Source organism: Myodes glareolus, chromosome 4 (genome assembly GCF_982192425.1).
Source record: "Myodes glareolus chromosome 4, mMyoGla1.1, whole genome shotgun sequence".
In the NCBI taxonomy this organism is placed as follows: Eukaryota; Metazoa; Chordata; class Mammalia; order Rodentia; family Cricetidae; genus Myodes; species Myodes glareolus.
This window is the reverse complement of record NC_142029.1, coordinates 75,004,304-75,074,003: the sequence shown is the minus strand read 5'-3', so window position 1 is coordinate 75,074,003 and position 69,700 is coordinate 75,004,304. Positions and strand designations below refer to the sequence as shown.

At 46.6% G+C, this 69,700-nt stretch overlaps 4 protein-coding genes across 6 annotated transcripts; 1 reads left to right on the top strand and 3 right to left on the bottom strand.

Moving 5' to 3' along the window:
• Positions 1-8,549: 8,549 nt before the first annotated feature.
• LOC125389141 (uncharacterized) lies at positions 8,550-23,009 on the top strand. 2 transcript variants are annotated; one of them, XM_087905614.1, is made up of 12 exons: positions 8,550-8,757; positions 13,361-13,438; positions 14,456-14,544; positions 14,947-15,062; positions 15,608-15,845; positions 16,328-16,469; positions 17,390-17,534; positions 17,756-17,929; positions 18,641-18,781; positions 18,915-19,039; positions 19,277-22,563; positions 22,751-23,009. In XM_087905614.1, exons 2-9 carry the CDS (start codon positions 13,407-13,409, stop codon positions 18,728-18,730), a joined length of 1,026 nt encoding a protein of 341 aa, XP_087761740.1. In that variant the 5' UTR covers positions 8,550-8,757; positions 13,361-13,406; the 3' UTR covers positions 18,731-18,781; positions 18,915-19,039; positions 19,277-22,563; positions 22,751-23,009. The 2 variants fall into 2 exon arrangements, with proteins under 2 accessions (XP_087761740.1, XP_087761741.1); XM_087905615.1 differs by having other exon boundaries at positions 18,915-19,050.
• An 8,631-nt stretch (positions 23,010-31,640) lies between these two features.
• On the bottom strand, positions 31,641-48,322 carry Bud13 (BUD13 spliceosome associated protein). The gene is made up of 10 exons (XM_048417479.3): positions 48,145-48,322; positions 44,608-44,698; positions 43,112-43,196; positions 41,236-42,000; positions 39,777-39,994; positions 38,578-38,680; positions 38,135-38,273; positions 37,777-37,961; positions 37,486-37,567; positions 31,641-31,991 (listed from the first exon to the last, which is right to left on the bottom strand). The coding sequence occupies exons 1-10, from the start codon at positions 48,285-48,287 to the stop codon at positions 31,898-31,900; spliced, it is 1,905 nt and encodes a 634-aa protein (XP_048273436.3). The 5' UTR covers positions 48,288-48,322; the 3' UTR covers positions 31,641-31,897.
• A 1,967-nt stretch (positions 48,323-50,289) lies between these two features.
• On the bottom strand, positions 50,290-60,492 carry Zpr1 (ZPR1 zinc finger). The gene is made up of 14 exons (XM_048417480.2): positions 59,046-60,492; positions 58,758-58,919; positions 58,250-58,340; positions 57,845-57,915; positions 56,717-56,803; positions 56,338-56,460; positions 55,933-55,980; positions 55,696-55,762; positions 55,286-55,356; positions 54,507-54,596; positions 53,826-53,936; positions 52,629-52,715; positions 52,405-52,470; positions 50,290-50,827 (listed from the first exon to the last, which is right to left on the bottom strand). The coding sequence occupies exons 1-14, from the start codon at positions 59,220-59,222 to the stop codon at positions 50,693-50,695; spliced, it is 1,386 nt and encodes a 461-aa protein (XP_048273437.1). The 5' UTR covers positions 59,223-60,492; the 3' UTR covers positions 50,290-50,692.
• Positions 60,493-61,196: 704 nt separating this feature from the next.
• On the bottom strand, positions 61,197-63,773 carry Apoa5 (apolipoprotein A5). 2 transcript variants are annotated; one of them, XM_048417481.3, is made up of 4 exons: positions 63,560-63,773; positions 63,024-63,080; positions 62,837-62,936; positions 61,197-62,338 (listed from the first exon to the last, which is right to left on the bottom strand). In XM_048417481.3, exons 2-4 carry the CDS (start codon positions 63,061-63,063, stop codon positions 61,393-61,395), a joined length of 1,086 nt encoding a protein of 361 aa, XP_048273438.1. In that variant the 5' UTR covers positions 63,064-63,080; positions 63,560-63,773; the 3' UTR covers positions 61,197-61,392. The 2 variants fall into 2 exon arrangements, with proteins under 2 accessions (XP_048273438.1, XP_048273440.1); XM_048417483.2 differs by lacking the exons at positions 62,837-62,936; positions 63,024-63,080; positions 63,560-63,773 and adding an exon at positions 62,481-62,813.
• Positions 63,774-69,700: the final 5,927 nt, after the last annotated feature.

Here is a 69,700-nt window from a genome sequence, read left to right as displayed (position 1 = left end):
AAGAGCACTGGCTGCTCTTCCAGAGGTCCTGAGTTCAATTCCCAGCAACCACATGGTGGTTCACAACCATCTACAGTGAGATCTGGTATCCTCTTCTGGTATGCAGGTAGAATACTATACACATAATAAACAAACAAATAAATAAATCTTTTTTAAAAAAAAAATGCCCTGGAATTACAAGTGGTTATGAGCCACTTAATGTGGGTGCTAGGTGTGGGTGCAAGGAACGAAACTCAGGTCCCCTGAAAATGGCAAGCACTCTTAACCACTGAGCTATCTCTCCAACCTGTCTGTATCTGAGGTTTGACGGAAAGCATGTGCCTCTCTCAGCCTCCATTTTCCTTCAGTAAGATGGGACTGCACCTCCATGTCCTTTGAGAGATTGTTCATGAACATCTAGGAGACATCCTTGTGTCTTTTAACAAATATGAGCACCCACTAAGAATCAGGCTCTATCTGAGATGTATTATATGCAGAAAGGGCTTAACTAAGGATGCCCGCAAGACCAACAGGTGTGATACAAAAGAGAATTAGTCAACCGAGCAGTGGGGGTGCACACCTTTAATCCCAGCACCAGAGAGGCAGAGGCAGGTGGATCTCTGTGAGTTCGAGGCCAGCCTGGTCTACGGAGCAAGTTCCAGGACACCCAGAGCTACACAGAGAAACCCTGTCTCAAAAACCAAAAGAAGGAGAGAGAGAGAATTAGCCATAAGAGAGCTGTGAAGATCATAGGTGTGTGCCAGGCGGGAAAGATCCTGGGCCTATGGTTGTCTGTCAGTGCTGTGGGCATTTAGAGAGGGGGCTACTTCCAGACAGGCATGGAGCTGGTTGGTGGAGGAAATGGCTGTCTAAGATGAAGGCAGAGTCTCTCCTGTGCGGCATGGCCCAAACAGAAGTCTGGAGAAGAAAACACTAAGGATAGGAAGCTGCCTCCCCTGGATCTGGAAATGCAGAGCTGCCAGGGCCTCCCATCTCAGCCATCTGCCTTGTCTTCCTCTACCATAGCTCCGCCTCCTCCTCCACTCCGATGCTATCTGGACACAGGCGGAGGATGGCACAGGAGAGGAGACACCTGGGCATCCTTGGACCTACCATACCCTTAACAAGGGCACCCCATACTGTTCCCTCCTCCCCACCTTCTTAGCTGGGCTAAGGTTCAATGCCTCTAATTAGCAGCAATCAATCCAGCTCCCCCCAGCCCCACCCCTCCACCAGACTCGGACTCAGAGGCTTCCTTTCCCTCCTGCCGAGAAGGCACAGCTGTGCTGCAGGCAGGGGGCAGAGGGTGGGAGCAGGCTGAGGTAGACAATAGGGAGGGGGTGGAGGTGTTGGACTCAATATTGAGTTATAAGTTCAACAAGCTGGGGGTCTCTCCAGCTCCCATTTTGGCTGTGCATCTGGGATAACATGAATTTCTAGCATGAAGGTACTGCTTGCCTTTCACGTGGGGTGCCCATTAATTTAATCCTCAGAGAGCCATCACACGCTTGTCATCCTGTGTGTGACATGTCTCCCTTGGTCATCTCCAAAACTCCCTCAGGAAGGCATGTGTCAGCCTTGTCAACTCCATGCATCCTCAGCATCTCACACAGGGCCCAGCAGAGAGTTAGCATTCGGCAAATAGTCACAGGGTGGGTGGGTGGAGAGACAGAAGCATAGTGGGTCAACGGGCAGGCAGAAGGGCAGATAATGGGTTATCCCATTTCACAGAACAAGAAACTGAGGTATGCCAGGCATGATGACTGACACCTGCAATTCCAATGCTTGGGTGGCTAAGGCAGGAGAATTAATGTGGGTTTGAGGCCCGTCTGGGCTCTAGAGACTCTGTCTCAAAGTGAAAATTTAAAATGTAAAGAAAGAAGGGAATGAGGAAGGGAGTAAGAGAGGTGAGAAGGGAGGGAGCGAGAGAAGAAATAAAAAAAGAAAGAAAAGAAAAGAAGAAACTGAGGCAAACAGAAAACATGACTCACCCCAAACTAACCAGATACCCAAAGGCAGGTCAGGAACAAGTCTCCATTTACCCACCCACCCCTCCAGCGTGTGCCTGAATACCCAAATCAGCTCTCCTCATTGGCTTCTTGGCCAGTAGCTCAGAATCCAAGTTTCTGCCAACTTAGCTCTCATCAAAACTATGGAGTCTCTTGAACCTGTGATCATGAACTTGAGGTATATGTGGCCTTCCGGAAGGAGCCCCACAGTGCCTCTGGGTAGCCATGAGGCGATGGCAAAGGCTTGGAAATACCCCAGTGGACATTAGCAATCTCAGCCTCTCCCTTCAGCGTGTACCTGCCTCCCCACTCAGTTGGCTCGTCCATCAGGAGGTAGTGCTCCCCCTCCCTTCTCTGCAGTCCCAGAAGCCTGGCCCCCATCTCTTCAATCTCAGGCTCCTATCGGCATGGACAATGACACGACCCCCATCTCTCTGAGACAAGCGAGCTGATGAGAGAAGTCCCAGACTCCCTGTGTCCCCGTCTCCTCTGGAACCTGAGGCCTCAGCTTAAGCAGGGACACCAGCCCTGCTTTTGCACTGTCCCATGTGCACAGCCCTCACTGTGACATGCCTGCCTTACCTCCCTCCTCTCCCACCTAAGAGCCCAGAGTTCCTCTTGAGCTCCTGGTTCTGTCCCTCAACTATTGGTTGCCTCACACCAAGTCAAAGGCCCTGTGCCTTTCACTGGCCCTCATTAAGCAGCAAGCTGCTCACCCTGAGGCCGAGGCTTGGTCCTCAGTTCTTGGGTAAATTAGTCATTGCCTTGTGGAGCCTGGCCAAGCATTTGGCTTCCTAGACCTGGAGTTCCTTCTTTCCCTCTGGCCTTTCTAAGGCTCCTGATTGCTCTGCCCAGACCAGGATGGAATCCTTCTGTCTCCAGTCCAAAAGTCCTAAGTGGGACTTAGCACAGTTTTGGGGTTTCAAGAACTTGGGCACACTTGATAGAAGACAGTCCATTGTTAGCAGTATTTTTTGTCCCCCACCACACACACACACACACACACACACACACACACACACACACACAAAGCTTACAACCAGCTGCGCGGAGCCCTCACCCCACCTTCCACCCTGGATCACATGACCTTTACCCCTGAAGTCACCTCAACACTGCAGACTTTAGGTTCCTTTCTCCTGACCCTCACCTCAGGCTCATCTTTCCATCAAGGGCTGAGCCTGAAACTAGGACCCGCCCTCTTCCCAGCCTGCCTCCTCTACACAGAGCCAGAGGCTTGGGGTCTGGAGGGCTTGTCAAGTATCCTTGATGACCCCTGGACACTACACACAGTAGATGTCATCAAGGCTATGACCAGTGAGAGATCAGTGGACCTGTAGTCCTAGCAGGCAGAACTGGAGACCTAAGAAGTGGGTTCCCATGGAATCCTGTTAGCATCTTTTTTTTTAAGTCTTTTATTTACTTATTATGTATGTGGTGTTCAGCCTGCATGTATGCCTACAGGCCAGAAGTGGGAGTCAGATTTCATCACAGATGATTAAGAGCCACCATGGTCTGCTGGGAATTGAACTCAGGACCTCTGGAAGAGTAGCCAATGCTCTTAACCACTGAGCCATCTCTCCAGTCACAACCCCTCCTAGCAGCATCTTAGAGGATCCCAAAGAGTCCTTTTGATTCAGCTACTCATTCAACCTGGCCCCCTTTACACCTTCTGTGTACCCAACATGGGAGACAAGACTGAGTCCTCTGAGGTACTAGGGTTCTTCCCATTCTACAGGAGAGACCACTGAAGTCCAGGATCAACCCCTATCTGTCACTGGACAATTGGTCAGTCAAGGAAAGGAACGAGATAAAACTCAAAGGCCTTATCTTCTTGGGTTGGTTCAAGGGCTTGTAATACGTGCTTCCCTTGTGACTTCATCAGCTCCCGTCTGAAGTCAGCCTCCACGTCCTGCTCCAGCTGTGGCCAAAAGACAGGGAGAGCTGCCCACCAGCGGGCACATACATACCTATGGTACCAAGTCTCCAGTTTTTCCCAAGGGTGCCAACAGGGCTCCTGGCAGAAGAAGGGGGAGGGAAGCCCGGAAGATACAGATTGTGCATGCAAATGAGGCAGCTGCATAATTAATTAACATCGAACAGTTTCATTAGGAGACGGAGCTTTGCGGCTGTTTGTCTTCAAGGAATAAAAAAAGGTGCAAGAGCAGGAAGGGTTCAGGGAACAGGAGGGAGTAAGAACTGTTCAAGCCTAACTCTGAAGCTAGCGGTGCTGCTCACCACTGCTGCTGGGGACAAGGCTGCTAGGAGAGCGTGCCTGGGGTGGCTTCGGTCCCCAAACTTAGAATAATGGGTTTTCCTGGAGATCTTCACAGAGATGATGAGTCCTTAATGATTGCCACTTGAATTGCTCGAGCTACCTCTGCTTGGGCCACACACCCAGGTGCTTTGGTAGGGGAGGAGAGGGGCACCCCCGAGAGCAGCGTGAGACAGCCTCCTAGAGCAGTGAGCTCTAGTGCCTATCTGAGCCTTTGACTTTCTGGAGGGACCAGTCAGTCCCCTCCATAGCCCTGAGAGCAGAGCACAGGCCTTGATTCCAGAATAGTCTCTAAACACTGAGGGACAGAAAAGAACGCTAGGGAAACAAAACCAAACCAGATGCGACCTCTCCTGCTCCCGCGTCCCTCCCTCAACGTCTATTGTTTTTTATAAAACTGGGGGAGGAAAGCAGGAGGTTGGGTAGCTCCTCGCTAAGCCTTCTGGGAGCCCCCATGGGTACCAGCCATGGGGCGTGCCTCCCCTCAAGCCCATCCTACTTCTTCCCCGCTGCTGTGATAAACACCAACCAAAACCGGCTGGCGGGAACGGGTTTTGGCTTAAACTCCTACTTCAGTCCATCAGTCAGAGAAGCTGGGGCAGGAACTCAAAGCAGGTACCAGGAAGCAGGAACTGAAGCAGAAGCCAAGGAAAACCACTCTACTGGCTTTCTCCCCGTGACTTGCTCTGTTTGCTTTCTTGTAACCACAAGAACATGAGTAGACAGGAGAGAAAGGGACCCTCGCTAGGGAACCAACACAGGTACGTCCTATCAGGAAGTCACCTGAACAGATGAATAGCGTGGAGCTCTCCATTGTCCCAGAAGCTGAAGCCGCTAAGAGGACCCAGGTGCCTCTAGACTTCTGTGGCCCATCAACGCGTCCTTCACACGGCCTCACATCCCAGCTCAGGCAGCGTCTCCCCTCTAGCAGGAACCACGCACACGACAGTCGCAGCTCTGCCGAAACAAGAGCCCCTTCTCCAAACCTTTTGGCCTTTGTGTTCCAGCTTTCCCAGGATGGCAGAGAATACCCACCCCAGTTAACATAGTTATTACCAGCTGATTGCCTTGTAATTAAAATACAGCAACAGGCACGTGGACATTTTTGGCCTCCCATCCCTGGGGGACAGAGGAAACAGGACTCCTGTCTACTTACATGGCCCTGCTCCAATCAGGTTTTCGCTCTCCACATGCCCATACACACACACACACGCACACACACACACACACACACACACACTCACACACACGTACGTACGTACGTCTTGGGGGATATTTGGGACTAAACCAAACCCAAGGAGCAAGCTGCCCACAATCCCACGGACACTACAGAGAAATTCAGTGACAGTGGAAGACAGATTTATTTCGTGTTTGAAAGTGTGTAACTGGGAGAGGCACAAATCCCAGGCCTGATACCACCTATTTTATGGATTTTTACTCCACTGTAGTGTTATTCCACAATAAAGCATAGCTAACATATGTCAGCTTGTGAATTTTTATCCCAAGTTCACTGCCACTAGAGAGGCACCGTGGTCAGGCTTTATGTTTCTTCCCCGTTCACCTCCCTTGGCCCATCCCTGAGGAGTAGTTAGAGTGAAACTTACCCTTAGGAGCCATGATAACCCAGCACCCACCACTCCTGAGGGGACTATACCAGCTGTCATCTCTCCTTTTCCCTTGGATGTCACCTCCTGGGTGGAAGTCCAATGTCACCCTACACCCTCACATACACGTCACTGAGATGCCAGATCCTGCCTTCTTTCCTGTCCTCTCTCCTTTGATGGTCACAGCTTGGGTCTTTCTTGCAGAAGGCTGTAACAGCCTCTGGGTGGAGACCCCACCTCCAACTTCAGCCATCTTCACAGTGAGGCTGATGGGAGCTTTCTAAAACAATTCTAATCATTCCTTTCCCCAACGTGAAGTCCTTTCTTTTCTGCTCAGGTCGCTCAGCATAGGACCAGACTCTCCCAGGATAAAGCATCGGCCCTGTTACTCCCCAGCAGAGCCTTCTCCAGCCCCTTGACCATCTCCAGACTTCATTATTCTTTCACTCCTGGGCCTCAGCATGTGCCATTCCTGCATCTCTTTCCCAATGCCCTCAAGGTCCTGGACACCATCTACAGTTTGCACCCCTAGCGAGCACTCAGTACAGAGAAGTGAGACCTGATTAGCAAACAGATGGATGAAAATGAGGAAAGGGAAGCGGGGGGGGGGGAGCCCATGAAATTGCAGAATCTTCCCCACGGTGTGTATTTACCTGTGGTGCTTCAGTTCAAACGGGGGGCCTTGCACAGGCTAGGCAAATCCCTGGGTTGCCTCCCCAGCCCAAATCTTGTAAAAAGGAACAAACCCAAAGAGGTGAGGCAGCTTGACCTAGGTCTCACAGAGATTGTCCCAAATCCCGTCACCCTCAGGTGCCTCAGAAGAGCCCAGAAAGATGCAAGACAGAAGTCAAGAACAGAATGAGAAGCCAGGGTGAGTCAGAGATAGGGGTTTGCACCCTAGCTGAGTGCAGAGAGAGGGTTTGATGTCAACAGCCGTTCACACAGACCCACCCCCATCTGCCAGAGGTCAGGGAACCAGACCCTGGCAGGAGGAAGCTGTGACTGGTAGGTAAATGTTTTCAATAAGAATATGTCAGCGGGACTGGTAGGGTGGCTCGGCCAGCAAAGAGCTTGTCTTGTAAACACAAAGACCTGAGTTCAATCCCCGGAATCTAAATCACTAAGCATGGTGGTGGTGGTGGTGGTGGTGGTGGTGGTGGTGGTGGTGGTGGTGGGTGTGTAATCCCAGTGCAAAAGAGAGCGAAAGGAGGGTCTTAGGGCTTGGTTGGCCAGTCTGTCTAGCTTAACTGTAAATTCCAGGTCAATGAAAGACACTATCTCAAAGGAGGAGGACGACTTTTCTGAGGTGACACCAAGATCGTCCTCCAGCCTCCACACACATGCATCCATGTGCAGACATGTACACACACACACGTACACACATGCACTTGGGGATGCCCTATGACCGTTCACAGGAAGTACCTGTTAGCTGGACTAGGATAGTCCCACCATTCCTCAATTCCTAAGCCGAGGAGCCTCTTAACTTTCACTCCCGACCCAGACCTGAGGGTCTAAGGACAGGTGGTCGGTGGTCAGCACAGGGAAAAGCGGCAAGATTGCTTTGCAGTGTCTGCCCTTCATAGTGGCCGGTCTTTCTTCCTTTCCCTGCTCAGCTGGCTCCAGCGGGGACCCCAGGGCAGGGAGGAAGAACTGGAGAGGGAATGAGGAACCAGAAGACAGCTGGGGTACTGGCCACATACTCCCCAACCCTGGCAACACAAACCCCATCATTGGGTGCTAATTAAATCCCCCTAATGAGGAAAAACGGATGCAGGAGCCGGTTCCTCCATGGCCTCCCCGGCCCACCGCCCTCACTTCTCCATCGGACTTATCGCTCGTCACAGGATGTTTACAATAATTTTTAATTTGTGCAATTATTAATCACTTTTCTATCTGCCTCATTTGCATAATAATTAGTCATCTCACTGTTTGGCATGCCTGTGAATGACAGTGTTTTAAATTGAATTAAGATTTTAATATTCTATTTTCCTGCTTTCTTCCCCTCCACACGCTAATCAAAGTCAGATTTGGCAGCCGAAGGGAGGGTATGGAGGAGGTTGGCAGGCGCTGGACTTGGCCCCGTTCTGTGCTCCTGAGAACCGTGCTGGGAGCAGGGCCTGTGGAGAAGGCAATAAGCAATCACTCCCATCCAAACCTGACGCTGAAGGGGTTAACCCAGCCGTGGCTAATTGAGAGGAGGTAATGAGTGAGGAGTGGGCAGGGACAGCAGGGAGGGAGGAGGGTCACGCAGTCTCAGCGGCACCAGAGATCAAATAAACTGCTTTCATTTATTTTCCCTTTCCAAACAGGCAGCTTTTTGTACTAGAGGGGACGTGATCGGCCAGCCATTGATCCCCGGTTAGTCTAGGTTAACTTTGATGGTTCCAAGTCCTACAGGTAGAGAAGCAGACGGAAGCAACCTGAGACCCAGTCACTGCATTTTCTTCAATGTACAAGGAAGGCAATTCTCCGGCTCTTCTCCCGCTTCTCCACACACCAACAGGTCCTCTGCCTAAGCTGGGTGTCTCATGGATGAGTAACAGGGAGTGAGGGATTTCCACTGACAGGGGGCAGCAGGTGAGCCACATGTCCTCTAAGTTAGGGGCAACCGCAGGTCTACAGATCCCTTTGTGATCCTAAGTCCTTCTAACCACGCCCGGAATTCAGCCTCAGCCTGGAGGAGGGCCTGCTCCTTCCCTGCCTCCCTTTGGAACTGCTGGATTGCCTCTCACGTTTCCATGGTGATCCCTATGGCTACCCGGGCTACCCATTGCTGCTCCAGAATTCTCTACTTGAGCAGAGCAGCTCTCCCCTCAGCCTATTTAGAACACCTCCCTTTTTTACTATGGTGTGCTTGAGATCTGCAAAACCCAACGCTGGCCAGTCCACACAGGTGAGTCAGGGCAGAAAAGGGCTCCCTGAGACAGGTTCTGGGCAAACGATACAAAGTCAGGTCATCTGGCACAGCCAAGAGACTGGAAACAACACTCAAACTCAGCCACCAAGCTTCCCCCTCACACACACCGAACAAAGTCTTTCAACCCTGCATGTGGGTACCAAGAGAGGGGAAAGTCCCCAAGAAGGGGAAGAAGGAAAGAGGGTCTTGCCAGAAGGAGGGGTAGGCAAGAAGAAAGCAGTCTGGCAATTTGTTGGTACCCTTCTCCTCCAAGTGGCTCTGAAGTCCCTACCTTCAGTCACTGACTCAGGTCAGGCAGAAGGGCAGCCATATTTGGCTCCCCTTTGGCTCAGGAGGCTCCTGAGCACACTTGCCCTCCTACTAGTTTCTACAAATCCACCAGGAAGGCACTGGCCTCAGAGCTGGTCAATCTAGGAGCCCACATGCCTTGTGTCTAACCAGAGGGATAGCAACAAGAACCGTCAGGATTTAGGAAAGGCACAGCCGAGTCCAGGATTGACAGAAAGCTATGAAAAGCCAGGCCTGGGGCCAAATCAGGTGAAGCACTCAGTCCCTTAGCCCCAGACAGAGTAAGAAAAGCAGGCACGGGTAAGCCAGCACATCACTCGATACATCAGCACCAAGTGAAGCCCAGACTTGTATGTAGTCAGTTCTAACCAGTAGAACCCTGTTTCTGTATCGTCACACCCTGGAAAGAGAAGCTTTTAGAAGTAGCAAGGCCCATAACTAGTGTTGCAGCAGCCTCTGCTGGCCACCTTTGCCTTCCACACCACACCTAGATGCAGAGGCCAGGAGCCCACCATCCGTTGTGTTTGAGGTGGTCTTGCTGACATTATTAATGCTGTGCACTCACTCTCAGAAATATCTGGGTTCACACATGACTCAGGAACCTTCAGTCACAGCCAAGTTCCGGGTACCAGAGAGCCTTCAAGAACCTAGAGAGATAGGTGGGACTTTAAGATCTGACCCCAGAGGTAGAGCATCTCTCTCATTAGCAACACAGGAGTAAATAGTTCAGAGTCCTCTATCCTGGGTCAGGGCTAAGGCTTCTTGACAGCCCCGCCCTGGAGAAGCAGTAACGCACATGTGTGTTGAGTAGGAAGGAGAAAGATGTGAAGAAGAGCAGAAAGAGGGTAAAGGGGACAAGACTGACACAGCCAAAGGAAGCGCCCAAAGGTGTGACATGCTATTGACGCATGTGTCCAGCAGATGGCAACACGGAGCAGCCTGCATCAGCCCATCCAAGGGACTGCCTGGGCCAGCATCAGGCTTCTGACCTCCTGCAGAGCTTTTCCTTTGGTTTGGTTTTTAGTCCACTTTCCCCCACCTGAGTCCTTAGGCTACACTATAAAATTGCTTAAGAAGACATTTCACAAGCCCCAAGCCTTCCCTCCCCAAGAAAGTGGAAGAAAGGCCAGGCCTGTTAGGTCCAAGACAGCAAGATTCCTGGAGCCCTATCTGGCACCAGTGCCTGGGTGACCGAAGGCTCCCAGGGAACCCTTTCTCCCTCACCCACCTGTCAGGGATTTTGAGTACAGAAGTAAAGACTGGTGTGATTTCGGGGAATGTCTCCATGTTCTGTCATTCAGAAAAAATCCCGCAAATTATCAGCATGATAATGAACAATATCCACTTGGCACGAGGATCGCGGTGTTTGAGGAGCAGCGACCACAGCCCCTACCCCACAGAGAGAAGAGAGAACCTGGGCTGCCTCAGACACGCTTCCCTGCATTGCACCTTCTTCTGAGGACAGTCCCCCAGTGGCCAGACTAGGGGAAGTCCCAGAAGGCACCCCCTGCCTACACAAGCATATGACTACAGGCTGGGTGGCTGTCCTAGTGCCCCAGTCCCAGACCACCTAGCTCACTACCCTTCCAAGATGCCCTAGGCACGTGGCTGGAGGGGAAAAAATGGAGTCTTACATTCCCCAGGCAGGAGAGGATTCTCAAGAAAATAAATAATAAAGATCTCCAAATCCCCAGAAGATTTGATGCCTTAAAAACGTAGTCAATCCACATTTGCGCTTCATTCATGAACCAGTCGCTAAGTCTGAAAGCTTACACATGCTGGTTCGTTGGTTTTGAAAAAGGGTCCTTGCTTTATACTGAAGGTTGGTCTCAAATTCACAATGTTAACCCCAGCTGGCCTCACACTCCTACTGATCCTCCTGCCTCAGCCTCCTAAGTTGCAGAGATTATAAGCAGGGGCCACCACACCTAGGCTGCAAGCTTGCTCTTGCCCAGTTCTTACCTACGAAGAAATCTTACCCTAGCCTCCAGTTGAATTCGACAAATATTTATTAAATGTCTTGTACAGGCCAGGCTTTGTGCTGGCGGCTGGGGATTGTGGCCTCTATCTTTAATAAACTCTTAAGTCCAGCAGGCAGAGGAAAACATGGAGTTCAGTGTACTACAGAGACCTCTGCTAGAGTCGGGCGCGTAGCTCATCATGCGACATCATGAGATTGAGCCCCTGCTGCCACTGTGTTAGCAACAAGGGACTAGGAGACTCTCCACGAAGGAAATGACATTTGAGCAGGATGGGTTCAGGAAGGAGGGGGAGGAAGGAAGGGGAAAGTAGATCCTGGAAGTGATGCTCAGCCATGGTGTGCAGTCCAGGGGTGTCAGGAAGAAGTGGGAAAGCCAGGAGGCTGTGAAGGCTCTAGAGAGAAGGCTGAAGACACTGGATGTGTCCTGTATACATGCGGCTTCATCCGGCTTCATCCAGAATCTACTGTACACAGGACAGTCCTGACCTCAGCCATCCCTGCCAGTGTCAGCAAGCATACTTCTTCCCCATGAAAAACCAGACTCCCTGCCTCTGGGCCTGGCAAAGCCACTCCATAAACGTCTGCTTGGAAAATTCCATGTGCTAATGAGGCAGTTATCTGAGCCACGGCTCACAGGCCCATCAGTTAGCCTGGATAACTGGATCTCCTCTAAGGGGCTGCAGAGCAAAGCTCTGAATGCACTCTGGCCTCCCCCACCTCCCCGCCCCACCCCGGAGTTCCCACCCAGCTGATTATGAACCCAAGGACCTCACAATCCCCAAATAGGATAAATGTTGCCTTCAGAGTCTCGTGAAGCTCGGGAAAGACCTGATCAGAGAGTAGATCCTGTGCCAAGAACACCAAAAATTTCTTAGGTAGAACTGAGTGGCAGGGCCCCTCTGTAGCCCTGGCATGCTGGGCATTGCCTATTGCCCCAAGTGGCTGCTTGAATGGTGTTTTTGTCACACTTTTTCTTTAATTCACAAGGAGACTTCCAAACTGTGACTCCGAAGCCGAGAGCTGGCCGGGCACAGTGGCTCCTGCCTGTAATCTTAGCATGTGGTAGGGAAGCAAGAGGATCAGGGGGTTCGAGAGCATTTTTGGCTAGATGGCAAGTTCAAGGCCAGGTGAAGGCCCCTGTTGTCAAGCCTGAAAACCTGAATTCCATACCTGAGACCCACATGGTGGAGGCATAGAACTGATTCTCATAAGTTGTCCTCTGACCACACATATTATCAGTGTCTGTTACACACACACACACACACACACACACACACATACACACACACACACACACACACACACACACATACATACACACACACACACACACACACACACACATACACTATAAATTTTTTTTAAAAAAAACACTAATTAAATTAGGAGCAGGGGGGTAGACAACAGAGCCACATGCTTTTAATCCCTAATCCCAGCACTGGGGAGGCAGAAGGCAAGCAGATTTCTGTGTGTTCAAGACCAGCCTGGTCTACAGAGCAAGTTCCAAGACAGCCGGGGCTACACAGAGAGACCCTGTTCTCTGGCGGGGGGGGGGGGGGGGGGGACAATAATATTTAAAAAAATAAAATAAAAAAACAAATTAGGGGCAGGCAATATAACCCAGCAGGTAAAGTGTTTGCTGTAAAGGACCAACTAGCAGAGTTTGATCCCTGGAGCCCACATAATGGTGGAAGAAGAAAACAAACCAAACGCAACTGTCCTCAGACCTCCACACATGTGTCTTGGCATGCATGTTCCATATCACACACACACATGCACAATAATGATAAATCAAATTTAAATTTTAAAAATAATGACTAAACTCTGCCACAGCGGGGGGTTTCACAGAACACACTCTGATCAAGGCCCTTTGAGCTTGCAGCCATGCTGGTTCACAAGGGAGTCACAAAAGCCTTAGCTCCGCTAGAAAATCCTACTGAGAAAGAGTTAGTCCATTCTATAAGCCTTGGGATGGATAATTCAGACAAATGGTGAAGCCACGGGGAAAGACAATTGAAAACGGCTAGTGTTGCTCCAGAATGAAATAGACGTCTGTCCCAAGAGGGGTGACAGAGTGGAGAGCGCTCAGATGTGGAGGGTGGCCCTGGGGGCAGCGTGAGGGCTCACGGCTGGATGCCCTCCCCAGCTCTGCATCTACGATTAATGTCATTATCTCTGGGAACCCATGCACCAGAGGGGGACACTTGGAGCCAGGAAGGAAGAAGAAACGCGTGAATGGATGGGAAAGGCGGCGTGAACAGGAGTCTAGAGTCTTCTTCCAGCTTCAAAGTTCCTATTTTGTGACTGCAGGTTCTGAAAAGGAGCCAGCCGCTGGCAAACCTACACAGCTGGCAGAATGCAGCTCAACCCTCTGTCTTGGGACACCTGGTAGGTGTGCAAGGTGGGCTGGAGGGGAAATGAGGACAGGAAAGTCATCTGAGGGGTCAGGGTTTAAGTATGCTGTACACCCTCCCCCCCCATACACACACTGGACAATCATACACATGCATGCGTATTTCACAACATATGATATGCACACAGGCTCACACCCACACATGTGCACTGAATGGACACATACACACATATGCATACATACCTCATGTCAACAGAGACTCACAGCTGGACTTGAGGTTAGTAACAGAGACAAAGACGAAGCAACTTTCAGGCCTGATTATTTCCACAATCACCCATTCCCCTAGATGCTGGTGGCAACAGTCTATTATTGGGGACACAGCTGCCTCCTGCTACTCTCCACGGCCTCCACATCTAGAGAAGGTTCATGGTAGCCTAAGACACTAACCTCGGAGCAAATGCCATTGTGTCATTCAGGAGCTGGGGAACAGAGGGCAGCCATCACGTGTGTCCTGTGACTGTGGGTAGCTGTCCTTTGACCGTCTCTACCTGACATCCACCTCTTCAACCCTTCTTTAGTTCCAAAGTTTCTTTCCTCCCACTGCATGCTTCCCTCCCTTCAATGCTAGCAGAGAAGGACACAGGTTTTTGTCCTGTCCCCATAGACCTCTCATTATTAGGCCCCTGCTCCAACTGCAGCTGCCCACACCCTGGCTGGCAGGTAAGCGCCTAAAGTCCGGTGGATATTTTCACACTCGCCCTTTCTGCGATACCCACTGGTCAAAATGCCCCTTTCTTTCCCAGATAAAAGTTGTCTGTCTTTTGCCAGGCTCCCTTGACCCTCAGACACCTGGCTTTCCTCTTGGTCTGATATCTGACCACAAAAATCAGCTCACAGACCCATCTTTCCTTTTTGTTCCTCTGGAGCTAGAATGCCCTTGTCAAGGTCCCAGAATATAGACTTGCAACTTTGATGAGAGCAAGGAACATCATCCCTGATGTGGCTCCCCTAGTTATTATGTTTCTAGACACTCTCCTTTCTCTGCCCCTTAGGAGACACGGACACCACGGTGCCTGCCCCACGCCCATTGAAAGGGATCATCCCTTGACTCTCCAGGACCCTACTGTCAACTGTTTTTACTGTAAGCCACCCATTCTCAACAGCCACTGTATTCAAAGCCAAAAGAAAGAACCAGAACAACCCTGGAATGTTTAAGAACAACTGCTTTTGCAGTTTGAGGTGTAGCTCGGTTTTTGGAGCCATTTCCTAGCGTGCACAAAGCACCGGGTTACATTTACTGATTAAACGGGGTGTGGGGTGCATGCTTGTAATCCCACCACTTGGGAGGTGGAAAGCTGGGAGATCAGAAGCGCAAAGCTGTCTTTTGCTATGTAAGGAATTCTTGACTAACCTGAGCTGCATATGGCTCTCTCAAAAGAAAATGACAAAGGGAAGAAGGAAAGAAGGGAAGAATGGAGGAAGGGAGAAAGCTGCCCACAGGTAGGAGGGCTAAGATGGTCCTTAGTTCTTCTCCCTACTCTAGACATTCTCTCTCCTGAGAACAGAAGCTCCTACCTGCTTGACAACTCTTCCAATTCCATCCAGCCAGAGTCCCTGGCTGCCCCCATGAGACTGGAGGATAGTGCCCTCGGTGTTCAGGTAAAGTTAAGCACTCCAATCAAGCCCCAACTCATGTCACCAAGGCAGCACAACCTTGGTGCTAAAGGTTGTCTAAAAAGATCACAACCATTTAAAAGGACTATTATGCACTTACTACATGCTAAGCACGAGACTAAGTCCTTAGTTCGGATCTTCTCAGGAACCCAGAAAGGGGTCTATTTGCAGGTAAGAACATTGCAGCAGCCCAGACAAGTAACTTTAAAAAAAAAAAAAAGTATTTATTATATATACAGTATTCAGCCTGCATGTATGCCCTCAGGCCAGAAGAGGGCACCAGATCTCATTACAGATGGTTGTGAGTCACCATGTGGTTGCTGGGAATTGAACTCAGGACCTTTGGAAGAGCAGCCAGTGCTCTTAAACTCTGAGCCATCTCTCCAGCCCCAAGACAAGTAACTTTCTAGTCAACACTGACAAATGTTTACTCTAGGAGACTAAGATCTCCCCACCCCACCCCCACACATACTCTCTTTCCCTACTTAACCCCAGCAATGACCCCTCTGACCAAGTAAATTTCCCAGCAGAAGCATCAACAGCCTGAGGTTGCTCTCCAGAGGCTGGAAGGGAAGGAAATCGCCCCAACAGATGTTAAATACCGCTTGCAGCTGCTCGAGGAGGCTCCATCCCAGAGAAACAGCTCAAATGGACAAGGCCAGCACCACAAGCCGGGATGGATCCCATTCAGCAAATCCCACAGAGAATGGTTCAAGCCCTGGAAGATGGAAGATGTGGCATATCACAGGGACGAGCCCTCCCATTCAGGTGAAAGCATTAAGAAGGAGTGGAGGATGACGTTAAACATAAAGCAAAATGTGAACCCTTGTTCGCAAACACCTTGTTGAGTCCTATCCCGGCCCCCAGACTAGTCACAGTGGAATACAGTACTGGGCAAAAGCTTGGTTTGGCAGCAGCCCTTCAGGCATTGTCTGGCTACAAGGTCAGCCAGGACCACTCTGGAAGGTGTCACACCGCCTACCACATCACAGCCTTCCCTCCTCCCTCCTTTGGCTGGGCCTGATGACAGTCCTGCAGGCCAGACTTTCAAAGCAAAGAGATGGACTGAGGCTGGGAGGTAGCTTAGTCCCCCGTGTGCCTGTCTTACAGGCACAAAGCCCTGGGTTTGAGATCCATTATTGTATGGTGCAGGCACGGTGGTACACACCCATAATCCCATCACTTGCGAGGTAGGAGCCAGAAGATCAGAAGTTCAAGGCCATCCTCAGCTCCCTATGTAATCCTTCCAGGTCACATGCAGGGCAGAAGAACAGCACCAAGAGGACACCAGAGCCACATGGAGTATGTCAGCCAGGACCAGAGTAACACCCAAGTTCCAATGTGGAGTCAAGCCCTCTCACTTGGTCTAGACAAGAGCAGTCAGGGGAATGTGTGAGTATCTAGAACTAAGAGCAAGCCTCCAGCAGGGCAGTATGGGTAGGAGAAAGGCAGGGAGGGATCTGTTTCCCAAGGGTCCAGTAATATTAGAAGTCCACTATCTGTCACCTCAGAAAAACAGTCATCAAGGCGCAGAGCAAAGGGCTCTGTCTTCAGGAATCTTGGACTTCCCTCTAGCTCAGCTTTGACTTTGACCTTTGACTTCACCTGAGATTTGAACAAGGGCAAACTGGTATGGGAGCGAGGGTCCTAAATTCAGGGTCAGCCCCATCCCCTGTGTAATCATGGGAGACATAAAATCCCCACTGCAAACTACGAAGACTCAGGCTTTCCAGCTTCACTGGAGTACAGAGCATCTTTGTCCTGCCCTCTGTCCCCAGACGGCCCTTTAATGCATCCCTACCCAGTTAGGAAGTCCAGCTTGAACCCAGAGACACCACTGTGTGCTTTACAGATGATGTGTTCCTCAGAGTGACCCGTTCATCAGCCTAGTTACACAAAGAGCTATATACCCCGCCAGCAAACAAACGTCCAAGCTCACCGAACGTCACCAAACGTCACCGAACCCCCATTCTCTAAGCTGCAGTCCCTAGTTGCCTGCAAGGCAGTGTTTAGCACGCTCGCTGTGGCCTGTCCTGTGACGGCGGGTGTCTCATCTTCTCTGCTAAGACACAACATGATAACTGAGGGATGTGAAAAATAAACAGATAAAATGAATTTAAATCTTCCTTTCCAGAGAAGCAGTAAAGAAGTTTTCATTTGAAAGGACCCAAAAATATAGTGTTTCATTTAGGCAAACCCACAAATGAAAGACCAGGAGGCAAGCCCAGGCCACAGGGCCCATCTGTTCAGGTCACCTGGATTGGCTCAAAGGGAGAGGCAACCAACAGTAGAATCTTGTGTTCTCTATGCAGTCAATCCGCACAATGTGTGCCAAGGGAAATGGCACCTGGCTGGCCCACGACCCACGCACACCAGGAACTGAACCAGACAAAGCTTGGGATAGCGAGTATGGGGACAAAGAGCACCGCCAAGTTTGATGAAGCCACAACATCCAGGGTAAAGTGCCCAAGCTTCCCTGTCAAGAGGTAACCAGGGCCGGGGTGGCAGAGTGCTTCCTCAGCGTGCATGAAGCCCCACCCCTGATTTCCAGCACAGTATAAACGGGGCATAGTGGTGCACGAGAGAGTCTCAGCACTTGGAAGGTGCAAGCGGGAGGGTGGGAAGTTCAAGGTCATCCTTGGTTAGTACTGACAGTGAATGCTGTCGATCGTTCCCAGATGGCCTGTCTGCCACCTCTCAAACTCCTGCCGAGAAGAGTCCAGAGCAAGTGGCCCCCGCACACACCTGGAATCTTCCAAGGCAAATCCCAAGCCGAAATGACGGGCAAGCACTTCTTCCAGCACTGGAGGGCTCAGCCCCAAGGACACTATAGAAGCAATGAAAAACCCCTGGTAGGAACTACCCAGCAGTTTATGTCAAAAAACAAACAAAGACAAAAAATAAAACTTTTTTTTGTATTCTTCTATTTTTTATGGTTTTGCCTGTTTGCACATCTGTACACCACAAATGTGCCTGGTGCCTGTGGAGGCCAGAAGAGGGCATCAGATCCAAGAGACATTTGTGAGCTGGCAGCCAGTGCTCTTACCCACTGAGTCATCTCTCCAGCCCCATCACCAGGCTTGGTAGTGGGTGACTGTACCCTCTGAGCTAGTATCTCACTCGCCTTCAGAGAGATTTTGAACAAAAATATTTCCCAGTCCTGCTTACTAAGCACTAATGATCCCATTTTTATACCCCATATTTATATTTTTATACATTATTTGATTATTACATGTCTGGGTGTGAGTATGTACATTTGAATGCAGGTGACCTCAAGTGAGAAATGTCTGATCCCCAGGAGTTGAAGTTACAGATGGTTATGTAAGCTATTCAGCTTGGGTGCTGGGAACCAAACTCACGTCCTCCACAAAAGCAGTACCTGCTCTTAACCACTGCGCCATCTCTCCAGCCCCTAGAGATCCCATTTTCACGTAAGGCAGAGCAAAAGCATGCTCCTTGTGATTCCTTAACTGACAAATGGTTCAGATTGTGACGTGCAGAGGGCGGGACTTAGTCCTCTATCAGCTGACTGCTCTGTCCTCTCCCATGTGCTGGGTTCGCAGGTGCCATTTGAGGATCAAGTCCACACCAGGCTCACCTACATGCCCTTGTTTACTGGAAGAGTGAAGCTGTATAAGCCCAAAAGCAAATGACATCAAACACAAGACCAACACTTTCTCAACTGAGCAGGAAAAATCGATCAGGTACAAGGGTGAGACCAGTCCTTCCCAGACACAGTACCTTAGTCTGTATTGGCAACCAAGGACCGAGTCAGCCGCAGGACAGGTGTGACTCGGCTCTGGCTTGGCCCCATCATCTCCCTGCCTGCTTTTCCAGGACAGCGCCAGAATTTTGGCCTCAAAAAGAGAACATCGGGAGAAAGAGTCTGGCTGAATAACCTCTAGGGAAACACCAGAGAAGCTGTGCCTGTAGTCCCAGCACTCAGCTGAGACAAGATTGCTGTAAGTTCCAGGTCAGCTTGGGCTGTAGTGTGAGACTCTGTCATACATGTGTCCCAGGCGTGATAGCACACAACAGCACTTGGGAGGTGGAGGCAGAAAGATCCCTGGAGATCAAAGATCAAAGGAGTTTGAGGATAGCCTGGGCTACATGAAATCCTGTCTTTAAAAAAAAGAAAAAGAAAAACAAGCAAGCAAACAAAAACCCCAAAGATCTCTGAACCACCTTCCTCATCCTAGACTCAGCTCTTAGACCAGCTGCCACCATTCTTACTACCATCCACGTGATGTCTCATGATGCCAGCAGGGCACGGGTGAGTCATGTCTTTGGGAAGGAATGCTGTCCCATGTCTCAGAAGGGCAAGCGTGTTCCAGAAGACCTGAGAGGGAAGGTCAGTAATTTCTCTAATCAATGAGGCCATGGCAAAGCACCCAGGCTTCTCAAGAAAGCACCACCAATGAATTATATTCTGCTCAAGCCACCCGAGGGACTTCTCCTGCTCTTTCATTTTAAAGTAAGAGTTACCCTTTTAACATGTACGATTCCTGTGTTGTTCATTGATTAAATCAGTGTGGGAGTGGCACACCCTTATAACTCCAGGGTTTGGGAGGCTGAGGCAGGAGGATTACGATGATTTCAAGGCCAGCCTGGGCTACCTAGTGAAACCCTGTCTCAAACAAAACAAAATCAAAGTTAAGAAAATAAGTCTAGACCTAAGAGTAGAGGAGAGACAGCGAATGTAGGAGAGGACAAAAGCTTCTGAATTTTCTTAAAACGGAGGGAAATGGGTGAACTGGCTCAGAGGGTAAAATCTTTACTGAGCAAGCCTGATAATCTGTGTTCAATCCCTGGAACCATGGTGGAGGGAGAGACCTGACATCCCACGTTGTCCTCCACATGCATACATGGCATGCCCATACCTGGATACGCGTGCTCACATACACAAACCACACGCATGCAAATGCATTATACCACACAATGACAATAAAAATTTTAAGATGTCTTCCAGGTACAGGAAGGTCCCCTAAACTCAAGAAAGACTCTGATCAAAATCTAACTACTAGGTGACTGTCCTGAAAATATGCTCTTAGTTGTGGCTGGGGAGTCAAGGTATTGGAGGTAAGCTTCCTTATCCTTGGGACTGCTCAAGATATATTCTCTCTCTCTCTCTCTCTCTCTCTCTCTCTCTCTCTCTCTCTCTCTCTCTCTCTCTCTCTCTCTCTCTCCCCCCCCCCCCCTTCCTTCTTTCCTTCCTTCCTTCCTTCCTTTATTTCTTTTTTTTTCCATTGAGTCAGGTTCTCTACATAGACCTGGCTATCCTGGAACTCACTATATAGACTAGACTGGCCTTGAACTCACAGAGATCCACCTATTTCTGTCCTCCAAGCACTGGGATTAAAAACTAGTGCCACCACGCCCAATATTTTGATTTGAAGTGTATGAAGACCAGGACACTACCAGCCTCAATTGGGAAAAGGCATGCTGCACTGCCCTCTTGTGACCAGCCTGGGGAATGACAGCCAGCTAGCTGCAAGCTAGGTAGGCTACAAGCTAGGGATCTCTGGAGAGAGGCACAGAAACCCTATACATCTTAATTAAGGCCAACTAAGCGCAAAGCCTACCCGGAACAGAATCCTTATTCTCTTCCTACACTTCAGTCTCTGCTTGAAAACATGATAAACTCCTCTGTGGTGAAGGAAAGATGATTAAGGATTTCTAAAGCACCTGGGTCTAAGACAAACAGTACCTTGTCCCTGAGAAACTGTGAGAGCCTTAAAACTGCAGCTAGAACGTGAGCCATTGTGTCGAGAGGACCACCACACAGAAGGGCTGTGACATGGACCAGAACTTGAATGCGTTCACCGCCACCTGGATCCAAGGCAAGGGGCAGGCTAGGCCTCCTGAAGAAGAGCCCCAGAAGCCTGGGTCCAGAGCCTGAATTCTTTGGAGGTAGCTGAAAGGCTTTAAAAAACAATTTTAAGCTTATACTCTTATTTCCTTCTTATGTGTGGGCAGGTGGATGCAGGCTGACGTGTGTATATGCAGGTGTGTTTACGGAGGTGTGTATACGGACGGAGGTGTGTATACAGAGGTGTGTATACGAAAGTGTGTATATGGATGTGTGTGTATGGAGGTGTGTACAATGGAGGTGAGTATATGGAGGTGTATATACGGAGATGTGTATAATGGGGGTGTATATAATGGAGGTGTGTATACGGAGGTGTGTATAATGGAGGTGTGTATATGGAGGTGTGTACAATAGAGGTGTGTATATAGAGGTGTGTATAATGGGGGTGTGTATACGGAGGTGTGTATACAGAGGTGTGTATACGAAAGTGTGTATATGGAGGTGTGTGTATGGAGGTGTGTACAATGGAGGGGCGTATATGGAGGTGTATATACGGAGATGTGTATAATTGGGGTGTATATAATGGAGGTGTGTATACGGAGGTGTGTATAATGGAGGTGTGTGTATGGAGGTGTGTGTATGGACGTGTGTATATGGAGGTGTGTACAATGGAGGTGTGTATATACGGAGATGTGTATAATGGGGGTGTATATAATGGAGGTGTGTATACGGAGGTGTGTATAATGGAGGTGTGTATATGGAGGTGTGTACAATAGAGGTGTGTATATAGAGGTGTGTATAATGGGGGTGTGTATACGGAGGTGTGTATACAGAGGTGTGTATACAAAGGTGTGTATATGAAGGGTCTGAGGACAACTTGCAGGTGTCAGTTCTTTGCCTCCACCATGTGGGACCTGGGGATCAAACTCAGGTCATCAGACTTGGCAGCAAGTGCCTTCATCACTGAGCCATCTTCCTAGCCCTAAGGGTCTTTTCTATTTTAGGATTAGAGGGCAAGTTTAAAGATATTTGTAGAGACAGTGCAGTGTATTCTTTACCCAGTTCCTGTAATCTTAAACTTTTATTAACTATTGGACATCACAAAACTGAGGGGCACAACACTGGCATTTCTATGAACTAAACTGTAGGCCTTATTTAGACTTAGAAGCTTTCCCATTAATGACTTGGTTTGTTGGTTTGTTTTTGTTTGTTTGTTTTAAGACAGGGTTTCATGCAACCCCAGGCTGCCCTCCAACTCAATGGAAACCATGAACTTCTGGTCCTCCTGCATTCTCCTCCCAAGGGATAGGCAAGCGCTGTGTCTGGTTTCTGTGTGCTGGAGATTGAACATAGGACACTATCAACTGAGCTACAGCCCTAACCCCTTGTCTGTTCAGAAGACCAGAAGAGCAAGAGGTTTAGAGACCAAAAAAGCAGCTCTGGCCCCAACAGTCACACTGATTTGTAGAATATTTTTTCCACCTCAGATATGGATTATATATCTGATCAACCTCTTTCTTTCCTCCTTTTTTTTTTTTTTGAGACCAAGTCTTATGTAGCCGAGGCTGGCCTTTAGCTCATTATGAAGCCAAGGATGACCTTGAATTTCTTCCTGACCCTCCTGCTTCAGCCTCCTGAACACTGAGATGCTGGGATGCTGGCTATGGGGATTTACAGGTATACTCTCAGAAGTAAAAGAACCCAAAGGCCAGCACAGCTGTGGGAAGCCTGCACTGCACTAACTTCCCATCAGGGACAGGATCTGGGAATCTGGGAAGGGCCTTCTCATTCCTTGGAGGTATAGTGCTAACTTTTTTTTTTTTTTTTTTTTTTTTTTTTTTTTTTTTTTTTTTTTTTTGGACAGGGCACCGAAACTGCCTTTGAACTCCTTACCTTCCTGCCTCCATCTCCCAAATTCTGGGATTACAAACACATCACCAAATCCAGCTTCTGTCTTCAGTGTCTTCCCCCCCCCCCCCATAATCTTATTTTATTGATTCTTTGGGAATTTCACATTATACATCCCAATCCCACTCACTTCCCAGTCCTTCCATATCTACACTCCACCCTTGTAACCTCCCCCTGAAAGAAAATTAAAATTAAAAAACAAACAACAAAATGAATCACCAGATGAAGCAATTATTTATATTGTTCTATTATTAAATAAAACTCAGGAGTCAGATATTGGGGTAAAAACCTGATCGCTCTGAAGAGTGACAGAGGAACAATCAGCTAACCCTGTCCCTCCACACTTCCAGACTGATAAAACCACACATCTTTCTAAGGCCCTCCCTACTACTTCCTGTGTCCTCCTATCTCAGTCCTCCAAAACCTCTATGGCTAATTCTGGCCAGCCGAATATTGACTTTGCCTTCTAATTCAAGGTTTAACTTTATTGGAAGCCTTGGAGTGTCAGTGAGAATAAATCTCCTGCAATATTTCCCCCCTTTTGTCTAAATAAAAGGGAATGGTTTTAATTTTTAATACAGTAATACTATATACAATAAGAACAACTATCAGGTATTGCCTATATAAAAAGGGAAGGTTTTAACTTTAATACAGTGATAATATATACAATAAGAACAACTATCTGGGATTGTCTAAATAAAAAGGGAAGGTTTTAAATTTAAACTGTACAACAAGAACAATTCTCAAGAATTATATTCATAATGTCCAGACAATTTGCATCTGGCAAATTCAGAGAATATACTATCTATCCTACATTGGTAAGTCCAAATTTTTTAACTTAATTCACTTTATATCATATATTACCATCCTAAAAATATCTTTTTAGACATTAAAACATTTTCTTAGATAAATAACTTAAGCTTTTATATTTCTCAACCTTATAAACTTTACATCTCTTTTGTAGATTTTTTCCTCTGAATTTGATAACAAAGAAAACTGTAAAACTATAGCTATCTATTTATTCTTCAACCCCGTCAGAGACTCAAGAAGGATATAATATTGCCTGAGTAAACAGGAAGTGCAGAGGAAATGACTTCCCAAACTATAGAGATGACAAAGACAGCTGACTGCCCGGACAGTCACCCAAGTTTCCTCTACAGCATTTGGGCGTCCATCTTTGGCCTAAAGGACTGGAATATCTGACTCTTTTCTGTGAAGCAGAAATTTTGAAGAACTGTCCTACCTCATCTTGGCAAAGCTCAGTAGTCACTTCCTTTTGTGTCCTGCTTGTCCAATTTGGACAGCATGCTTTCACCAGTAGAGGCAAGGCAGTTTCTTGCCCAGTGTCTAAATTTGCCACAATAAAATTAAACTCCTCCATGGGCTGGAGAGATGGCTCAGTGGTTAAGAGCATTGCCTGTTCTTCCAAAGGTCCCGAGTTCAATTCCCAGCAACCACATGGTGGCTCACAACCATCTGTAATGGGGTCTGGTGCCCTCTTCTGGCCTTCAGGCATACACACAGGAAAAATATTGTATACACAACAAATAAATAAATAAACATTTAAAAAAAATTAAACTCCTCCATATGGAGGTTCTTTGATGCCCATCATCTATTTTTGCTTGTTTGTTTGTTTTTGTTTTGTTTTAAAGTAAATTGGTGCTGTCAGGAGTAAACATGTCTCATTACTATGTAAACTCTTAGTTATTAAAATGTCTTAAATGCCATATTCTTTAGGGTTCTGAAATGTTTGAAGACCACTTATCTACCTAAAATATGTTTCACCTTGACAACATATCTAACATAGTCACACATTTGATTGTTGTAGATGACTAACTACTAACCTGCATTTCTTATTATCCTGAATAGCTTTCAAGGACTAGAACTCTACAGTTAAATTTTTAAATGAACTGAATAGGTACAATACTTTAAACAATAGAAACATGTATACAGTATGTTCTAACAAAAATAACCTTAAATTTGTATCAATATACAAAAATACCTTAACCAAGAGCAGAAACATATATACAATACGTTCTAATAAAAATAACCTTAAATTTGTATCGATAAACAAAAATCCATATCAATGCAAAATACTTGAGTCTACTAGTTGTTTTATAAAGTAGATTTAATAATCTACTCTTTTATCCTATCATTCCCATATCCCCCCTACTTTCTTTTCAGAAAGAGATTCTGGAATCTAACCTCCTTTGCTTAACTTTTTCTTTGACCACGACCATTAACAACTTGTAACCAACCCCCCTAAACAATGACAAAAATCCATAATCCACAAAACAGCCAAAATCCACTCACCCCATCTCTTAGTAATGTGGGTATTGTGTTTTTAAATTTACTTCCTGATGTCTGAAAGAAATGGCAACTTTAGGAGACCCTGAGAAAATGTAGATAATGTTCAAGTCCTGGAAGAGCTAGCTCTTGTCCAGTCTCAATGTGAAGGGTTTATCTGAAGTCCCAACTGGAGACGTCTATGAGGCTGAACCATCTTAGATAACTGTTTTAAAGTTGTCCTGAACAGTTTGTAGTCCAAAGTTGATCTTTGGGTAGTGTTTGTCAACTTACGGCACTACCACAATCCAGGTGGATTTGTTGTTGCAGCGTCCCATCATCTTCTTAGAAACCTCAAAGGTCACTGCCAGGAATGGTCATGGGTCACTGAAGAAAACTTACACACTTCAAATGTCATATTCAGGAGATCTCCAAAAGGCTAAAGAACCACATTTTGTTAAGTACATCCAGGGTATATAAGCTTAGTTACTAGTTACCTGCTTCAGACTCAAGCCCAAAATCACTTACAAGAGCTAGATGAAGCCTAATTCTAAAATTAGTTAGAACTCATATGACCACTAATATCAAGTGAGAAATATATATATATATATATATATATATACATATATATATTCCTATAATTTTTGAGATATTTATATCTTAATAAAAGTTTTAAAAAGTCAAAATAAAACCAAAGGATTATAAGAGTAGTGATAATGGAAAAGTCCCATACCAGGTGGCTTTTCTGACATGAGACAGAGATTCTGGATTTTCCTTTAACACGCATGCTTAGGTTTAGAGAAGGAGAGAGTCACACTCCAACTCCTAAGTTTTGAGTTTTAATTGAATTGGGACTACAAAAAGATCATTTGCCTTATATGTCTTTAGAAAACAGCAAAATAAACATTTGGGAAGATTTGTAAATTTTTAGCCTATTAGAAATGTGTCATTATAGACCATTATATACCATTAGGCCAATTTACTCTTTTTGGGGGGGGGGGAATTTTCTCTTAATGATTCATCCTTTTTCTTACAATGTCTTATTTGTTCAGTAGTCTTCAGATTCCTTAGTTGGATGCTTTTATTCTCCTGGAAAGACAAAAACAAAACTCTGCCCCAACCCTAACTTTGGGGAGTTTCTTTTTTTGGCAGGTTATATCTGATAAAATAAAAGGCATTTGTTAGTCTTACAAGTGAGTTTAGATTGAATGGCCACATTGTTTAATGAATTATTGCCTCTCCTAATCAAGAGGTCTCTCTTGTTTGAATCTCATTTTTATCAATCTTGATAGTAGTTTTTCTTCTCTTATGCAAACAAAAGCAAAACCTCTTCCCCAACATAACACATACCCTGGTTCCCATTCTGAGGCCAACATATCTTTGAAGTATGTAGGCTGATTTAATTTAGTAGTTGTTTTCTACTATCCAATGTCTCTCTGCAGCTGTCATTCCTTTCTCATTAGCATTTAAAAATTTAAAGTTAATAAAGCATTGTGTAATCTATCTCTTGGGGGTCTTTATTAGCCTTTCTGTTTATTAAGCATATCTTTTAAAGTATAATTAGATCTTTCTATAACTACTTGTCCTGTAAGATTGTGTGGTATACCTGTAATATACTTTATGTTGTAATACACAAGACATTGTTTAATTTTACCAGAGACATTTGCTGGAGCATTGTCAGTTTTAACTTATACAGGATTTCTCATAATGGTCATACTTCTAATAAATGTTTAATTACAGAATCAACCCTTTTCAGAACTCAAAGCAGCTTCCCATTGAAATCCTGAATATGTATCTATGGTACGGTATACATACTTAAATTTTCCAAACTCCACAAAATGAAAAACATACATTTGCCAAATTTCATTTCTTTGGGTACCTTTTGGGTTACATCCTTCAGGTAGTAGACTTTGTTTATACAAAGAACAAGTGGGACATTTCCTCATAATTTCCTTGACTTGTTGCCAAGTGATAGAAAAGTATTTCTTCAAATCCTTGCTATTAACATCATGTTTCTTATGTAATTCTGAGGCTTCTAGCACATTTCTTACCAATAGCTTATCAATTTCATCATTACCTTGTGCTAAAGGGTCTGGTAGATCTGTATGGGATTTAGTATGTGTTATATATATAAGGGATTATTTCTATTTTTGATTACTTCTTGTAGTTGAATAAATAACATAATTAACAAGGTTGATTCTAATAATATATTTAATTATATATTAATATCTAATAATTAACAGTTAATTCTGAATCATATGGAGTAAGTTCATTGGTTTCAATATGTAAAACAACTCTATGCATATTGAGTCAGTAATATATTAACAAGTCCTGGAAAATCTAATACCATAAAATTCTGACTTTTGAACAGAATAAGGGCTTTGAGCCACTTATTTCTCCTGACTTATTTTTTCCTGACCTGTTTTTCTGATTTATTTGCATCAGAGGCTCTAGAAATTGGTGTTCCTCATACAATGTGAGAAAGAATCCAATTAGTTCTTTTCATAAACTGAAATCTCTTACTTTTGGGACACTTGTTGCTACTCTTTCAAAAAAAAAAACTACTGCAAGCTCTTTTGAAACAACTGATTCTCTAAATCTCTTCAAATATTAAACTTTTACAGAACTTCAGCTAACTTCTGTATAGCCTTGGGGATGCCTATCATCTGGTGGTCATTCTTGTATGGTAACTACTTTCCTAGGTAGAAGCTGAGTTGTCAGTCCAGGTCTCTACCTGGCCTCCCTACCACCCCCCCATACACACATCACTGTTTACACTGCTGTGCCAATGAAGGGCTAGGACCAGCTTTTCCAAGTGCTGTGGCTGACGAGGGGTAGGACCACCTCAACAAATTACTGAACATCAACATGACTTCAGGTGGCAGCCCAGACCATGGACATCCACAAGGCCTTTGGTGGTAACAGCTTCCAACTGCAGTAGGGCCACAGGCCCAGATCTCATGGTGTTCCAGCTCCACTTCTCTCAACAGCAAACCAGCTGCTCCTTTTCTCTCCCATCTCTCCACTGTGTGCTCTATCCCTCGCATCTCTCCTCCTCTAGTGGCATGTGTCACAGCCACTTCTGGCCACCCCAGCCTGCCTTCAATGTTCTTTTTAAAATTAGTTTCTTGGGTTTGTGAGCAGGTATGCATGTGAGAGTATGAAGGTTCTTTCCACCATGTGGGTCCCGGGGAACAAACTCAGGTTGTCAGTCTTTATAGTAAGTACTTTAACCCATCGGACCAACTCAATAACAAAAACCAGTATTCCAACCTAAAACTTTTTAACTATCAATTTCCACAGGAATAGGTACCTATATTAATTTATTTCTTGATTTCTGCTACACAGTGATTCCAAACTATATTTTTATATGTAACTAGTTCATATATGTTCCTCTGAAGGACATAGCCAATGAAACTACTCTCGTGTGCATGTTAGCTTGTTTTTGAAAGAGGGTCTCCCATGGTCCAGGCTAGCCTCTGGTCCTGGTCTTCCTCCATCCACCTAACAAATGCTAGCATTATAGTCACAGGCCACCATGCTCTGCTTACATATCTAGTTCGGTATAGCAAATTAATGTTTGCCCCCTCATGCAAATTACCTATTTCAGGAACCTATTTCAGGCACTGCAGCAGCTTCTAACAATAACTCACAGATGAGAATCATGTGACGGTGAGGGATTGGTTACCAAATACAAAATCCACTTTATTATTCTAGTTTGGAGCATTGAATCCAGGGTTTACACGTGGCACAAGCTCAGTCTACCACTGAGTCATACTTTCAACACTCCAGAAAGAATTCTTTATATGAAAAGTATATACAAGCCAAGTGTGGTGGCACAGGTCTCTAATCCCAGTACTCAGAAGGCAGAGGCAGGTGTATTTCTGTGAGTTCAAGATCAGCCTGGTCTACATAGTAAGTTCCAGAACAGTCAGAGCTATATAGTGAGATCACCTCAAATAAAGGCAGTGGCACTATTAGGAAATGTGGCCTTGTTAGAGTAGGTACGACCTTGTTGAAGGAAGTGTGTCACTCTGGGGGTGGGCTTTGAGGTCTCTTATGCTCAAGCTATGACCAGTATCACAGTTTACTTCCTGTTGCCCGTGGATCAAGATGTAGAACTCTCAGCTCCTTCTCTAGCAGCATGTCTGCCTGCCAACCACCATGATGACAAACCACTGAAACTGTAAGCTACCCCAATTAAATGTTTTCCTTCACATGAATAGCCATGGTCATAGCGTTTCTTCCCAGCAACAAAAATCCTAAGACAGTACACATACACATATTTATACACATATGATATACATGTGTATATACATATACAGGGTCCTTATATATACATGAAAAATGGGCAAAATCCCTTAATAAACAAAAAATACATAAAGACACTCAACATCATTATGGAAATCAGAATCACAGATTTACCACCTTCCACCCACAGGACAGCTATAATAAAAATAGGAAGTACAGGTAAGGATGCAGGAAAAAAAAAATCAAAACTCTCATCTACTCTTGGGAAGAAATCTGGAAATTCCTCAACAAGTTAAAACATGTAGTTCCACATGACCGCACTCCTAAGTCTGTATATGTGTGTTTGTGTATATATATCATACTTACACATATATATACATACACACAAATATCTTTAGAAAAATATCATCCACCAAAAACCTTGTATACTGGCTATTCATTGCAGCAATATTTATAAAAATCAAAAGTGGAAACATTTTGTAACCATCAAATCGTCATTAAAATGTGTGTGATAACCACACAGAAATATTAAGTCAAAAAGAGAGAAAAGAATGTTGCAACACAACTAGAGTTTGGAAACATGTGACATGAAAGTAGCCAGACACAAAAGGCCATGTTAGTTGACAGTTGTACTCACATGACATCAATGTCAAAGTAGCAAATCCTGGGAGGTGAGAAGTCGGGCAGGAGTTGTCCAGGGCAGAGGTAGTCAGGGGAGTGACGAGTGACCAGGAATGGAAACAAGGTTCCAGTATCCATATGATAACAGTACTTCAATATCATTGTTCTGAGAGCTGCACAGCTCTGAGATGTGCTAAAACACATTGATTCTACACTGAAAGGACCACATACTCATACTATGTAATTTATCTCAATAAAGCTACAGGGGTTTTTGATTTTAAGAAAACACTGAACATCTTCACAGCTTCTTTGAGTCCCAGAGCTAGAGCTAGTGGCTTTGCTTTTGCAGGCTTGAGTCAAGTTACAGATGACGGCTGTGCCTAAGGCCTGCCCAGGTAGCTTCCTTTGCTGCTGGTCTGGAGAAGGCCTCTGCTTTCACATGCCCCAGAAAGAGCATCTTTCTTCACACCAAGTCATCCTGGAGGGAACTGCAGCCATGTCTTTTATGAATTTTCAGGAGCCACATGATTCTGACACATCCTCTTGGGGACACAAGCTAGACCTTACTCTGGGAGGGGACTGCCCAAGGGCTTGAATGCCAGAGAGCAGGGATGAAAAGAGCTACCCTCCTAGCTACCACACTTGATGCTAATGGAGACAATGATACTAACAGCTAAGAATTTTGTGGCATTCACTATATATATGCCAGGCCGTTTTAAATGCACAGTATGCCCATGAGGTAGGTATTCTCTCTATTTCACAGAAGTTAAGGCACAGAGGACAGCCAGAGTCAGCTTCCAGAAGCATGGCGCCACTGCCCAGCCTTAGAAGACACACAGCACTGCTTCCCAGTCTTACTTCCCATATGTGCTGCCCATCTGCAGCCCTCGACTGACACCGGCTGACACTGAGTTTTCATTCTCTGCAAGCGAGAGCTGTCTGACCACAATAATGGCTGCAGAACAGAAAACGGCGTAATTTGCATTTAGTTTACTGGGAGTGAGGCAATACCCTTACTAGCTATCTCAATTTATCTTTTTCCAGTTTTCAGTTGTCTTTTCCGTCCTGATTTGTAGAGTTCTGTCATACAGTCAACCCTTCATGTATGCAATCCCTCGTCACTGTGTTGGACTGCCAGTGCTTTCTCGGCATCTCCAGGCATCTTTAGCTCTGACATGACCTGCTTTGTTGAAGGAAGAACCCTGCATTACGCAGCAGTCAAAGCAATCACAGACCGTGGTTTGAACTGCTTCACATGGGGTGCAACCCATCGCTTGCTCCTACCAGATTTTATTACTCGCTGCTGGGGTCACAAACCCAGGGCCCCTCATAAGAGCCATCTTCTGGCTTCACGGCACTAAACTTCATCTGGGTCCATAACGGCTTTAGGACCCACTTCACTTCTGTTCATACAATAATAAAAATAATAATTTTCTGAGCCCTACTAGTCACCTTTTCCACAAACATGTAGCATCCACTACCTCATCACACACCAGGTTCCAGGATTCCTGAACCCGTTTTAACACTAAATTCTGATTTGCACAGAAGAACGATTGCCACTCCCGAAGGCTTTACCCACACAGCTCGCTAGATGAAGGAAAACACCAATCACTAACACTCCCAAGACCCCAGGGAGTTTAATACTACCTGGAATTCTTCCCCAAGCAGAATATCTAGTTAGGAAATGATTACAAAAAATAAATATGTGTTTATTTTTAAAAATAAGAAGAAAAGCACTGGCTAAGAACAAGCCCTGGGATACAGAAGTCGCTGTGTCCTGCCAAAGCCAGTCAGACAGCATGGACACAGCCAAGGGTAGGTGCTTAGTCCAAAGGTCAGAACTGACCACGAGTTGCTGGTCTGTGTCTAGCAAGACAAGCATTAGAGCTGGATGTCGAGCTGTCCTGTGCCACCACCACCACAGCACCGCACAGCCTCGGAGAAGCTACATGTCCTCCACACTCCACTTGTAGGCAAGCTCCTCCACAGCCTTCTTGCTGGCGAGTCTGGCAAAGCGCTTCTGTTCGAAGCCGTTGGATCTGCAATCAAAAGAGAAGTTTTAGTCAGCCAGAACCCGGAAGGTTTATTTTAAAGTGGACAGGGAAGTTACTCAAAGGAATACATCTAAGCCATATGCAATAACATCAAAGCAACAAAACATGCAAATTAACCACTTCTCAGTCCCTGTTCAGACCTATCGCCACGCTTAAAGAATTGCTTAAAACCTTCACTATTCCCTACAAAGGCTTGATACAACTAAGCCTGAAATCTCAGCTATTTCAAAGGCTGAGAAGGAAGATCACAAGTTCAAGTCCTGCTTGGGCTACAGAGTTAGCCCAAGGTCAGTCTAACAACTTCATGAAGCCCTGTCTCAAAAAAAAAAAAAATAGTAAAACAGCTGGGCATGATGGTGAACACCTTCAGCCCCAGCACTCGGAAGGCAGGTGGATCTCTGTGAGATTGAGGCCAGCCTGGTCTATAAGAGTGAGTTCCAGGACAACCAGGGCTGTCTCAGAAAAAAAAAAAAAAAGTAAAATGAAGGCTGGGAATGTAGCTCAGTAGTAGAGATAGAGCCCCTGCCTAGTGTGTGTCAGGCTGAACTCAATACACAGCACAAAAACAAAGACTCAACTCCCTCTCGGTTGATGGTCCACAAGCTCCATTAATTTAAGCATGACTGAGTTCTCACTGGAAATTAAGTGCTATGGATGTGGCTGAGTGACACAGCACCTGTTCTGACAAACTCAGACAAGTGGCACAGACAGATGGGGGGAGGGTAGTAAAAGGATCAGGAAGGACTGAGCAAGCCACCTTGTGGGAATGGTCCCAAAGCTATGTCTGAATTCAACAGATGCACAGGCATAGGAAGAAGACCCTTGGCCTGGGCAGTGCTCACCGGTGTGGCCAGAGCCTAGTGCGTGACAAAGGGAATGGCCATGAGTCAACACTGAGCGCCAAATCCCCGTGAGCTTAGGACACGGTAAAAAAAAAAAAAAAAAAAATTGGCAGAGGCAGGCAGATCTCTGTGAGTTTGAGGCCAGTCTGATCTACAGGAGCTAGTTCCAGGACATCCAGGGCTGTTAACCAGAAAAACCCTATCTCAAAAACAAAACAAAATAAAAACAAATAAACAAAAAACATTTCATTGGGGAAAGATGAGTTAAAATTGCATTTCAAAGACAGTGCTCTGGAGATGTGTGACAAGAAAATTACTACAGTCACATGGGCAACAGATGAAGGCAGAGATTCCAAGGATGGCAACAGGGACATGAGAGGCAAAATCAGCAGGATTTTGGCTGACTAGTCACAGTCAAAGGAGGAGGACAGTGTGCCTCACCAGTTAGTTACCAAATGACCAGAAAAATGGGGATGCCATCTCACAGGCTAGCGAGCACAGGAGGGAGGAAGCATAGAGGAGTATGCTCTGTATGTGTGAGCTGCATTTGAGGCACCTCAAACATGCATGGGCAGAAGACTCTACCATGCTGATGAACACACTAGTCTGCATCAGACTACAGATCTGGAACCATGGACAGACAGACAGACAGACAGCAGCTGGAGGCAGCCTGAAGAACAGTGAGGGGCTACAGATGGAGAACAGAGAAACCCCAGAGACTAACAGAGAAAGGGTCATTCAAGACGGGGTCAAGACATGACAAGGAACCAAGAACAGGTCATTATGGAAGCCAATTCAGGGGTGAGGTTTAAGTAAACGGTGGTAAGTGGACCACAAATCTCAAATTCCCTCCCCACCCTTCTTTCTCTGCACTGCCACCACTTTCTTATTTGTTTTTCCTATGAGACAAAACATTTGTACACACACAAAATAATATTACACACATACCTTCACACACACACTCACACACACATACCTTCACACACACACTCACACACACATACCTTCACACACACACTCACACACACATACCTTCACACACACACTCACACACACATACCTTCACACACACACTCACACACACACACACACACACACACACACAAACACACGAGAACTCTGGGAGACAAAATGACTGAAAAACATACTCAAAAGAAGATTAAATGAATAATAATTAGAAAAAAAAGAACTAGATTAGCCAGGCATGGTGGTGCACGCCTTTAATTCCAGCACTCAGGGGGCAAAGGCAGGCAGATCTCTTTGAGTTTCAAGGTCAGCCTGGTCTACAAAGTGAGTTCCAGAACAGCCAGGACTGCTATACCAAGAAACCCTGTCTCAAAAAAATCAAAAACAAACAAGCAAACAACAAAACTAGGTCTGCAGAGTTCTAAGCCTGGTGTGCAAAGAAAGTCAGAGAAATGAAGAGCATAGTAAGCACTTCAGCGGCAACGGCCAGCAGCTGCACCGACAGCCACCTCTGGGTGTGGAGCAAGTAAGACTTCGGGAACACATTCCTGCCAAATGTCCTGCAGTGTGACCAGAAAAGCACAGCAGCCAGCTAGCCAGCAACCACAGCCCCTCTATGGCTCTCTACCAACAAGAACTGGAGTCTTGGAATCCAGAAGCAGCCTGAGGGACAGAAGACAACACCTTAGGCCAGCATAAGGTGGGAAGTAGATTCCAACCCTCAAACAGCAATTATAAAACCTGCACAAAATAAGTTGTGATCGAAGGCACGGGTGAGTACTAAAGCAAGAAAAAAAATCCAATGGGAGTCCTTCTGCCAGAGGGCAACTTCTCAATCCACACAGCAAAAGTAGGCCACAGGCAGAACCACGGCCTGACTGGCTTGAGGTGTTAGTGGCAGTGGGAAGAGATGCCACAAAGTTAAATCCTGAGATAGAGACACTGCAAAGGGGATAGACCCAATTATCTACACCAAACTTCACGGCGAGCTTTGGGGAATCACTATGCATGCACACAGGATACCCTACAGTGAAAGTGCAGCATCAGAGGCAAGGTGTTAAAGTGTCCACTGCAGGGGAGACAGGAGTTCAATGTAGACCACACCCATAGATAAGAATCAACAGAGAAATTTAAGAGAATCCAAAACTCTACAATGTATCACTCACAAAGAAAAGATCTACCAATAAACCAACAGGAAATAACACATACTCAAAAACATATTGTTAGCCAATTATGGTGTCACCAGCATGCAATTTCAACATTCAGGAGGCTATGGCAGGAGGACCCTTGAGCTCAGGACCAGCCTGGGCTACATAGCCAATTCTAAACCAGACTAGCCCACAGAGTGGGGTCCTATCCCAAAAACAGAGGGGAGAGATTGGGGAGGAAGAGAGCAATAGGCTATCAACAGAAACCAATCCTGTGAACTGAATGTTGCAATCAGCAGAAGGAACTCAAAACGCCATTTATATACATTTTCAAAAAAAGAGAAAGCTGTCTCTAAATGGGTAAGCAGATGGGAAATCTCGGCGGAGATATGCGAGCCATCATATGGGAACTCTGGAAGCAAACCAGCTGAAACAAAACACAACCGATAGCAACTGACAGAAAACAGCAAAAACATCAGGCCACAGGTTTTGGAAACTGCAATGCCACCTTAGCCTAACAGATTTTATAAAGTACCACGTTCCCAAGTAACTGCAGAACGTATATCAAGTGCAACAGTCACAAGGGAGACTCAAAAGAATATGAAAATATCCTGGACCAATCCATTGTGAATTTCAGAGTAACTTCTCAGTATACCAAGTGATTTTCTGACAGTGCACAGTGAAAACATGACCATTTGGAGGTCTGCAAAGCTCAGCAGATCTACATGTCACACATGACCAATACATGCAATAATACCATGCATGGGCAGAAGATGCAAAGCATAAAAAGTCCATGGGCTGGAGAGATGGCTGCCCTCCAGAGGACCTGCGTTTGAGTCCCAGCACCGTACTATAATTCCAGTCTCGGGAGACGCCCTCTTCTGGCTGCCCAAGCATTCTTCCCACATAGACATAAATGTAGGCAACCACCCACATACAAAAATAAACTTAAAGGGGGGGAGGGGAAGAAGAGACTACAAATTGTGTATGCAAGCAATGGTGGCACGTGCCTTTAATCCCAGAACTTGGGAAGTAGATGTCTATGAGTTCAAGACCAACCTGGTCTATAATAAGAAAATTCCAGGTGAGTACCAGGGCTACACAGAGAGAGCCTGTCTCGAAGAAAAGAAAAAAGCCACAAAGACCACAAATTTTAATGCAAAAATATCAAAAGTTCTTTGCATGTTTCAGACCCACATAAAAGTGTAAGGAGCTAGCTTTTGTTCTTTATTTTACACCTCCTTTTCTGCTGGTGACACGACAGGCCGTACTTCCCTCCTGCACTTCATCTAAACACGTCACAGTAGATAAATTCCAAATCTAGCTCTCTACTATAAGCTAGACATTAATTACATTTGCAAAAAGTTAAATCAATTCTGTCCTTTTGGTTTGTTGGAAAATAAGTATTTTTCATTAAATGTAATAGTAATTATATTAGAAAATAGGAACTTTATTATTTTACATAGTAAATAAATGCTTTTAAAAATATACTTAAATTTTTAATACAGTGACTATAAATATATAATCAACATAAAAAAAGCCTTTTGGGATCTTCAATAGCTTCTTTCAAAATTATATGTGTGTTCATATGGGCACATACACACTCGAATGTGTGGAGGAAGGAACAATTTTCAAGAGACGGGGTTCTCTTATCACGTGGGTTCCAAGCCTTGAACTCACATCATTAGGCTTGGCATCAAGCGCTTTCACCCACAGAGCCATCTCACTAGCACAGAGTATAAGAGGGTCCTGAGATTTACAATTCTGAGAATCATCATACTAAATGCTAATGTCCTATGTGGGCACCGAGATGGGACCTGTGACTGGCAGTAGGCAGGAGCTGTGCTGGCAGTCAGGAAGCCTCGAGTACACAAGTGAGGTGGCAGGGCTCAGACATTACCTCGGACTTCCTCCTACGACAGTGAAGAGAATTTCTGGTAAAGACACAACACAGAGAAGGATGCAGCACACGAGCCTCGTCCATCCTCTGACCAATGTTTGAAACAAAGTGTGTCCTGTCAGAGCTGCTTCGGTTATCTGTCCTGAGCTTTTGAAAGGACACGGAAAGGAATAGGAGAAATACCCCAAACCTTAGAAACTCAAACCTCAGGAACTGATGTACACAAAGCAGGAGAGAGTGGGGACAAGCATAGACGGATCTAAGATGGCACAAAGCCAGCTTGGTTCCCATGCCTGCATCCCCAGTACTCAGGAGGTGGTGAATGAGCTGAGATCAACTGGGCTATGTAGTGAGACACTGTCTCAAAAACAAAAATGAAAAAAGAAAGAAAAACAGAGAAGAAAGGTTAAGGCAGGCAAAAGAAGGCTGGATGGTGATGGTGCATACCTTTAACCCCAGCACTTGGAAGGCAGAGGCAGCCATATTTCTGTGAGTTCAAGGCCAACTTGGTATACGGAGCAAGTTTCAGAACAGCCAACGTTACACAGAGAAACCTTGTGTCAAAGGAAGAAGAAAAAAAAGAGCTAGGCAGAAGAGAAAAGAAAAACAGAAATCACACCTACCTGTCCACTCCATCCCAGCGGTATCCAGGCCAGATATTGAATCTATTGGGAGGAGGTGCAGGACCATTATAGCGCGGCCTCACTAAAGACAAAAATGAGAAAAAAGAAATTAGCTACTGTCATAATTTGATTCAGAGCTGGATGGCAATGGGAGAAAATTCTTCAAGAGAGTTCCTATTGTTTTGAACCCAAGCTTCCAACAGGCATTACAGCTGTGGGCAGGCTCCTCTGTTGAAAGCTGTGTCCATGCCCTCTTAACCCACCTTCAGCTCCGACAACTCCCAGGCTCACCTTTCTTATGCTTGTTCTCCTTAGCCTTATTCTTCTTAATGAAGTTGGCCATCGGGTCCCCCTCTCTCTCTTGTTCTCTCAGCATCCGATCCAGATCTTCATCATCGATATAGCGGGCCAGAGGCTTCTGCATCTCCTTCATTGCATCCTCTACATTTTGCTGCTGCTGCCGGCTCTGGGCAAGCCTGGGCAAAAAAAGAAGCATCCTGGGTAACCATTTCCTCCTACACTGAGGGACTGCAATGCCACTCTGCAGAATTTCCTCTTTGTAGCAGCAGAGGCTAATAGTGTAAAAGCTCAGAATCCCAGCACCTGAGGCTCATCCCCAGATCAGCTTTGTGCTCAGAGGTGCTCTTACCCTTTGCCCCACTGGGCATAAAGCTCATCTCGCTCTGAGTCCTTCTCTGCTTTTCTCCTCTGCTCCAGGCGTTCCAGCTTCAAATTCCTCTTCCGACCAGACTTGTCTCGAAACACCGTTTCAGCAAATTCAAACTGCGCTATGATGAGAAATCACATTTTTAAAGATAAACACCAAGCATCACAATCAAATAACATTCTAGCACTCAAGACCAGCTGCTTGGGATCTTCATGCTAGTAAGAACGCTGCAGTCAGGCCACAGTGGCTCCTACCAACACATGCACATCAGGATGACTGAGGTTAAAGTGCTGCACAAAAACCTGAGTAGACACACGGAAGCAATGAAAAGTTTCAACTAGCAAATACAATAAGCCACACTTAAAAACAGAAAAGATAGAGAGCTACACGAGCTGGAAGTGGCCCCTGAATGCTCTCGTTTGTACCTCCAAGGGCTGTGGTGTCTTGGTCCTGTTTCTTGAGATCCTGCTGCTCCCGCTGAACATCAGTCACCAACCCAGTTTTTGCTCCAGAATACATACGTGCAGTCTGTGCAAGAGAATAGGAATACATGTGTGCAGTCTGTGCAAGAGAACAGGAATACATGTGTGCAGTCTGTGCAAGAGAACAGGAATACATGTGTGCAGTCTGTGCAAGAGAACAGGAATACATGTGTGCAGTCTGTGCAAGAGAACAGGAATACATGTGTGCAGTCTGTGCAAGAGAACAGGAATACATGTGTGCAGTCTGTGTAAGAGATGAGGCTACAATCAACAACTAGCAGGAGGCAGCTAGTTGGTTGTATGTCTGATCATCAGCAATAGCCAAACCAAAACCTCTAGTTTCATATTCTCATTATTGACCACAGGCTCACACCATAGGGGGGAATTTCTAATCTCATGAAACACTTTATACTATTAAATTTTAAAGTAAACAGAAAGAGAAACACGCAGCACATAGAAGAGGATAAGAACACGCAAGCTTTCTTTCTCTTTTTAAGATAGGGTCCCATACAGGACAGGCTGGCCTTGAACTCACTTATGCATGTTTCAGAAAGGAAGCTAAGGATTACAGGAATCAAGTTTCTTGCCCAACCTCACAGATACTAAGTAGCAGAAGGACTTAAAGCTATGATTGGTCTCCTGGGGTTCTGTGCTTCCAACTGCACTCTGCAGGCTGTAAGCCTCAGCTTATTATTAAGAAAACAGGTGGTGGTCTGACTGTCCTATCAGGTGGGAGGACGCAGGTGGGTCAGAAGTTCAAGGCAACCCTGGAGTACTCTCCAAACAAAAAAACAGGGAGGCTTCTGGAGATACTGAAACTTGTGGCATTACAAGGCTATAAAAGGCCAGAACCTCCTAGGAAATCTGGTACAAGCTGGGCACTCCTGATCCAAAACTGGAAATACACAGCAGTCCATAATCCAAGATTCTGAGCATCATTTTGTGCGGTATCTGCAAAGCCTTCAAACCTTCAAGCATCTGGATAAGGCATCCCCAAGCCTCTGCTCACAAGTCCAGCTCATGAGTCAGAGCCATGCTGTCATCAGACAGACTTACTGACCTGAGTCCTGGCTCTCCGGCTGCAATGGTTTTGGTGTCTGTAAAGACAGACGGGAGGACAGATGTGTCTGACAAATCCCTACCTTCTTCCCGGGACGGGGGCTCCTTCGAGGAGGAGAGAGGTCAGAATCAGAAGATTTGGTCCTCTGTCTTCTCCGGGGTGGAGAGAGGTCAGAGTCAGAGCTCCGGCGTCTCTGTCTATTCCGTGGCGGTGACAGATCTGAGTCAGAATCCTGGTGTCCTGGATTTTGTTTTTGCCGTGGAGGAGAAAGGTCTGAATCAGAGGCTTTTTGGCAGACACCTAGGTAGAAAGGCAGTCAAAGTGTGACTCCTCTGTTTCCTAGGTGAAGAACTTGTATGAAATTTCTAGGTTAAGAGAACCTAGGAATTAAAGAATGGGATGGTTCAGAGGTAAAGTGAACCCAGTATGTAAGACCCTGGTTTTGGTCCCAGAACAGATAGAAAAAAGGAAGATAAATTAACCTCCTTGGAAGAATATTTCTAAGAATTTACCAAGTACCAGGCAGTGGTGGCATACGCCTTTAATCCCAGTACTTGGGAGGCAGAGGCAGGCAGATCTCTGTGAGCTTGAGGCCAGCCTGGTCTACAAGAGCTAGTTCCAGGACAGGCTCCAAAGCTACAAGAAACCCTGTCTAAAAAAAAAAAAAAACAAAAAAAAAACAAAACAAGAGACATGGAGAAAACAAAGGCTGTGTCCTGGCCACCAGTGTGTGTGAACTTTGAAAAGTATGTGAAATTTCAGACACTCATCTATACTTTGGTCTACCACTGCCACTCTGTCCAGAATCAACAGCAGAGTTTGGAGTCAGCCCTCGTGGTATGGCAGAGTCAGGAAGGCCTGGAGTAGAAAGGCCTGGAGTATGTGCTAATGTCCTCAAACTCAAGAATAATAAAGTAATTTAACTTTAAAATCAAAACAGTTGCTAGAACAAATGCATGGGTCTGCTCTCGATGACAATGTCACTGTTCACCTCCTGTAGTGGATACCAGGTTGTAGCAACGGCCACACATTCTGACCTAGCAAACAACTGCTCAGTTTTCTAGGAACCTGTCACTTAAATCCCCAAGAGATCTAAGATAAGAAACAATCCATAGTTGTTCCAACAGTATATGTACAGGATGACTGTCAACTATCATAAGAGCAAGGCCCTGGCTACAACACTAACATGACAGTATCTGAATGACAGTTGGTGAAAACAGTTCTTTCTTTGCATCTGTTATTACTGTATGTGTGTGAGTGCAGGCGCCCACACGTGGAGGATAGAGGACAACATTCAGACTCAGTTTTCTCCTTTCACTGCACTGGTACAGAAAATGCTTTTACCCACAAAGCCACCTCGCCTGCCCCATCAGTGCCTTTTTATGGGGTAGAAGGGCAAGCAAGAGCACATAAGAACTTTCCTCCCTACCCCTGGAGTTTTTAACTATAAGCTTAGCCTCTCGTGTTTCAAAATGTTTCCAAAGAAACTCACTCTCATACTCAGAAGATCAAGTTCCTCTTACAAACAGCCATATGCTCACCTTTAGGATCAAGCTGCTTCTTAGCTCCAACATGAGCCTTTGCTTGCCGTTTCCGTGGAGAAAGGTCAGAGTCCTGCCCGTACTTGCTGTTCTTGGAGAGTGATGGATGAGAGGGTCCCAGCCCCCTCTGGTGTACAGTCTTGCTAGAGGATCTTTCCACAGCTTTACTACTTTTAGTTCTGGACAGTTCCAAATCAGGGGAGTCATGACGGGCCCTCCTGAGAGGCTGTGGGTCTGCAGTGTCAAAAGTCCTCCTATGTGTGGCTGTGTCAGGGGAGTGGTTATGGAACCTTCTGGGGGGAGAGACACCTGAAGAACCAGGATGGCCTCTCCTAGGAGATACACCTGAAGAATTACGATGAGACTTCCTGGGGGGAGAAGCGTCTGAGTCATGGCGGACCCTTCTAGGAGATGTGTCTGAGTCATGACGGGATCTCCTTGGGGGAGAGGGATCTGGGGTGTCATGACGGGCCCTCCTGGGAGGAGATGGATCCAGGGTATCATGACGGGCCCTCCTGGGAGGAGATGGATCCGGGGTATCATGACGGGCCCTCCTGGGAGGAGATGGATCCGGGGTATCATGACGGGCCCTCCTGGGAGGAGATGGATCTGGGGTGTCATGACGGGCCCTCCTAGGAGGAGACGGATCTGGTGTATCATGATGGGTCTTCCTGGGAGGAGATGGATCTGGGGTGTCATGACGGGCCCTCCTAGGAGGAGATGGATCTTGCTCATCATGACGGAGATGTCCATCTTCACTGTGGTCTAAATACAAAAGCAAACAGTCAGATTCCCCACAAGAGTGCTGTGCACATCTCACCAGTTTAAAAACAAGGCCCAGAAACACCATCTCTGAACTACTGGAAAAGCCCATAAGGTCTACCTGGCTCCTGTGCTTAGGGGCAGCAAAGCAGCGCTCACAGACAACCTAAAGAGTAACTCCTCTCATGTCCTCCCAAGACCCCAGTGTGCAAAGCACTTAAAGCACGTTTATTCATAGTAATATAGTAAGCAGGGCAGGTGATCGGATCTAACAGACATGAAAGCAGAAGTTCTGGGGATCCCCTAAGGCCACCGTTACTCAGAGGAGACATGCCCAATCCCAGTCATTTCCCAGGGATTCCTGCTGCCATGCAATCAGATCATTTACAGGCTTAATGACTTCTTTTTCAAAAGGCACAGTGACTAAACTTGTACTAAGCATTCAATCCATGTCACTATGCTCCCCTTTTAAGAGGGGAAATCAGGGAAAAAAGGAAAAAGAAAAAAATCAAACATTAACTGTTATCTACTATGGAGGAATGCTTTATACAGATTTCTTAACCCTCACAAGCCTGGGAAGCCTGGGCCTCCATGCTCTTCCTCTGTTACTCATACAGTCCTTCCAAAGTCCTGCTATTACCAACTGCTCCCTGTTGTGGACCAGGGAGGACCGGGGCTAAAAGGCTTCTAAACAGTCATGGTCTAACAAGTCAGCCTCTAACGCCCCGTGTCCTCCTCCAGAAGTCCTGACACCTTTTTCCCACAATTGTCACAATTACTGACACAATGAAACAAGCAATGCATTCCTCTAGAGCAGCAGTTCTCAACTTCCTAACGCTGTGACCTTTTAACACAGTGCCTCATGCTGTGGTGACCCCGACCATAACATTATTTCACTGCGACTTCCTGTCATTTTGTTACTGCTATGATTTGTAAGATAAATATTTATTATAATGTAATTTGTAATATGAAATAATATAGAAGTAATATGATATAATATAATATCTGATAGGCAACCCCCAAAGGGGTCAAGAACCACTGCTCTAAAGCAAGAAGGGTGATAGGGACCTGTCCTATAGACCAGACATTTAGATTATCTGCTGTTGACACTCACCTCCCAGGAGCTTCCATTTGGCACTGGAGCGGAAGGCCTCCATCTGCTTCACCTCTTCTGGACGCTCATCCACAAACTCAGCCACCTGCAGGAATGGGGCGCTACAGTAAGACTGCAGAATCCGGCCAAGGAGCACTCGTCACAAGAACCTGGGCCTGTGCTCCTAACACACGCAGGCCACTTACCCTGTGGCCATCAGGAAACATGCAGCAGTGCTGTTGCTCCTGCCCCATGAGCACGGTCACTCTAATGACTGCAGGCCTTCCTCTGACAGTCACTCTCCCATGCAGACACCTTCTTAGTAATCGTGCTGGCACACAACGGCCATGTGCAAGTGAAAAATTCATTCCTTCCACATTTTTAGTTTCCACGCACAGTGAGAACATGGCCTTCCTAACCTGCCTATCGCTAATCAAAGATTCGGCCCTTACGAAGCCTTTCCTGTGATTGGTCACAATGACAGATCTTGAATCCAACTAAAGGGAACTACCGGCCATACACCAAATCACAAAATGTTCAGAGACAGCCGCCAAACTTCCTGATGAATGATAAACATCCACTCATAGAATCAATCCTCCCTGATGCAGAACTCACCTTTCAAGTCAGTCCCTGTATTATGCAACAGCAAAAGAACAATCGTGGTTTTACTGAACCCACACCTACCCTCAGAGGACTTTTACTCCGCCCTAACTCTGGCCTCTAATCCCTCATCTTCAACGCGGCTGGCACAGTAAACTGCAGTTACATGAGCAGCTGTGCAAGCGCAGTTCTCCTGTTCCGTTCCTCACCACAATCCTGCCAACAAAGATCCGAGGCCACCAACCAGCAAACTGTGCCTCAGAGAAGGTAAATGACCCTAGGCTAGCCAACCGTAAAAATGGAATTCAAACGCAGGCCATCATTCCTCTATACTACTTCTGCTCCCCAAGTCCCACCATCACTCCTCATACAATCTACTCTGAGCTCTACTCCTGGGCGGTTCTGGAGACCAGGCTGGCCTCCAACTCACAGAGATCCGCCTGCCACTGCCTCCCAAGTGCTGGGATGAAAGGTGTGAGCCTCATCACTGAGCTCAATGCCCTTATTTCTAAAAGCAGAACTCAAAGGACTGCTCTGAGGACTGAATGAGATCCTTTGTGTTCACTCGGCAGTGCCTGGTACATGGTTCGTACTCAATAAACTAAGTCTACCAGTCATCCTCGCACGCAGAGAATTGCTTGTTTCTCCCCCTGGTCACCTATCATACCTGAACAGTGTTAGGCTGAAAGATCAAAATTCAAAACCTTCTGCTGAAAATTTATCACATTCACACCACCACACAGTCAAATACTTTGGGATCATTTGTACGAGCATCATAGACAAAAACAGCACCAGACAGCTCTTTGTGTCACCTCTTCCCTTGCTCAGCGTCCCCTACAGCTTTAGCCCACACTGGGGAGTCAAGGATGAGACACCTGGATCATTTCAAAGTTCTGACAAGACTCCAAGATACATACCACAGGCAAATCTCCATCCTCTTCCTCCTCCTTTTCCGGCTTAGTGGTAGAGATAGCTGCCCAGCTCACATCATCATCAACAATCCGCATTCTAGATGGGAACAATAAAAGGCTCAAAAAGGCACTCGTTCTGGGATACAGGCCTATGTACACTAGCCTATTGGTTTTGTTACATTTATTTATCGTGTGTGTATATGGGACGGTATATTTATGTACTACAGCACACTACAGCACACATATGGAGGCCAGAGGACAACTGCAGGAGTTGGTTCTCTCCCTCCACCATGTGGGTTCAGAGGACTGAACTCGAGTTGTCAGGCTTGCTGGCAAGCACTGAGCCATCTCACCAGTCCCATATTGGCTTTTAAAGTTCAAAAGTATGGCTCAAACCGGGCGGTGGTGGCACACACCTTTAATCCCAGCACTCGGGAGGCAGAGGCAGGCAGATCTCTGTCAGGGCAGGCTCCAAAGCTACACAGAGAAACTCTGTCTTGAAAAACCAAAAAATAAAAATAAAAAAATAAATAAAAAAAAAGTATGGCTCAGTCTTTGTCTATATGGACTGTTACTGTCAAATCACTCCATCACTGTCCGTCATTTGTTTTGTTTGTTTTTGGAGACAGAGTTTCTCTGTATATAATAGCCCCAGCTGTCCCTGAACTCACCCTGGAGACCAACCTGGCCTCAAACCAAGATCCACCTGCCTCTGTCTCCCAAGTGCTGGGATTAAAGGTGTATGCCACCGCCTGGTCCATCACTGTCCATCTTGGATTGAATCAAATTTCTTTATCAGTTTTTACAAATGCAGACCCTTCCCTCTGCCGGGCCCACTCTTCTCTCCCTTAACTAGGGATCTCATTTTCTTTGGGTTCTGACATTGAATAGCTTCCTTGGATGTATTTTTCTTGTTCATTGTCTCCTACTCCCAAGCTGGAAATCCCTTCACACACTCTTAGAATGTTTTCATTTGTATTTATCAAACAAGTCAAATCAATTTATTGTATCACTGGTTGTATAAAGCCCACATTCCCATTAAACTCTAAGTTCCAACAGCCAAGGGCTAGGACATTCTTTTATTTGTTCATTCCCCCTGCTTGGATACTCCCCACTATGGTTAGGTTCAAACCCTGTTCTCCTGCCCCAGCCTCCCCTGCGCTGGGATTAAGTATCTAGCACCACATCCTGCTGGCTAAGGCAGTCTTGTTCATCAAGGCCTCTTCAACACAGCTGTCACAGGAGATAGTCAGCCCTCCATACCAATGGAGTCTGCAACTGCAAATTCATCCTACCGCAGATTAAAAATACCCAGGGAAAAGAAAATTACCAGACCGGGCAGTAGGGGTGCACGCCTTTAATCCCAGCACTTGAGACAGAGGCAGGAGGATCTCAGAGAGTTCAAGGCCAGCCTGGTCTACAAAGTGAGTTCCAGAACAGCCAGGACTGTTACACAGAGAAACCCTATCTCGAAAAACAAAAAAAACCAAACAAAAAACAAACAAACAACAACAAAAAACTCAAAAGAACAAAGAAAAAAAAAGAAAAGAAAAAGACAGACAGACAATTACCAATGTATTGAACAGATACAGACTTTCTTATGCCCTAAACAATGTAACAACTACTGGCATACCATCTGCCTTAGGGCTCTTACTGCTGTGACAAAACACATTGCCCAACAGGCAAGTTAGGGAAAAGATTTATGTGGCTTACACTTCAGCATTTCTTTTTCATCACTGAAAGAAGTCAAGGACGGGAACTCAAACCGGGCAGGATCCTGGAGGCAGGAGCTGATGCAGAGGCCAAGGAGGAGCTTACTACTGGCCTGCTCCCCATGGCTTGCTCAGCCTGCTTTCTTACAGAACCCAGATCACCAGCCAGCCCAGGGATGGTACCACCCATCATGGGCTGGGCCCTCAAGCATTGATCACTAATGAAGAAAATGCCTTACAGTCAGATCTCATGGAGGCATTTCCTGTGCTAAGGCTCCTTCCTCTAACGACCCCAGCTTATGCTGAACTGACACACAAAACCAGCCAGTACACCATCTACGCTGCAGTGGGTGTTGTAAGTAACCCAGAGATGATTTAAAGAGGATGTGAATAGTTTTTCTGCAAATACCGTATCGTTGTGTGGAGGAACTTAAGTACCTGTGGACTTGAGGAACCAGTCCACCAACTACTGAACGACGACGGCAGTCAATAACATGATCCACACAGATGAACTGCGCTGCAAAGAGGTATTTGAAAAGCCAGGAACACATGATGCATCTTTAATCACAACAGCCATTTCAGACGAACAGTAGTGTTCAGGGTCACTGCTTTAAAGTCTTGGACACTGAGTCTCAGAGAGATGAACTCTCTTGCCCAAGACCACGCAGGTTATAAACATAAACTAACATGGCTGGGATTCAAACTCTAGTGTTGTTACAAAGCTTAAACTTTTTTCCCTGCATGGCATTGCTTCTTCTTACAAGGACGTCAACCCACTGAATTTGGCATCCACCTTAACTGGATATAGGCTCAATTGGTAACACCCCCAAGAGTCCATCTCCAAATGATGTCATGCTGAAGTTCCGAACGAAGATAAGTCTGGGCAAAGGAGGAATTAGTCTACCCACTTCAATGGGTCCCAAAATTTTCTCAGCTGAGATATGGGAATAATACTGTTAGATCACGATGCTGCCCCAATGGAGGGGAGGGGTGAGCTACGCTTTATATTCTATCTAGCTCCTTCTCTAAGCTGCTAAGCTTCTAGCAAGTAGCAGACCCAAGGTGGGTATAAGAATGGTATTAGTTTCCGGAGTTTTGACCTTGTATTTAAAATAGCACCTTCTTAATAAGCTGCTAAACTTAGGGCCGCTGCTCTAAAGTATATCGGGAATTTCCTTTGTTCTGTGGGCTGATGTTGGATCTCCTATCCCAACCTTTCCAGATTCCGGGGGCCAAGTCACTACAGGGTATTTCATCCGAAATCTGTCTCAGCACACCTCACTTTCGAACCTGGAAAGTAAATTATTTAAAACAATGTCTTCTTCATCATCACAAGGTTCTGAAAGTTATACAGTCGAAGTTTGTGGAAAAGGGCCAGACACATGAGAGGAACTGCACCCATGTTAACTGATACTGTTAGTAGATAAGAGTAACAGGATTTGGATCTTTGGTTCCAGAACAATTCCTGATACTTTGAAGCCCCCTGAGACAATTTTTAGACCCTAAAATAAAATTTAAAAAAAAAATGCAAGCCCTGGGGCTTTGAATGAGCTCCACTATTCTGGGGCAAGACTTTTCAACCTGTTCGAGGGACAATGCAAGGTTATAAAAGCGGGAAAACAGTGAGGAAAGTTCCAGCTAGCCTTAACACAAGGAAGGCGCTGCTCAGAGGATGAGGCCTGAGCTGCCGGCGGTGGCGCCCCGGGGCAGTGGAGCGGGGCCTGGGCTCCGGCCGGGGTCGGCAGCGCTCGGAGCGCCGCGCGGGCGGGGAGGAGGAAGAGCTGCGGCCAAGGCGCAACGGGGTAGCACGACGTCCCCGCAGTTCACTCACCCCTTGCCAGCGGCGCCTCCCGGCTTCGGTCGTTTTTTGCGCCTCTTCCGAACGGACTCTGAACCTCCTTCCAGGCCAGCATCTGCCCCAGACAAGTAACGCTTCAAATACTCAGCCTTGGAGACCGGAGGAGCTGCCGCCATGGCAGCGGCGAGGGCGGAGCAACGGCTCGGCGCAGGGGACAAAATTCTTCTACTGGAAACGGATGGGGGTGGAGCCACGAGCGGAAGTCCTAAGCGTGAGACTGGTAAGTGTATTGACTCTAAAATAGCCTTTGAAAGAGTGTGGGTGGGTGGCTGGGTGGGTGTGTATGTAAAAGGCCGGTTTTGCTTTCCTGTTACGACACACACGTGCAACACCCTCAGCCGGCACTGTCCCAGCCAGAGGCCACAGGCCGACTTAACTAGATCCTGCCCTGATGGCTTCTACGCCAGAAGAAAACTCAGATCAGACAGAGCACCTGTTTGAATATGGGGTCGATCATAATTGCACTACCGGAGGCAAGTTATTGAACAGCATTTTAATAATGGATGCTATGCCAAATGCTTAGAAGTGTCCAGCACAATTAGTTTATTTCCGACAATTTTATTGGTATAAATTCTTTTTGGTGGATAGTATGCTGGAACAGGCTTCTAAATACCATTTAGAGGGAGTCAAACAAGTCCCACCCCCAATATTCTGATATTTTGACTATGAAAAATGAATAGGTTTCATCAAATCTTTACACGTTTGGTATTTCCTCAAGAAAATGGTATAAAATCTTCTCAATAAAAATGACATGGATTTGATGTCAGTGTGGCAAAAAAAAACTAGGAAGATTCTGGTACTTCTTCTATAGAGGGTTAAGCGTTTTGTGAATCTTCACTTGACCCCCACAGCTGTTTCTTCTTCCATCTAGCACTGGGGATTGAACCCAGGAACCTGCACATGGTAGGTAAAAGTTCTAGAGCAGAACTCCATCCCTCACCCCTTTCTGAATTTTGAAGACAAGATCTTGCTAAGTTGTCTGGGTTGATCTTGAATTTGTTATCCTCCTGCCTCAGCCTCCCAAGTAGGTAGACTACACACATGCACCACCATGACCTAACCTTTGGTTTTATTACCTTCTTTATAGATAAGCTGGGAGAAGTACTGGAGCCCACCCATTTTCACACTGACAGATTCTGGTTTCTGCCAGTAGAGGCCAGCAATACGGGGAGCAGTTTGGGTTGCTTTGCATTTAGACAGGGTTTCTCTGTGTAACCTGACTGGCCTGGAACTCAAGAGATCTGCCTGCCTCTGCCTGATGTGAGGAGGAAAGATAGAAAGTGACACAATGGGTATCCAACGTCCCCCTCTAGCTTCCACATGCACTTACATCATTACACACGTGCACACGCGTGCGCACATTAAAGCTCTGAAGTTTAGGAGTCATTTGCTAACCTGGTCTTCAGACTCTTAAAAACTTCACTTTTGGGGCAATGGTGGTGCACACCTTTAATCCCAGCACTCGGGGGGCAGAGGCAGCCGGATCTCTGTGAGTTTGAGGCCAGCTGGTCTACAAGAGCTAGTGCCAGGACAGGCTCCAAAGTTACACAGAGAAACCCTGTCTCAAAAAACCCAAAAAACTTCACTCTTACTCTCACAAAAAGTATGCCCTTTCCTTTCCACATCACCCTGACATTCTCTTTCCCTTTTCTGGTATTGTCAGTTCCCCCTCTAAACTTTTTGGGTTTTTTTTCCAAGACAGAGTTTCTCTGTGTAGCCCTTGTCTATCCTGGAACTCACTCTGGCCTTGAACTCAGCACTTTCCTCTGCTGGGATTAAAGGTGTACACAACCACATCTGGCTTCCCTGGCTAGACTTTAAGCTTCACGAAATAGATGGATCCATGCAGGTTTCCGGCTCGGAGTAGACAGGGTCTGTTGGAATGAACGAAACGCTGCTTCTGACTGCCCACTGACAGTACCCAAAGTAGACAAAGTTTGGGAAACTATTTTTTTTAACCCCTCTTTTCTTTTTTTGAAGACAGAATCTCACTACCTGACCCAAACTGGCCTTAGTCCTGAGTGCTGGGATTACACGAACGACCCTGCATGGCCAACTTAGGCAGCTGGATTCTAACGGCATGTTATCCTGCAAGAACACAGTGACCGCAGAGGCAAGTGTTGTTAAAAGTCATCACTTTAATGTTAGCTTCTTTCCCTGTGCTCCACAGCCCCCCAGAAGCTCCTTCCTGCTAGGCAAGCCTGAAGTCAGCTGGAACTTGTATTTCACGTCACTGAGCTTTAGAGTCTCAGTGCTCAAGGGCAGAGCTGACAGGCAAAAGTTGATGGCAGACCACATGATGTTCTGAGTTCTCAGACTTACTAAAAACCTCCAAAAGAAGGTCGAGGAGCATAGGAGGGCTGCAGCTGCATCGCCAGCTGCTCCTCTCATGCTTACATCTCTGGCTCAAGCGACATCCTCCTCACCAGGGGCAAGGGCTTGGACGCTCATCATTTTCCAATAGTCATAAATAAGTCTGTGGGGCTGGTGGCATTGAAGATGGCCTGGGAGCTGTGCACTGCTACCGCTGTGGGGCCAGGCCTGCCTCATAGCCCTCTGTCTTCATGTCATTGAGCCCAAGCTCCTCATTTTGGTCAAAGGTACGCGTGTACCGCTCTACCTTCATCTCTGGATCATCTTCAGGGGCATACACATTCTGCAAGGCCAAGGGCAGACAATTAGTGCCCTATATTCCACCATCTCCTCTCACAGCTGCAACTGTCTCTCAGTTTTCTAAGAACTCCATGGGATTTGGAGTACTTTTAGTGCCCATCGCCACATAGTGTGTCTGCAAGCATGCATGCATATGCACACACACACACACACACACGTAGGGGTGCTAGTTATCAAACCCTCTATGCATTGGTATATAAGAGTTCAATGACCTACATCCTCAGTTCTAAGCATTTTTATATATGGCCTTCTTATAAAAAAACATAGCCACAGCTGGTGATTGTGTGTACTCTGGAGACCGAGACAGGAAGATTACAAGTTTAAAGCCAGCCAGGATACATAACAAGGTCTTGTTTCAAAAAGATAAAGAGGGGGGGCTGGAAAGATGGCTCAGAGGTTAAGAGCATTGCCTGCTCTTCCAAAGGTCCTGAGTTCAATTCCCAGCAACCACATGGTGGCTCACAACCATCTGTAATGGGGTCTGGTGCCCTCTTCTGGCCTTCAGGCATAAACACAGACAGAATATTGTATACATAATAAATAAATAAATAAATATTTAAAAAAAAGATAAAGAGGGTAGGAGAAAGAAGAGAGAGAAAGGGAGAGAAGACAGGAAGGGAGGGAGGGAGGGAGGGAGGGAGGAAGGAGAAAAGAAGAGAGGGGGTTGAGGGAGGGAGGGATTGATCACAGCAAAGGTCTTGATAATATAAGTAACTCAGGCCAGTTTTGCCAGCCCCATCAGTATTCATTAATATTAAAGTAAGGATGAGGCCCTAAGTTCAAACACCACAATAAGAACAAAATATTGTTATAGTTTTATCAATTAACAGACAAGCCCAATCAGCTTAGCACCTCCCAACATTCCTGCCCTGACCTCTAGACAGGACTCTATTGCTCCTTACACTGTCAGAGATGCAGGACGGAAACCTCAAAGCTGAAGACAAGAGTAGGAGCAAGACAGTCAGGAGCAAGAAGAAGAGATCTTACTTTCTTGCTCATTTTAAACCTGGGTTTTGAGCATGCTAGCTGGGTAGGCACACGCTTACTTTTTTTAAAAAAATGATTTATTTACTTTATTTTTTTCTGTGAATTCTTGTTATGTCTTTGTGAAGATATCAGATTCCCTGGAACTAGAGTTACAGACAGTTGTGAGTTGCTATGTGTGTGCTGGGAATTGAACCCTGGTCCTCTGGAAGAGTAGCCAGAGCTTTTAGAAGCTGAGCCATCTCCCTAGTCCTAGGTACTTACTCTTGGTTCTTTTTTTACTTTTTTTTTTTTTTTTAAATCTTGAGACAGGCTTACTAAATTGCACAGGCTGGTCTTGAACTTGCAATCTTCATGGCCTCCTGAGCAGCTCAGATTACAGACCTGCAGTAGGTCTGGCCTATTTACCTTTAATTGCACACACTTGAAATCCTCCCACCCTCCCCTTTCTTCCTGTCTTCCAAGACCTGCCCAAAGTCCCAGCTAAAGCAGTCCACTCAGAAGCCAATCTTCCCTTATCAAGGGCTATCATGCATAGTCTATGAAGATCAGAACACTCAGGAAGGTCAACTGTACCTGCAGGTAACTGTTTCCTGCTGGGTCATTCATAACAAAGTGGGCCTTCAGCTTGCCCTCGATGATCTACAGGAGAGAGGACATAGCAGGTAACTCTTACATTGATCCCGGAAAGAAGAGGCTATGATTGCCAGATGAGAGCCAACACAGTCTACAGGTGTGGCTCCCAAAAGTTTAAAGAACAAGGAAACTAGGATTTATGAAAACGGCCCACGTCCTCTTACCTGGTCCAACTTCTGACTAAACTCCTGCAGTTTCTCTGACTGGTTGGGATTCGAGCTGTCGCCCAGTGTGAATGGGTTCTTGGTTACCTGTAGCACATGACAGTTGAATTACTACGACACCAACTGTATTAGTTACTGGGCTCAAGCACACAGCAGGTGAGCAGAGCACTGGTTGCCCAGTCAGAGAAGGCTGGTCTCCACTTCCCACACGCCTTGCTGACTTAGGTGAGGGGAGGCAGGCGGCAGAGACTAGGACAGGGAAGGATGTCTACGAGACTGCTTTGCCAAGAATCTAACTAGCTAGTTGGGCAGTGGTGGCGTAACCTTTAATCCCAGCACTCAGGAGGCAGAGACAGGTGGATCTCATGTGAGTTTAAGGCCAGCCTTGTCTACCAAGTGAGTTCTAGGACAGGCTCCAAAGCTATAGAGAAACCCCGTCTCAATAGGAGATGAACTCTCTATAAGAGTTCTTACAATGTTTAATCTCACTCTGGAAAAGAAAGCAAAGTACAGTTTACAAAGAGAAGCCAGGCATGGCTACACATGAGCCTGCAATTCCAGCACATGGAAGGCGGAGGCAGGACAGTGAACTCAAGGCTAGCCTCAACTACACAGCAAAACCATTTCTAAAATAAATAAAGTGAAAAAACATATAAGATCTATTATAATTATGCACTACTGTTTAAGAAATGCTGACAAGAAGAGTCTGTACATGTTCACCAGATATATTTGTTTCCTGAATTTTTCTATCTGTGGTTGAATACAGTGGATTCACTACATAGGCTAAGACATCACATACACATATGCTATGGAGTTTACATGCCAAAAAGACCCTCCTTCTCCTATCTTGCAATGAGATCACAAAATAACTATATTATTTCACAGTTAGTCTTGAGGATTTCCATTCAAAATTTCCTATAACTAACTTCTCTTCATAATCAATACTTAAGTCTCTCAAACCAGCTTTAAGGCAAAACAAAAACAAAACAAACAAAACAATCCTTAGTTATAAGCAATAAAATAAGATTTTTTTGGTAGAGGGCATTTGCAATGGGGCTTCAGGTTGGCCTCAAATCTTCCGTCTTTCTAGAGTACTGGAACTCTAGGCACGTGTCACCATGCCTGATGGAACCAGGACAGCCTTTCCCCAGCCCAACTGCTCAAAGGAGCTGTATATCAACCACACTCCAGACTCACCAGTTCTCGGATGTCTTTCAGAAGCCCTTCCAGAGTGGTGAACTTGCCCCCAAGGACAGCCATTCCCAGTTCAAACTCCAGCTCTGGAATTTCCACACTGCACGTCTCAGACTGTAAGACAATGGTCAAATAAAGGTTTAAATTGGAGGACAGCAGCAGAGCTTCATACAGGAGGCCTTGTCTAGTATTCCAAAGGCTCCAGGTTCAATCCATAGCACCAAACAGATGAACAGATACTCAGAGAGACAAACTGATTTAAACCAGAGCAAAGAAAGCCAACCAGAGACCTCCTGACAAATGAATAAACCAGCTACAGTTTGAAGACAAGGTCACTATGCTAGTTTTCTCTGACTACCTAGCTAAAAGCCAGGGACTCACTCCTCATCTGAACCAATGTGAACCTGGCATAATAAACTGAAACTCCAAGTCACAGCTACAAGCTACCATTAGGGATGGAGAAGAGCACACGCAGTCAATGGAAACTAAAAAGCAACCGAGTCATTGCTCAGAAAGATTACAGGCCACCTGCTGGGTCTGTAGTCCCAACCATGGAGAAGCCCTACTCAGGGTCACTCCAGCCCAGGGGACTATGGGCTTCTTTGTGTTCTCGAACACTAAAATGATAACTCCCTCTAGACAGAAGCAGCTATAGGAGCAGCTGTTTTCCAAGCAGGCTGTTACCTTGAGGAGGTCTCTGGTCATGTCTGAGGGGTCTGTGATGTGGAGGGTGATCTTGGTACCCAACGGCTCTACCGCTCCTCCAGACTTCACCTGCAGGAAGGATGGTCAGGACCAGCACCAGGGAAGACCCCGTCACCAGTGCCAGGAAGACTTCAGCTCTATGTAGGCACAGACTAACAATTGCCAATGACAGCCTTCAAACTCAGCAAGGGCAGCAGGGACCAAAACCAAAAACACCAAGAGTCGGTGGGAACACTGTGCCCAGCCCTGGTAGCTTGCCAAATTTAGCCCAAATTGCCAAGCACCCTGAATGCACCTTTAAAAATAAAAACCCTGACTATTAGGCACTGAAAGAGACTTCTAAGTTGAAAGAGACTCCAGTCCCCATCTCTGCAATCAATGCAATAGGTGAAGAATTTATTCAGGGGCTGGGATGTAGGTTGACAGCACACTTGCCTAGAATGTACCAGGCCCCAGGTTTACTGTCCAGCACTCCCCACCCCAGTAAGTTTAATCAGCTTATGTTTGATATACTTGGGGAAAGAGGGTTACAACCAACCTCCACAAGGTCTCTTCTACAAGGTCACCTCTTCATCCATCTTGCAATCTATGGTACTTCCAACTTTTCCTCTCTAGGCTAATTCTCAGCTTCTTCAAGGGCTCCTCCCCCACACTAAGCCCCCAGCAACCCAACTGAAGTACATCTAGAAAGCAGGCAAGTAACTGCAAAGGCACTGCCCTGGTGCCAATCTTCCTCCCCAGCAATGGAGCCCACCCACCTCATTAGTCCGATGCCCACAGTTCTCGCAGTTGGTGGCCATGATGATAACCTCTTTAAAGTGGGGGATTTCTGGAAGATGGAGTTAAAGAAGTCTCTCTGCTTCCTGGAGAGTAAGACCCCCCCCCCCAAGAAATATAAAAGCCAAATCCCACACAAACAGATGCCAGACCCACACTAGACAACCTAATTCCAGGTCCCGTGTTTATAAATATTTAAAGACGCGGCACAGGCCACACACGGAAGTCAAGGTATGTAGTTTCATCAAAGTCAAGGTATGTAGTTTCATCAAAGGTTCCTCCTCATCACATAGGATAAAGCACTGGCTTTCCCTGAAGCGAAGGCTCCCTTCTTTAATATAATATCCGTGCCTGAGTCAGCTGAAGAGCAACCCAACTGCTTAAAAGATACGGACTAGCTTCATGTTGGTCTGAGCTGGGGCATTGCACTCTGGGCAGTTGGTGTTGAACTGGAGCACCTGGAACACAATAAGAGGCACAGGCTGAGCACTCCCACCCATGGAAGCTAAATATATTCAGCTGGAATGCTGGTTGGTGGTCACCCAAATTAGTTGTAACAACGAGAGACACTGGATTCCATGAGACTCAGCCAACAAATCTGCTATGTCTTCAAAAGGACACAACTCACTTCATTTCTGAGATCTTCCTCTTCTGACTTCTCTTCTGGTGCTTCTACCTAAAAGAACAGAAGCACAAACCACAAGCTGACAGGTAGACCTCAGCCTCCCTACACCCTGCCCTGCTCAGAGAGGGAGAGAATGTCTTTGTTCCCTATAAGGTACCAACTCACAGGACGGAGAAATCCCTCAATCAAAGGAAGGACAGGACTCAAGACAGAGTCCCATGACTGCTACCTGACACATGAAGGTCACCACAAATCCTAACTGAGCTTGATGAGAGGCACAAGTGAACTCAGATAGGGTGCTGCCAGGTGGTGTTGGCGACAATATCAAAGTAAATCTGTAGTGACTTCAAGCAACCCAGAACACAGGCCAACCCCCGAGTGTTCCTCTGACTCCTTCAGTCCACTTACTTGGAGCCCCAGCATTTCGTCTTGCTGTGGGGTTCGGTTGTAGTGTGTGATCACCAAGGCATCGTCTTTCTGGGGAGCATGTGGGTTTTCTACAAAGCTGTTTCCCGAGGGATCATCAATGATCTAACAGACAGGTGAGGAGAGAGTAAAACAAACCGCGTATAATCTCCATCCACCACCAGACCACAGCAGACAAATCGTAGTCAGTTTTCTGTTGCTCTGTATTTTGAGGCTGGGCTTCAGTGTAGCCCGCGGGGCCGAGAACTTGCTATGGAGTCAAGAAGGACCCTGAACTCTCGGAGTTAGAGGGATAATTCAGTGTCAATGGCCTCGCCCTCCCTCCTTACACTGAAAACAACCGCAGTCACTCAGTACTTACCAGAGTGAACGGGGAAGCCATCCTCTTTAGGTCCTTCAGTTTGCCGATGAACTCATCAATTCTTTCAGCTATGGCATGTTCCATTGCCTACCACGGACAGAGGAAAACAGCAGACTGGTGTACACCTCATGCCCAACCCTCTCACACCTGTATAGTGTGCACTGACGTCAACCTTAGAGTGGGAGCACGGGACCCACATTTCACAGTGGGCCACAGCAGCAAATCTGAGGTTTATAAACAGTGCTGGGGCAGGAGGTAGGGCTTATTTTCCCACTTATTCAACCACTTAGCTGTAACTCCACTCCACGGAGATTCATTGCTTCTGGTCTACAAAGGCATCTGCCATCACATATTCATACCCATACACAGGCACACAGCACACATAATTAAAAATATACTCCTTAAAATTCAAAATCTTATCATGCTCTCTAGTCAGTTAGGGAGACAGATGACTATATGAGCAATTACATTATTTCTGTAATAATAAATATAGATTATAAAATACCCAGAAGGCCGTAGATAACTGAAAGACTTCTCCAAGGTAATGTTACACTGTCTAAGGTGAAGCCTGAGAATATACGGGGGAGAGACAGAGAGAAATAGCACCCTTACGTGCTTTGTCAGAAAGTTCCCCAACATTTGATCAGACACAGTTTGTAACACAAATAATAAAAACCCAGAGACAGATATTGGGGTTCAACCCGAAAACCAGAAAAACAAAGCAGTCAAGCCATAAGAGAAGTCTGGCTTCTACCAAGGCTGGACAACAGCAAAACCAAAATAGACAGCCTCTCTCTCCTCTCATTTTATATTCCCTCTAGTACTGGGATTAAAGGTGTGAGCACCACCACCTGCATTTATTTCTGCATTGATCTTGTGCAGCGCAGGGTGGTCTTGAACTCACAGAGATCCACCTGACTCTGCCTCCCAAATCCTGGGATTCAAGGTGTGTGCCACCATTACTTGACCTCTAGTGGCTTTAGTTTTGCCTCTGCTCTTCAGACAAGATTTATTTATCAAAATACAAATAATATGCCACTCCAACAGTTCAGTTACGTGGAATGCTGACTCTATTTTAACACGAATGATTATTCCTTGCTGCTGCAATTTGAGAAAACCCCTGCTCACCCGTCGTGTGGGCTGGTCCTGTTCCAGGCCAGAGATGGCACGGCTGATCAATCCTTCAACGGTGGTCAGAGCTTATGAATGAAGCACAAGACAAATGAGTGCTAGCTCGCTATCCCATGACCCTTCGCGCTTTACCTCAATTCTGCAGGCCTTGCTTCCCTCATCTGTCAAGTTCTAAAATAGGTGCACTACGGTCTGTCTTACTGGGACTCCCAACCACCCTTACTCTCAAGCAATTTTGCCATAACTTTCTACTCATGTTAAAGCATGAACGGCCAAAAATCCACTATGATTGCACGGCCAAACACAAGGCACTAGGCCTGACCTGGCAACCAGGCTTTGCGTGAAAATAGGTAACATTTCAGGAATGTGTGAACAGCTCACATACCCAATCTCAAGACTCACCTCCCTTCTGGCTGAAGGCTGGAATTTCAAAATCCAGCTCTGGGATCCTTGTGGTGGCAGAGTCTGTCTTCACCACTTCTCTGTTCATGTCCTGGACAGAAAGGAAAAACGTTCTAGCAAGAGAGGTCAGCAATGTGGCTTCTCTGGGAAGCAACCAACCCATCTTCTCTATCAGACGCCAGCCTAGATGTTTCTTCTTCCTCCCTTCCATTTAGAAACGTCCAAAGTACTTCAGGACAGGACATACGGAGCGAACCAGAATGCCCAGAAGCTGAGAACTCGGTCCATAAAATAATGCCTATTCATTCCATCACAAAATTCAAAGCACTTTAACCACAGGACCGCCGAGTACAGGGCAGCACCACCAATACCACTGCCAAAGGAGGATACTCAAGGCTTGGCCACAGGGATTTACTGGAGGCGCGGTGACCCGGACCGGAGCTGTTGACTCTGGCCTCCAAAGCTCTCTCTGAAACCGTGGACAGTGCCTCCTCTGGGCTATACTCACCTCTTGGTCCCTAACGGTCAAAGTGTATCGCACTCCCTGGTCCTGGATCCTGCCTGCTGACTGGATCTCCGTGTTGTTCCAACCGCAGTGCTCGCAGAAAAAGGAGCTCACGATTATTTCTCTAAAGAAGGGGATCTTGGTGAGCAGAAGGCGCGTCGTGCCCTAAGGAAGCAGAAGCAGCGAGGGAAAGAATGAATGAAACTCGTTTGTCCTCCCTATACGCCAGGGCAACCTCTGGGTGCCCGGAAGGGTGGTCCCCTGGCCCCAGACTCCGCGCCCCTGACTCACGTTACGGTAACAGTTCATGCACAGCGACTCGATCTCGGTGGGCTGCTGCTCCTCGTCCTCGGCGCTGAGGGGCCGGAACAAGGGCCCCGTGGCTGTCGAACCGGCCGCGGAGGGCGAGGGCCCAACTGCAGCCCCCGGCCCCGGGGGACCGGGCTGCACAGCCCCACTGGCAGACATCACCCCCACGCGCTGCTCAGGCAGTAGCTTCCGTCTTCCGGCGCCCGCGTGACCTCACTTCCTCCAGCTGCTGCCGAAAGTTCCCGCCCCTTCTTAAAGAGGCCACAGACCCTGCTCCTACCAAGTCAGTATCTGACTTCCGGTTCCTGGACCTTGCGGACTGCACTTCCGTAGCCAGACTGGAAAACCGCAACTCGCTGTCAAGTCAGTGTCTGGCTCCCTTGATTGTGTCTCCACCACACACGGAGCCTAACCGTTGGTCCCCAAGTCTATGTAAAAATGCCTGACGACAGGGGACTGGCTGGCCTTGGAATCCCCTTGGCTGTGCCCTCCAAATTCTGCTTGCTTCATGATGAGCCAGACCTTGTTTGGGTCCCCTCTCCAGGGCTCAGCTTCTCCTCCCCTCTTTCGCTCCCTGTTCCCCCAGCTCCCTATTTCTGCCTTCATAAGCACCGCCCTGATTTTATCCTTATTTTTACTCCCTCTCTTCCCCACTTCATTCACCCATTTCTTTCTCCCTGTTTCCTAACAAAACACCCTGCTTTATCGGTTTCTTTCAAGTTTTCTTTCTAGCACTTCCTCTCCACGTCATGGACCCAGTTCCGTAGCTGAAACCGACTACGTTTACAATATCAGGGGTGATAAGTGTGTGATCACATGGAGCCCAGCTCCACATAGGGTCTATGGTGGCGGAGTATGAAGAATCCTGGGCAGTGTAGGCTGAGGCAGGCTGAGCAGGGAGGACAGGGTGCTGGGCAGGGCAGAGAAGTATAAAAAGACAGATGATTTTATGCTTGCCTCTTGCCCCCACTTCATCCAGTTTCACTGGTCCCAGGCGATCTTTGCTGAGTGTGTGTACGAAGGAGGGGAGATAGGAGTTTGGGGCTCTCCAAGCACGGTGGCGTATACTGTTAACCCCAGCACTTGGGGGAGGGGGGGGACAGGGGCAGGCAGATGTCTATGAATTTGAGGCTAACCTGATCTACATAGTGAGATCTTGTCTCAGAGAGGGGGTGGAAAAAGTTAGTGTATGCATCCCAAGAAGAGGGTCAGAAATCCATAAGGAATCCGGAACACCAGGAGCAAGGGTGACAGGATCCCTCAGGGATTGCAGGTGACGAGGGCATGTTTGTCCAGTGACAGGCTATATTCCATGCACGCTCTGCTATGATGAGTAGGGTGTGGAACAAGACTGGTGCAGAACCGGGGTCAAGCCTGCTCCAGCCAGCCAAGGATCCTGTGACAGAACTCACCCAGGTTGGACCCCTCTGACATACCAGGAACGGAAAAGGGATAATGAGAAAGAGCGAGCAGAGGGCTGAGAAAGGAGGGTGGGCGTGTTCTGGGGCAGTGGGAAGGTAATTACTCTCGGACACGGTCCAATGAGAGTCACACCAGGCCGACAAACTTCCTCCGTCACGAGCATCTATTTCATTTCAACAAAAAGTCAAGTTTCACCCTGAGAGTCAGGATGTGGAGATGGAAGATGGGAGGGGGCATACAGCATGCTCCCTACAGGGTTTTAGAAGTCCTCGCTGTATGGAGAACTCAGTTCCTTTATGGGTGCGGAGTTACATAAGGAAATAGGGGCTCTGCCCCGCTGCATCACTGATCCGCCAGCAGCACTGCTAGTGGGGTCTGCACACACCACCATGTGCTCCTCCTGCCCTCTTCCGACAGAAGCTCTGATGGCAGCCCTGGGAAGACAAGAGCTCCTCTCTGTGGCCCAGCTCTAACAGTGCCCATCAGGCAGCCAGAAGTAACAGGAGCCAAACTCCAGATTATAGTGGCACAGGCTTCCAGCACTGTCGGCTTGCAGACAGGCTCCCAAGCATACACACGTGCGCGCGCGCGCGCGCACACACACACACACACACACACACACACACACACACACACACACAAAACCTTCCACTCCCTTCACCCCAAATGTTGCAACTCGTGCGGCTTCCCAAATGAGCACCAGAAGCTGGGTTTGCGAAACCTGGCGAGTGTAATGCACCTGAGTGGGGAGCTGAGGAGGCTGGGTAGGTTGGGGTAGCACCATTAGGTGGCCTCACCTATGCTGTGCAGAACCCTCCACCCTCTGACCAATAAGGCCATGCTAGAAGCTCAGGATCCAAGGATTCCCAGACAAAAAGCTGGGGATTGAACCTGAGCCAGTAGATCCTCAGGGCTCTCCCAGCTGGCTATGACCTTGGTCCTGAAGGCTATAGCTAATATCTTCCCACAGGTCATCCAGTCGGCTCTGCAGTCTGTTCAGGGCCTTGTCCGGGTGTTCCAACTCAGGAGCGAAGGCGCTGTGGTCAGGAGGGGGTGGTGCTAGCTGCTGCTGAACTTCCTCTGTCTCCTGGTCAATGGCCCGAGTGAATGCAGCGATCTGTAGGAAGGTGTCATGTCGAAAAGCCTGGAGTCTCTGGCGGACCTCCTCAGAGATTGCCTGGGGGTCCGGGGAGGCTCCATCCTCGGCTCCATCAACGCTGGTGCGAACAAAGGCACTGAGCCCCTCGCGCAGCTGGTCCAGGTTGCGCTGAATGCTGGTGTGCAGGTCCTTTGCCTTGAGTGTGAGTTTGTGGGACAGGCTCTGCACACAGCGGCTGAGTCGCGCGGGGCTTGCAGCCGCGTGAGGAGCGACACTGCGGTGCAGCTCCTGCACATGGTGCCCAATGCCGGTCACCAAGCGCTCGGCATAAGGGTGGAAGAGTTTTTTGACCCGGTCTGTGTGATGCAGCACTCGACTTTGCATTTCCTGCAGCAAGCTCAGCGCCTCGTCCACGCCTCCCAGCAGCTGGGCCTTGGTGTCTTCTCCCACCAGACGCAACTGTTCTTGCAGCTCCTGCACGCTCAGGCCCACCTGCTCCATCAGCTCCACTGTGTAGGGCTTCAGCTGCTGCCTCAAGCCCTCCAAGTTCCAGCCTACCTGCTGGTGCTTCGCAGCCATGTAGGGCCCCAGGCGAGCCCTCACCTCCCCTAGCTCCTGCTGAAGCTGCTTCCTCATGCCTTCTGGATCCTGTGCCAGTGGGTGAGGCTCCTTCCCCGGCCCACCTGAGGGGCTCAGCTTTCCTAGGAAATTGTTCAGATTGTAGAGGTCTTGCTCCAAGCTATTTTTCGTGCTCCTGGAGGAGAAAGGTAGAGAACCAGGCCATTAGACTGTTAGCCCTGAAACATTCCCCTTGCCCCAGAGCCATGGGCCAGCAATACCCTGTAGACACCAAGACAGGAGGAGTGGCAGGGAGAGCCAGGGTCTTTAGTCCTAACCCCAGGCAAGTACATCCTCTCATTCAGAGCGCAAACATGACGTTGTGTAGGCAATTCGATTCAGTCCTACGGCGCCATCCAAGAAGACGTCACAGACGTCACAGACGTCACAGATGTCAAGAGTCACACCATCCTGTCTTTCTATGGCCTGCTAATCTCAGGTGCCACACCTCAATGGAAAAGAGAGCAGCAGGGCCAGGGACACTTGGGCAGAGGGTGACCAACATGGCCAGGCCGTGCTTGCCAGTTCAAGCATGACTGGCTCCCTCAGCTTCCATATGAACCACAGAGCTGAGGAACCATTCCTCAACACGGCTGTGTGGGACCCTCACCACACCCGAGTCCTGGTCACTCACTCCCGTGCCACCTTCTGCTGCTGGCCCATCATGCCTTTGTCCCCGCTGCTCTGTCTGAAGTAATCCAAGAAATCCTTCCGTGCCTGAGTAGCTGCAAACACTGCAGAGAAGGATGAGATGTTTAAAGACTGGGCTCCCAGTCCAACCCCCATCCCAACCCCACCCTGAAGTCAGATGGAAGACCCACCTGAGAGGAGGGCCAGGGCCCAAGTGATGACTGCAGCCATGCTTACCACGATGCGCTCTGAGAAGAAAGGTAGGCGGAGACTTGATCAGGAGAAGGGGCAAAGGAAGGGACAGGATCTTGAACCCCTGATCTAGGGGCTAGCTACTCCAAATCTCAATAACCCTTCTCTCATGTATAGGTAACATCATGTTGAAGGCTCCAGAGATCGTAACTAGGTACTTGGGGCATGGGGCTGGGATGGGAGAGATGTCTTCCTCAGACAACAGGAGCAGGTTGTCCCTTACCTCAGTCACAAAGTAGGGATCCTGGAACTCAGGCTGCACTACAGAGATTACCCACCCACCTTGGGATAATCTACCTCCCATGTGTGTTTGTCTTCCTGCCTCCAAGCCCACTCCATGGCTGAGAAACTGGCATACCCAAGATGCAGGAGGCAGGTACTCTGTGAGCCCATACCAGCAGCTCCTTCCTACAATGGCAGCTACCACCCCCACCATCCCCACCACCCCCACCATGCCACTGCCATGCAGGCTTACCTGCTCAGTTCTGGGCACAGAGAGCAGACATTCAGTTTTATACTCCAGGAGTCTGGGACTCTTGACAACAATTGCTCTGAGCAAACACCACGTGGAGGTTCAAAGAAGGATGACCCCAGTTGGCTCCGAGCATCCTCTCCCCTTCTCCCAGTTCTCTGAGCACTAATAAACTTCCCAGGCTCAGGACGCTGCCCAGTTGGGAAGTGGCTTCTTGGAGCCTTTACTAAGAGTGGACAGAACTTATCCCCCAAATCATGTGACCTCCAGCCTCCCCACTTGCTTGTTGACCCGCCTGCCAATAGGTACCACTTGTTTGTCTACTGAGGGCCCTGCTCTTACTCAACTACCCAGGGCACTCTGCCCTAGCCAGCCAGTCAAAGGAACAGTATCCATGACTGGCTAGAATCAGGGCAGACTTGATCTGCTCTACCATGGCCAGTGCGGCAGCCTGAGAAGAGCCAGCATTTACAGGGCTACAGACCCTCCTGGCTCTCCATGTGAGAAATAACCCTGCATTGAGCTGGAGGAGTCAGGTCCAGTTGAAGGAGGGTGGGTGAGCTGCATCTGAGATTCCGGGCCTCAGGGGTTAGACAGGAAGGATTCTCCTACCTCACAGGGAAGGCTGGACTCCTCCACCACTCTGGGCTTCTAAGAAGGGGAAGCCTGGAAGCCCAGAAACGCTTCCTCCATAGGCTTTCACATACACACCTGAGTGCTCCATCCTTGCTCTTAAGTGCTCCAGGCCTCCTATGAGTCCGCTCACCTCCATTCATACACGGCCACTCTCCCTCTCTCCTCAATTGCATTTTTTGAACACTTCTCTTTCTGCTAATAGCCATGCTTTATCCTATATTATAATGTCTTTTAAATAAATTTACAGTCCAGGCCTGCTTTACTGTATTAGCTAGTCTTGACATTTTATTTTTTTTTCCTTTCTAAGAGGTTTTTTTTTTTTTTTTTTTTTTTTTTAAATATCTGTGTATTTGGGGGGTGGGGTGATGCCTCAGGAGGCCAGAAGAGGGCATCAGATCCCCTGGATCTGGAGTCACAAGCAGATACAAGCTGCTCAGGAGCTGAGACCTGAACCCCGTCCTCCGCAGAAAATGCTCTGACCTGCTGAGCTGTCTCTCCAGTTCCCAAGGGTTCTTCATATCTGTACTGAAGACTTTCGTGCTTGAAACACACGGAGTAGCTTCTGTCTTTCTGTCAGAACCTGGACAAACAGGAAGGGTAATATGAGGCATAGTCATTGCTTGCCCACACCTCCTGGCTTCAGGGTGGATGGACGTGTTTGGGATGATTGGAGGCATGTGTGTATTTGCTTTGAGATGCATATGAATGAAATCATTTTTTATGACTAAAACTGAAATATTGACGATTTCATGTAGTTCTATCCAACAAGGTATATCCATATGTAGTTTAGCATGTCTAATTCACTATAGTTTTCTTAGTATAGGGTCTAGCACATATCAAAAAAGTGGGGTTGCTAAAAATATATATATTGATGATGGGCCAACTTCGAACAATGGGGAACTAAACTATTAGACCAAAGGAATGTAGGAAATGGGGAAGGACAGATCAAAGCTAAAGCATCCTCCAGGCTTGCATTATCCAGGGAGAAGGTGGGGTATTGATCATCTCTCACTTTTTACGTCAGACAACACTATTAAAGTTTTAAAGAAAACCCATTAAATGAGTAAAAAGGGAGAATAACTTTCAAACTGGTAGATGGGGAAGAGACTAAAGAGCGTTGGGCTGACCTCTAGTAAAGGATGACGGATTGATCGCATGAGCTTGCCTTGAGCTGTTTCCTGAAAACCCAATAAAATGTCTTTAAAGTGCCCTTGTTAAAAATGCATAAATCCATGCAGAAGAGAGAAAAAGAGTCAAAAGCAACAGTGTTTTGGAACTGTAAAACTCCTAAACAGTCAAACTGTAGTTACTAGGAACACCTGAAATTAGGAATTTTGAAGCAACAATCTGGAAAGCCAAATTCTTGCTAGGTTTGCCTGTTTCAACTCCTCCCAAAGTTTAGAGACAGCAGGAACAGATTGTTCTGGGAGTATAGGTGGCAATTGAACTAAAAATGCAGCAACTGGCTCAAAATGCATTGGAGAAACAGCTGTCTCCTTTGGCTCTACTTCATACGGTCACTGTCCCTTCACTAAGGCAACAGAAAACTACAGGCTTGCTTTCTGGGTGTCTCACCTATAGATGACAAAGTATGATAGGTGGTGGTGGTCCACAACTTAATCCCATTATTCCAAGCATCGCAAGGCAGAGGCAGGTGGATCTCTGTGAGTTCGAGGCCAGCCTGGTCTACAGAGTGAGTTTTAGGACAGCCAGGGCTACACAGAGAAACTCTGTTTCCAAAAGCAAAAACAAAAGACGAAGTCAAGGTACTACAGGAGACCAGGGTCTGTCTTTCTTCCTTCTTTTCTTTTCTTTCTTTCTTTCTTTCTTTCTTTCTTTCTTTCTTTCTTTCTTTCTTTCTTCCTTCCTTCCTTTCTTTCTTCCTTCCTTTCTTTCTTTCTTTCTTTCTTTCCTTCTTTCCTTCTTTCTCTCTCTCTTTCAAGATTTATTTATTTATTATGTTTACAGTGTTCTGCCTGCATATATGCCTACAGGCCAGAAGAAAGCACCAGGCCTTACTACAGATGGTTGTGAGCCACCATGTGGTTGCTGCGAATTAAACTCAGGACCCCTGGAAGAGCAGCCAGTGCTCTTAACTGCTGAGCCATCTCTCTGGCCCGGAAGCCAGGTTCTTATAAACAAATGGGAACTTTATATATTAAAGTTATATGGCTGGATGTGGTTCAGTCGGTAGAGTGTATGCTTCATATGCACAAAGCCTTTATTTGGTGATGGTTGTTTGCCAGGCTTTCTTTCTCTCCCCATTTAAATATTTTCTATCTATGCTTATCCACTAGTTAGAGACAGCATTTAATTCTCTCCACAGCTATTGTTCTCAGATTGGTAAAAGTCCAAGGGGGTGGGGGAGGGGCATGGGTGAGATGGCTCAGAGGTTAAGAGCACTGACTGCTCTTCCAGAGGTCCTGAATTTAATTCCCAGCAACCACAGGGTGGCTCATAACCATCTATGATAAAATCTGATGGCTTCTTCTGGTGTGCAGGCAAAATGCAGACAGAACACTGTATACACAATAAATAAAAAAAAATTTAAAAAATCAAAGAGGGGGCATTCTGTAAAACTATGACACCATTATCCCGTGTAAGAGAACTCCCAATCTTACACTACAATCACTTATCAGTCCTAACCTTTATTGACTTGTCTCTGACTGATTATTTTTGAGACAGTAGCCCTAACTCACCTGGAACTCACAGCCCTCTAACCTCAGGCTTCCCAGCTCAAGTTATGTTTAAAGGTAGGAATACAACCAGAGGGAGGTGGGGACTTCACATCACACACACCATACTGGGAGGCACAATATGGAGGGTCTTGCCGCTTACCTGTTTCTAGGGGGAACAGAGAGAAAGGAATGAAAATGCAAATGAGGCTTCGGTGCAAACACCTTTGTAAATTTTTTTTTTGAGAGGGAAGGGGATGGAGGGAGTGTGTGTGTGTGTTAGAGTTTATGAGTTGACATGTTGTGTGCACATGTTAAAAACTTGAAGAAGCTGGTTCTCTCCTTCCATCATGTGAGATCAAACTCAGGTACTTGGGTTGGACAGCAAATGCCTTAACCTGCTGAGCCTCCTTGTCGGTCTGCAAATACCTTTCCGTATCCCAAATGCCAATGTATCTTAGAATGCTGAAGGACAGTGACTCTGTCTCCTATTAAACACAAAAGATAGAGTTTAAGAGACGGATCAGTGGCTAAGAATACTGTCTGTTCATTCAGAAGGACCCAGGTTCAATTCCCAGCACCTACAAAACAGCCCACAACTGTCTGTAACTCCAGTTCCCAGGCATCTGTTGCATATATATGCAGGTAAAATACCCCTAGACAGTAAATAAAATAATAATATTTTTAAATTTTAGTGGAGGGGGTTGCGTGATACAGGGTCTCTCTGCATAGCCCTGGCTGTCTTGTACCTCACTATGTAGACCAGGCTGGCCTTGAACTCATAGAGATTTGCCTGCTTCTGCCTTCCAAGTACTGGGATTAAAGGATGTGCCCACCTCACCTGGCTTATAATTGAAAATTTTTTTAAAGACAAAAAAATAAAATGTCTTTTCAATCAAAAAATCTAACAGTGATTGCCTTATTTCACAGTAAAATCTAGACTTATTCATAGGAAGAGAAGCATAGCAAGAGCTAGGACCAAGCCATCAACGCATGAGCTTCTGGGGGCATATTGCTTTCAAGTCCACATTATAGAAACACAATATACAAGGCCACAATGAGTGATTTTATGTGTTTCACTCAGTTTTGGGGATGTTAATTTGAGATAGTTGTCTAGATGTGAGATTGTTGGGTCAAGCATGGATGTGTTTATTATTTGATATTTCTCCCTCAAGGAATTTTTTTGCTTTGTGTATCTACAAACACTACATAAAAGTGTCTTTTTGTTTTGTTATGTTTTTGCTTTGCCAAAACATGTATGACATTGCCTGGAATGGAGGCACACAACTATAATCCCCGCACTAGAGATGTGAAGGCAGGAATTCAGGTCATCCTCATCTACAAAGCCAGTGTGAGGCCCAGCCTTTGTGAAACTCTGTCCCCAAAAGATAAATAAACTAACAATAAAAACCTTAAAGTAGACTAGCAAGATGTCTCTATGAGTTAAGGTGCCCCTGCTTCTGCTAAGCCTGAAAAACTAAGTTGGACCCTCAGGACCCACATGGTGGATGGAGAAAATCAACCCATACAAGCTCTCCCTGACATGTTCCCTGACCATGACATATACATGTGTAGAAACACACACACACACACATCACACACACACTACACACTAAATGCATAAAATAACAAAATTTAAAATTAAAACAAAAGCATGGCTGGCATTCTGACTCATGAGAACATCATCTTCATGAACTTCTGCTATTTCTCTCCCTATGGGCAAAGCTGGCATGTGTTCCTGTCTTAATGGTTGTCTGACCTTCCCGTGACTGCTTTGTTCATATCTTTTCCTTCTGTCTTTTATACTCACAACACTTATTTTTCATATAATGATGATCTATCCCTTCTTAGTGATTGCATCAGTCAGGGTTCTGCAGTGGAAAGAACTGATAGTATATATACATAGATATGGGACTCACTACAGGCTGTGATCCGGCTAGTCTAACAATGGCTGCCTACTAACAAAAAAGCCAAGAATCCCATAGTCATTCAGTCTGTGAGTCTGGATATCTCAGGTGGTCTTCGGTATGCTCTCGAATCCCAAAGAAGTAGGCTCTAATGCCAGTGAAGGAATGGATTTGCCAGCAAGGGCAAGCAAGCAAAGAGCAAAAGCTTCCTTCTTTCTTGTCCTTTATATAGAGGCTGCCACCAGAAGGTGTGGCCGAGAGTAAAGGTGAGTCTCCCCACTTTAAATTTTATAATTAATAAAAAATCCCTCACACATGTACCCAGCCACTGGGGTTTTAGTTAACTCCATATGCACTCAAATTGACCAACAAGAACAGACACTACAGTGATATAAATTGAAATATTATCTTTTTGTTTTTCTTTTTTCACATTTACCTATTTATTTCATGTATGCGTGTGTGCACATACCATGGCGTGGACGCTAGAGAACAATTTTGGAGATTCAGTTCTCTCCTTCCACCATGTCAGTCCACTAAGGACCAAACTTAGTTTGGTGTTGGCAGCAAGAGCCTTCCACACCAAGGCAACTCACCAGCCAGTTTTTCTTTTACCTTTCTTGTTATGCTTTTTGTTTGTTACATAAAATAATATGCAATTTTTTGTTTTGTTTTTGGGTTTTTTGTATGTTTTGACAGAGTTTCTCTATGTAGCACTGGTCATCCTGGAACTCACTCTGTATGCCAGGCTGGCCTTGAACTCATAGATATCCACCTGCCTCTACCTTCTGAGTTCTGGGATTAAAGGCAGGCAGTTCCACCACCCAGTAAGACTATTGTTTCATTTTTATGCTGTCAAATTTCCCTTTCATCATTTTGAACTTGGGAGTCAGAATTATAACCAGACCCACGGCTTCCTGGTGATAAAG

Bases quoted from the DNA above. Each gene is read 5' to 3' on its own strand.
- LOC125389141 (XM_087905614.1), top strand. From the start codon at position 13,407: ATGCAGCTCAACCCTCTGTCTTGGGACACCTG. The intron at 15,846-16,327 runs GTGAAAGCATTA...TAATCCTTCCAG, and splicing joins GGACGAGCCCTCCCATTCAG to GTCACATGCAGGGCAGAAGA. The intron at 17,535-17,755 runs GTAAAGTGCCCA...GATCGTTCCCAG, and splicing joins ATGAAGCCACAACATCCAGG to ATGGCCTGTCTGCCACCTCT.
- Bud13 (XM_048417479.3), bottom strand. From the start codon at position 48,287: ATGGCGGCAGCTCCTCCGGTCTCCAAGGCTGAGTATTTGAAGCGTTAC. The intron at 44,699-48,144 runs GTGAGTGAACTG...GTTCCCATCTAG, and splicing joins GGAGGCGCCGCTGGCAAGGG to AATGCGGATTGTTGATGATG. The intron at 37,962-38,134 runs GTAAGAGCACCT...TTTTTTGCCCAG, and splicing joins TATGCCCAGTGGGGCAAAGG to GCTTGCCCAGAGCCGGCAGC.
- Zpr1 (XM_048417480.2), bottom strand. From the start codon at position 59,222: ATGTCTGCCAGTGGGGCTGTGCAGCCCGGTCCCCCGGGGCCGGGGGCT. The intron at 54,597-55,285 runs GTGGGTGGGCTC...TCCTTCCTGCAG, and splicing joins GTGGGCATCGGACTAATGAG to GTGAAGTCTGGAGGAGCGGT. The intron at 52,471-52,628 runs GTAAGAGGACGT...TCTCTCCTGTAG, and splicing joins TTAGTCAGAAGTTGGACCAG to ATCATCGAGGGCAAGCTGAA.
- Apoa5 (XM_048417481.3), bottom strand. From the start codon at position 63,063: ATGGCTGCAGTCATCACTTGGGCCCTGGCCCTCCTCTCAG. The intron at 62,937-63,023 runs GTGGGTCTTCCA...CCTTCTCTGCAG, and splicing joins GGCCCTGGCCCTCCTCTCAG to TGTTTGCAGCTACTCAGGCA. The intron at 62,339-62,836 runs GTGAGTGACCAG...TTTCTCCTCCAG, and splicing joins CAGCAGAAGGTGGCACGGGA to GAGCACGAAAAATAGCTTGG.